We start from the raw sequence: 70957 nt of genomic DNA, 5'->3' as shown, positions 1-70957 counted from the left end.
GGGCAACAAGCCCATAAGACCTGGTACATGGGATGGAATATATTTGCCATCCCTGGCCTAGGACAATGGTACCAAAAGGAAATTTTAAAAACCATTTGAAGCCACATTCATAGGCAGAGAGAAAACCACTGGCACACTGGAATGAGGGACTCCACACCTGCAGACGATGCTAGAGGGCCTCCCAGACTTGGTCATCCTGCCAGGATATCTTCTTACTGCTGGTTGTAGCTCATCTCATCTTTGAGCAACTGAGTCTATTAGAAAGATTATATTGATTTCAAAGCTGACTCACCAGAGCTTCCCAGAGGGCTACTGGGGGGCGGGGAAGACATGTCATTCATATTTTAATATGAATTGTTTTTCCTCCATCAGTTGGCTGCCATCTGGGTGTTTTCCTTGGCGACTGTGTCAGACTGGGGTAGGCAGTGTGAATGCATGGAGTGCCTGGGGGCATCAAGCGCTAGGGGGAATTTAACTCATATAAAGCCTTAAATATCAACAACAAATGTGAAAGTACAAGAGCACACAAATAAGATCAGAAGAAACACAAATGGACAATAAGCAAAGGGGAACATTCTGTCTCATAAGCAAAGAAATGTTAAGCAAAGCCATGGGATTTTGTTTTTCACCCCCCTGATATTAACAATGAGTTTAAGACAGAATATTCGATGCTGCAAGGGAGTGGTAAGACAGACACAAATGCAGGCTCCTTGGTGGAGGAAACCCTGGAACTTCAGGGCAGTGCAGCTGGACAAATGCGCTCTTGTGTCCAGTCATTTCACCCCAGTCCTTAGATCAGCGATGCAGGCAGGTGTTTATGGAATAAAGAAGGTCAACAAAGTGCTTATGCACAAGCCACAAACGGAAGTAACTTCCAGGTCCTGCGAGAGGGGAATGGATGGCTCCATAGATTATAATGTATCCACGTGCTAGAATGGGTTTTGAAATAGATAAATGGCATGGGAAAGTGCTCACAATATAATGTTGCTCTTAAAAGTCTGGCTGAACATCAAGAGGTACTTAGTTTGTAATTACATAAAGTCTTCACCAACCCATAGAAATATTACTGGGAAGAAGTAGCCTGAGTGCTGACAGAGCAGCTGCCGGTCAGGGGAGTAGCCAGTGACGTTTAGTTCTTCTTCAGTCTTTCCTACATTTTTCAAATTTCCTCAAATAATCATGTGTTGTCTTTTTTCTTTCATTGGAGGGGGGAAAAAAGAAGCAGTGTTATTTTTTTTAAGAAAAGGAAAAAGAAATAAAGGAAGCAATTGAAGATCTAACATCACCCTGGCCCCTTCTATTACCACCTGTGTCCTCAGCAGCCTCGTTCGTAAAATCAGGACAATTGTACCTAAACTGTTTTCACAAAATTGCTGTGAAGATAAAATCAGAAAATGTATGTGACATGTTTTGTAAATTGTAAAGCACTATACAAATGTTAGCTGTTGTTAACATTATAATTCAAAATTAACTTCAACAATCAGAGAAAAGAGAAAATAGATCCGTAACAAGATATCTCGGGCTTTGACATGGGAATGGGAAAATACAAGCATGAGCTAAGAATAGAAAGAAGGGGGGCAGGCCACCAGAATCCTCAGGAAGCCCAGGGAGAACGTTTAACAAGAAGCCAGAAACACCAGCAAGCCACAGAAGATGTTCTTTGTTTTTAAAAAATCTGAAAACTGAAGAATATACAAATCAGCAGGATGGGGGAGGCCAAACTAAAATCAGAATGAGGCAAATATGTTGGAAAAGCATCTTGCAGGATCTGACTTGACTCCAAAGGTAGAGAAGAAGCACCCCAAGGGAGAAAGCTGGTGATGGGAGAGGACACTTAATTATCACAGGGCAGGAATGGACTCGGAAATGACAAGGGCCCGGCAGAACAACTCGAATTCTCTGCCTTGCAAAGGAAGATGCCCGTGGCCTGCCGTGGCTGGCCATCCCCTCCTGTTTAAACTCTCTCCTACTCTAGTTTCCCAGACCTCACTTAGTCAGCCTGCCTGACTGCCTGCAGCTCCTCCCCTGAGCTCCCCTCTCCTCCTGATATCCACGCAGCACCTGCTCCAAACGTCCTTTGTTTCTCCCAGCTCTTTGTTCTCCCTGTTCTCAGCCAACACCTACACATTCTCATCTCCATGGGTTTTTCCCTCAACCGAGTCTTAGAAGCCCTGCTGCCACTTCACACTCAGCTGGCCTAAAGCCAAATGCATCTTCTTAAAAACCAACCCAACCCACAAAAACTGGTTAAATGGATCCTCACCTTCCAGTCCTGATCACGGTTCTGCTGGAAACATTGGCTTCCTCTGGTGCTTCTTCTTCTCTTTCCAAACCAAACTCGCTCTGGTCCCCAGCAGCCCAGCTCCCCTCCCTCTGCCCCTGCCAGGAGGAGCACGTCTTCCTTCCCAACATCTCCAGTCACCTCTTCATCCTCATCAAGTCCTATTGACATAACCTTTCATGTTTTTCTTATTTCGGGCCCTTCCCCTGGCCCATCCAGCCCAGATCTTACAGGTGTCTACAGAGCCTTCTACATCTCCTCCCTGCATCTCCTCTCTTCATCCCTCCTAAATGCCGCAAGCAAAGGGAGCTTCCCACAAACGCACCTTTCCTTCTTGAATTCTCCTATGACTACCTGTGCCCATTGGATAAAAAACAAATGCTTTGCCTGGCATTCAAAGCTCTTGAGCCCTAGCTAAGGGCTAAACAAATGGCTTGGTCAAGTCCCTTGAGGGGTTGGGCCAAAATGGTGGCCAAGATTAGATTTCAAGCATGAAGGCTAGGGTACCAGTTGTCAAGAACTGAGTATGGTCAGGGTTGTTAATGGTCAAAAAGAGGTCAAGTCTGGGAGGGAATGTAATTACCAACATTGGTGCACGAAGGACAACATCCAAAAGAAGATCAGGGCAACAGAATCATTCTGGATGGGAAGGATTGCAGAGACGAGACGCAGGAGGGCAGGCTCCAGAAACAAGAACCTGGCAGGAAGTGGGATTTGGAGTCAAAGTGGCTCTTCAGGTCAGAAGTGTGCTTGCTCAGGGCCCATGAGGCTGATGTTGGGCAATATGATGCAATTAAAGCCAGTTTTTCTGGGCATTCGCTCCCCACACAGGGCTTACTCTCCCTGCATGTAAGACAAGCTGCAGCTCTGACCGAGGCAAGACTGCAGCTTCTGAAAAATTAACCAAAATTAGTTCTTTGGGCATACTTCTCCTCTGCAAGCCCACCACTGCGTGCTCACTGCCCTTCAAGACAGCGATGTATCCCCATGTCTAACCTTGCCGTCATTTCCCCAGCCCTGAAAGTCCTTGACCCAGCAATGTCTAATTCCCATCTACCTTCTTGGCACAACCTAAGTCCCATGTCTACCCCCCATTCATGAGAAATTGTCTTCCTTCTGAATTCCATCTAAGAAAGAAACCAGGGGAATAAAGGATTCATTGGATCTGAATCTGTGCTACTTGGCATTGAAACTGCCTTAGTTTGTCAGAGGCATTTGCATGCCTATGGCTTCCCCTCCGAGGCAGATGCTGTCAGCTGGCTAACCAAACACCCATTCCCAACCTTACCTACATCCACCAAAGAGGCTGGGAAGCCTAACCACTCATGTTCCCAGCCTCTTGCTAGGATGGCCATGTGATACTGTTGTAGCCAATGAGCTAAAATCTTGCACAGTGGACTTGGAGGAGTAGAGGGAAGGGAGAGCAGAGGAGAGTGTTCCTATAAACTTTATTCAATAAAAAAGGGAGAAATAGTTGGTGTTCTACCCTTTCTTATTGTTCCTGCCTCAAATATGAGCATGATATTTGGAGCTGTAGCAGCCATTTTGTGACCATGAGGCAATAAGTCCAAGGATGAGAAGCCAGTTGCTAAGAAATGGCTCTATGAGATCTGGTCTCCAAGGACATTGTTCAGAAGCTAAAATCAACATCAGTATTCACCTACCTTCAGACTACTTTAAAAAAAAACACAACCTCATTTGTTTAACACGCTTTCAGTTAATTTTTCTGTTACTTAAAGCTGAAAGCATTCCTAAATTCGTCATCTTTATTGCCAGACTGTGAACTATTTGACATCAAGGACCGTATCTTTCACTTTTTACTTTCTCCAGCATCTAGTATAGGGCCTAGCGATAACCAACCTTCATAACCATCCGCTAGCAAATGGGAAAGGATGGGAGGGAGTTCTCTAGCCCTCACAGTGTCTACTGAAGCAGACAAGACATGGGTATTAGATGAAATAGTAGTAAACAAATGAGATGTCCTAGACATAATTAAAAAATTAGTTATAAATAAATCCTGCTGACCAGATGCTATCCACCCAAGAGCTCAGAAGGGTGTAATTGCAGAAATGTTTAGCCAAGATGTGTAACCTGTTATTATAAAAGGCCTTAAGTTCCAGAGGCTAGATGATGGTCAAAATCCCTCCCACCTACAGAGTCGCCTGCAGAGGAGCCTGGGAACCAGAGAACATGGGTCTGACTTCTGTTCCAAACAGGTTGATAGAATCTATAAGAGAGATCACAGGACACCTGAAGAACATGAATTTGGTGCAAAGTTGGCCTCGCACTTCCTAAAGGAGACCCAGAAAGAGCAAATTCTCTTTAAAAGGGAGAAAAATAGCAAGGCATGATGGGAAGGAGAAGAAAGAAGCCGATGCACAGGACATATTTAGAATTTCAAAAAGTCTGTGGTGTGGTTTTAAAGGGCTGTCTCATAAACACTCACCTGTTCTGGGATTGGTGAGGCCATGGCCTCCAATCTGGAAATGGAGAGTAGGATTAAGTGAGCACATGGCTTGATAGAGACTTGCTAATGGTGGGCTTCCCCAGGAATCACACTGAGATCAGCAGGAAGTGAACAGTTAGGGACTATCTGGAAGAGGGAGAACTCACAGCAACAATTCTTCATCTGCACAACCCCAGAACAAACCTCAGAATGCGGAGATAGGGCTGCCAGGTAAAATACAGGACTGCCAGTTATAGTTGGATTCCAGAGAGACCACGAGTAATTGTGTTGTATAAGTATATCCCAAATATAAATATGTTCCATGCAATACTTATACTACAAAATTATTTATTGGTTCTCTGAAATGCAACTGTTATTGGGTGTTCTGGTTTTGGGATTGTTTGTTTGCTTTTTTGTTGGTTGGTTTTTGTGATTTTTTGTTTTGTTTTGTTTCGTGTTTTGCTAAATCTGGCAACTTTAGCAGGGAGAACTCAAGGGAGTTGTCCATAGAGTGGCAGCACAGATGGATGTTGGCCAAGACACTAGAGGACGAGTCATCTCAGCCAAATCTATGACACTATAGGCCCTGGGTCCTCAGAACCTTGGGATGGGCTGAGGGAGAAGAGTAAGAAAGATAGCCGAGGGCAGTGATGGTGAACCTTTTGAGCTCGGCGTGTCAGCATTTTGAAAAACCCTAACTTAACTCTGGTGCCGTGTCACATATAGAAATTTTTTGATATTTGCAACCATAGTAAAACAAAGACTTATATTTTTGATATTTATTTTATATATTTAAATGCCATTTAACAAAGAAAAATCAACCAAAAAAATGAGTTCTCATGTCACCTCTGACACGCGTGTCATAGGTTCGCCATCACTGGCCTAGGGGTTAAGAGAACAGACTCTGCGACCAGACTGTGTAGGTTCAAATCCTTGCTCTCGCATTGACCAGTCGGGTAACAGAGCATTTGCTTAACCACTCTGTTCCCATTTTCTCATCTGTAAACCAGCACTCTAAGGTGCCTAAGACAGTGACTGGCATCTGTGAATGTCAGCTTTGTGCAAAGGTGAGCCAGAACGGGCCTGCACATTGGTTCGAACCTCCATCTAGTGCAGCGGTTCTCAACCTGTGGGTCTCGACCCCTTTGGCGGTCGAACGACCCTTTCACAGGGGTCGCCTAAGACCATCCTGCATATCAGATATTTACATTACGATTCATCACAGTAGCAACATTATAGTTATGAAGTAGCAACGAAAATAATTTTATGGTTGGGTCACAACATGAGGAACTGTATTTAAAGGGCCAGAAGGTTGAGAACCACTGATCTAGTGGCTTCCCAAAGGCCAGGCTGGCCAGACCACTAGGTTTGCCATTTCTGTCAGTCAGTGCCTTGTTGGAGAGCACAGCTGAGGATTGACTGGATGGAGGATGCAGGAATGTGGGTCCTCCCGTGAGTCATACTTTCTGGTCCCCAACAGCCCAGCTCCCCTCCCTCTGCCTCTGCCAGGAGCAGCAGGTCTTCCTTCTCAACATCTCCAGTCACCTCTGCATCCCAAAGCCCAGCAGCCCACAGGGCAGTGTTAAATCCAGAGCTCCGGAGCCAGCAGCTTCTGTGATGTACTCTGCTGGGGCCACACAGTCAGCACTGGGTATGGACCACGGCCTGGCCTCCTCTTTCCTGGCTCCGTGGCTCCTGGCTTGCTGCTGACCACAGGGCAGACGTTTGTCCCTCCCAATACCACCTCCCCTCCAGGTCTGTCTTGGCTTGACCTTAGACAACAACTAAGTCCTTGACCTGCTCTCCTGTCCTTGTCCTTGGCTCCCCAGCTCATCCTCTCCTGCCAACTAGACTGACCTTGTCCTCCCCTGAGTGGGGGAGCAAGAGGAAGAAGCAACTATCCACTGTTCTGGGGCCAAAAGGGCATTTACCTGTTAGCACAGCTGCTGGATAGACCCCACCGTCCTTTCTCTGCTTCCCAGGATCTTCCCTTCTGCTCTCCAGAGCTAGTGTGGGTGTGGTGACCTGTCGGTAACACGGTTAACACTTTAAGATAGACACAATTTAGGAATGCTGTCCTGGTTGGCTACCAGGTCGGTAGGGGCTGAGGCCCGGGTGACTTTGGGAACACCACGAGTCCTCAGGCAGCAGAGTGAGGAGCTAAGTGGGGGATTGCGGAAGGAGCATCTTGGGGGAAAGTCCAATTTTAAAAGCTTGAACATGAGAAATGGAACCCTCCCACACGCTGGTGGGAATGTAAAATGGTAAAGCTGCCGGGGAAAACAATCTGGTGGTTCCTCATTAGCATATGACTCAGCAGTTCCACTCCCAGGTATACATCCAGAGGAATTAAAAACAAGTTTTCAAAACAAAAACTTGCCCATGAATGTTTATAGCAGGTCTCTCTCTCTCTCTCTCTCTATATATATATATATATATATATATGTGTGTGTGTGTGTGTATATATGTATTTATATATATACACATATATATACATATATATATATATATGGAAACCAATCAAGTGTCATCAACTGATGAATGGATAACAAAATGTAGTCTAGCCACACAGTGGAGCAGCACAGAGCCATGAAAGAGATGAAGCGCTGACATGCGACATCATGGATGAACCTTGAACACATGATGCTAAATGAAAGAAACCAGACACGTAGGCCACATATTGTATCACTCCATTTATATGAAATGTCCAGAACAGGCAAATCCATAGACACAGAAAGCAGACTAATGGTTGCCAGGGGCTGGGGGAGGGGAGACTGGTGAGTAAGAACTAAGAAGTATGAGGTTTCCTTTGGGGTAATGAAAATGTTCTCAAAATGATGGTGGTATTGATGCACAACTCCATGGATACACTAAAAGATATTGAATCGAACACTTTACACGGCAAATTGTCTGGTATGTGAGTTATATCTCAATAAAGCTGTTTTTAAAAAAGAGTTGGCAGATGGTCTGAAATGGACTTCAATTCTATGAGATCAGCCTAATAGAATCAAAAAGTAATTCACCAAGGAAGATGAGAATTCTCTAAGCCCCCCGCCCGGTGGCTGTGGAAGGCTTAAAGGCCGATTACAAACCCTTTCCTGCATCCACTGCTGGATTATTTTCCCCTCCCCACCCCTGTGCACCTCAGCACCTCACACATCTATTTCTCCTTTAATAGAATCAGATGGTAATTGTTGGCAGGCCTGGCTGCCCCCTACTGGACCCTGAGGTCTCGGAGGGCTGAGACCATTCTCTCTTGGCCTTTGGATCTCCAGCTCCTGGTACCTGGTTGGTGCTCAGAAAAGAAGTGTTGAATTGATATGCGTTGTATAAATCCCCATCTCCTCTATCTGAAGATCTCACTCTCACACAAGAAACTGGTAACGCAAATTGCCTTGAGGGAAAGAACCAGGGAATGGAGAGAGGGACATGAGACACTTTTTGCAAACCCTTTAGTGCCTTTTAAATTTTATGCATGCCAACACATCGCCTATTCCAAAAAGAAATTAACTTAATTTTTTAATTGTTTGAAAATGAGACACCCATTAGCACAGACACAGAATTCATGCATTTGATAAAACAGAGAAGAGAATATGGCAGAGGCCTCAGAAGAGCAGGCTCGGCAGCAAACCCCTTAGTGAAGATTCAGAAGAGGTTGAGCCCAAAGCCCTCGGGAGAGAAGGGTGTGAGTTTACTACTCCTTCCCGTACCTCCAAGGAGCCAATTGCATCTCTTCCCTCCCTCTGGGTAACGACACCAGGTGTCCTGGGCAGTGCCAGCATCGGGGATCAGTCCACCGTCAGTCCCCACATCAGCTTCATCAGGATCACACAGCATTCAACCCCCACTCTCCGCTCAGGAGGCCGCCAAGGCTGCCGTGGTCATAAACCAGGAGAGGAGATCTCATCGCTGAGCAGCTGATCAACAAACTGGTCCAGAGCATGAAGCCCAGTCCCTATCACCCAAGGAGGGGCTGGAAGGCTGGGACACAGCAAACTTCGTCTTCCGGGCCCTCCTCACTTCTCCTGGTAGGTTTTGTCCTCTCTCAGGCACTCTCCCACCCAGGGTGCCTGGACTGTCATGCTGCACTCCTTTGGTCCTGTGCAGGGACCCCTGTGTCAGTGAGAAAACAGAAAACAATGAAACCCAAACGTCCCAGAAGGACACCAGCCCTCACAGTGAGCCAGCATCTGGCCAGGATATGCTTTGAAATGGTCTGTTGATGTCCCAGCCTCACTCTCTTCCCATCAAGTGGCATAGAGGCAGGTCTGATCCCCCATCATCCATCACCAGCCCCCAGCTCAGAGCTGGCCCATGGCAGGCACCAGTACTCATTACTTAGCCAATGCCGAGTGGGTGAGTACTTACCAGTGCGGGCACTGCCCCGATGTACTTGCTCCTGACATCAGCCTTAGGAAGCACGTGCATTATTCCCAATTTACACCCGAGTCACACGGAGCTTAAAGTAACTTGCCTGGGAGCACACAGTTATGAAATGATGGACACAGGACTCAAACTCAGTTGGCTCCAGAATCCCTCAGCTTAACCAAAATACTCTCCCATGGTCCATTCAAGCGACACTGAGTGTGTGTGTGTGTGTGTGTGTGTGTGTGTGTGTGTGTGTGAAGGTGAAGATGGGTGGGGGTAGAAGGAAAAGAAAAAGAGGAAAAATACATTGGGGCCTTGACTTAGGAGTGTCCCAACTAACGAGTTTTTTGAGCTACCAGCTGTCTCTCCGGCGATTTTTTGCATTGAGTTGATAGAGTAATTTGAGTTAACGAGCTCCTTAACGAGCTCGGTCTCGGAACGAATTAAACTCGTAAGTCAAGGCCCCACTGTAGAAGGGAGAGAGGTAGGGTCAGAGGACACTAGGTCCCAGGCCCTTGCTCTCCACTTTGAGAGGCAGCAGCAATATTTGGTCAGTCCCTGAGAGGTCGGGGACTCGTCCAGGCTGTCCAAACTCTCAAGAGACTCATGAATAAGCTAGAACAGGGGTGGGCAAACTTTTTGACTCGAGGGCCACAATGGGTTCTTAAACTGGACCGGAGGGCCGGAACAAAAGCATGGATGGAGTGTTTGTGTGAACTAATATAAATTCAAAGTAAACATCATTACATAAAAGGGTGCGGTCTTTTTTTTTTTTTTTAGTTTTATTCATTTCAAACGGGCCGGATCCGGCCCACGGGCCGTAGTTTGCCCACAGCTGAGCTAGAATATCAGTGTGTTGGTTCCAGAGAAAACTATAACTTCCCAAAAGACCAGGACCCCATGTCCACTGGTGGGAAGACAGCGTAGGTAGGAAATGAGTTGTTCTCATCAGAAGTTACCCAGTGAGCAAGGACTCCGTGCCACAGAGGCGCAGGATGCTCTTAATGGCTCGTGTCAGAGAGTTATGATCGCTGATGCTCCGGGTCCTCTGGGCCGCCTGTCAAGCAGAGTGGATGTTTCTGCCAGCCAGACGGGCCCTCTTGCTCTTGACAGCACAGGAAAAACACTGACAAATCACTGCCCTTTGGGGTCCCCTTCCTCTAGACAATGCACGGACCACCCCCATAGCTAACACGTTTGTTTCCCAGACCAGGCACATTGTGATCTGTTAGATTTCACAGTTGATTAGGTCTCACAGTCACAGAAGCTTGACCCCATGATGCATGGATTCTTACTACTCTTTCTCTCAGAGGACAGCCAAGTTCTGAAAAAGAGGAGTCGGCGGAGGAGAAACACACCATCTGACCATGGGCTGATTTTACCTTATTCTCAGGCCTGTCGCTGCTTCCGGCCTCCAAGCTCGCTATGGGTCCCCATCCCAGGCAAGGGTCCAACTTGTGCCTTCCCAGTGTGAACATGTTGGGCTCTGGTTGTAAATGGGATGTGATGAGGTAGAAACCATGTCTGGGGTGAGTAGGCAAATGCACACTCCAGTGCAAGTAGTGAACTGTAATTTTTTAAAAATTATGTCTTCACTTAAGCGAGTCTGATTTAACCCTGGCTGCTCATGAAGGCTGTGTAACATAGATTTCCTCTGGTATAAGACAAGACTCCCTCACCAATAGCAGAATTTTCCAACACCACTGCTAGAGTTAATATTTAAACCTACTGAGTACCTTTCATGTTCTGGATGCTGTGTCAAACTGTCGCATGTATGTATTAGTTATCTGTTGCTGTGTAACAAATTACCCCAAGACTTAGCAACTTAAAACAACACACATTCATTGTCTCATAGTTTTTGTTGGTGCAGGTACAACTTAGCTGGGTCCTCTGGCTCTCACAAGACTACAGCCTCATCTCAAGACTCAATTGGAAGGGCCCACTTCCAAGCTCACTCACATGGTTGTTGTCAAGATTTACTTCCTCTTCAGCTGTGGGACTCAGTTTCTCCTGGAGCTCTCGTGAGCTTTGGGCCCGAGATCTCTACAGTTTATTACCATGTTCACTTTTCCACAGAGCATCTTATAACATGGTCTCTTGCTTCATGAGAGTGAGCAAGTGAGAGGGCAAGAGAGAGTTCTAGTGAGAGAGAGAGCTAGCAAGATGGAAGTCACAGCCTTTTGTAATCTAATCATGGGAGTGACACACCATCACTTTGCCATAGTATTCTATTTGTTAGAATCAAATCACTAGGTCCCACACACACTCAAAGCAGGGGATACCCAGGGACTGAATACCAGGAGGCAGGCATTACTGGGAGCCATATCGGAAGCACACAATCTCTTCAAGACATGGTCATGGTACCGGATCTACTCAAAGCAATCCTCTGAGATAAATGCTATTGTTATTCTCTGCATCTCACTGGTATGGAAACTGAAGCTCAGAGAGATTAAGGAAAGTGTCCAAGGTCACACAGGTCATTGATGGTGGAATCAGAACTCAAACACAAATCAGTTTTAACAATCATTCACTAGAGTCTCACATGGTTGGGGAAGAATCTGTAATCAGGTGATTTTCCCATAGTGGTCCCAGATTCTTCCAAAAAAAAAAAAGACCACTTATTCTGTCATTAGGGAAGGTTGGTTTTCTCTAATGAGCATGAGACTAATTTGAAGAACCCACAGATTGGTGGCCACAGCATCAAGACCAAGAACTAAACCTTTCCCGGTCTAGACTTTAACTTCAGACTAGCTACAGAGATGGCCCATCTCCTCTACCCTGGCTCTGCCAGGGGAAGTCGGTGCCTCACTTTTGGTCACTGCCTGGTTCCCCTAGACTGTCATTATATTTTGCAAATATATGTAAATTATTCCCCTTAGCAACCTGCCCAGTGATATGACTTATAACTTCCTGACTTATTAAACACTACTATGTGTCAAGCATTGAATGACACAGAGATCACTGTGTTATCCTCAAGAAATTCACAGAATTTCTTTTTTTTTCTTTTTTGAGAGAGAGGAAGGGAGAAGGATAGAGAGATAGAAACATCAATAAAAAACATCATTCATCAGCTGCCTCCTGCACACCCCCTGCTGGGGACTGAGCCCACGACTCGGGCATGTAACCTGACTGGGAATTGAACTGGTGATCTTTTGGTTCCTGGGTTGATACTCAACCCCTGAGCCACACCAGCTGGGCTCACAGAATTTCTAGAATCTAGCACTGCACTGCCCAATATAGTAGCTACGGGCCACTCATGGCTACTGAGTATATGAAATGTGGCTAATCTGAAAAGAGATGTGCTGTTACTATAAAATAAGAGTGGATTTCAAAGATTCATATGAAAAAGATAAATAGCTCATTAATAATGTTTATATTGGTTAAATGTTAAAAAAATAATATTTGGGGTATATTGAGTTAAATAAAATGTACTATTGAAAATCATCCTTTTTACCTTTTAATATGGCTGTAAGAAACTTTTAAATTGCATATGTAGCTCACTTTTGTGGCTTGAGTTATATATCTACTGGACATTGCTGGTCTAGAGGTAGAGCGTCATCGATTAAGGGCTCACCCTATGCCCTGTGCTCTGCGTACTGGACACAAGCCATTTTTTTAAAAACCTCATAATAAACTTGCATGGGGGGTATCACTTACCCTTGTACAGCTAAGGTGGTGACATGTGCCCGAAGTCGCACAGTAAGTGGGTGAGCAAAGTTCATCAGAGAGATGACTATGCATCTATGCCAGGGGTGGGGAGCGAAACCATTTGGTCTGGCCCTGCCAAGCCATTAGGGGTGAGTTAATTAAATGCTTGACCAAATATAGCAGGCTAATTTCTAAGTTGATAATTTTGTATGGCCCACGAATAGTGTTATAAATATTTAAATGACCCTTGGCAGAAAAAAAGCTTCCCCACCCCGATCTATGCCATAAAGTGATGGGTGCTATAGTGGAGGAATAGCCAGGAGCAGCCAGGAGAAAGCAGCCGCTCTGCCTGGAAGGCGAAGGAAGCCCTCCAGATGGAGACGAGGCTTAGGCTGAGTGAGCCGGGAATGAAGACATCCAAGTGGGGAGCAGCAGAAAGGGCTTTCCGGGCAGAGGACGAGCAGGTGTGAATTCGCAGAAGCATGCAACTGCCTTGTGCCTTCAGGGACTGGCAGGGGGTGAGACGGTTTGCATTCAGGGAGCAAGTGGAGGAGATAAGTCGGGCAAGGTAAGCAGGCAGAGGCGTGCACGCCATGCACCGGAGTTTGGACTTCATCCTGTGGGTCAGCAGTCTCAGCTCTGGCCACACATTGAGATATCTGATAGATCATTTAAAAAATACCAGTGCCCAGGCGCCAGCCCAGAGCAATTCAATCAGAAAGTTGGAGGAGGTAGTGGTGGGTGGCTGAGAACCTTGCCCTAGTATTGAGAATTTGTGGAAGAGCTTTAAGAATAAAGTCAAATAACCACAGTTCTATCTTAGGAAGATCATTCTGAAGGTTGTGTAGACATGGATTACTGGAGGTGAATGAGACTGGAGGCAGGGAATCCAGGGTTTCGGTAAAAGTTAGGAGTGCTAAGGCCTGAGGTCATGTAGCTGAACACAAGGACTGGAGAGGTGCTTGGGTGAGGGGCCCCCAGAGAGAGACCACTGCCATGATTCTGGCCACCTTCAACCATCACCGCTTAATTGTGCATCTCCAACCCCAGTCACATTCAACAGCTTGCTAGACCTCTCCCTGTAGGTGTCTTCCAGCCATCTCAGAGCCTACTCCTCCAAGTGTTCTATTCTCTTGGCTCCTAGAAACCCCACAACCCTGTGAGTCCATCATCAAATCCTCTCTCTCCCTCTCTTTCCACATCCAATCAGTCACCAAGGATGGTGGCTGCTCCCCTCAAAGGCCTCAGAGCTTCTTCTCCCTGTCACTCCCCAGCCCTTCTCCTCCTTGGGTTCTTTCATTTACTGCTGAAACCATGATGATATTCCCTGAGGCAACCACTATTGGCTGGCTACCTAAAGCCATTCGCCCTTATTCCTGATCAGACATTATTTATCTCTCTGGCCATATCTGTATGAATCACCTTAGGATTTATATATATAAACTCTCCCAAGTTGATTCTGCTCTGTGTTCAGATTTGAGAACCATCTCTCGAAACCACAGGTTCTGAAAGTGTGGCCCCTGAACCAGCTGCATCAGCATATCTGGGAACTTGATAAGAACAAAAATGCTTGTGCTTTATCCTAGATCTACTGAATCAGGACCTTGGGGGTGGGGCCCAGAGATCTGTGTTGTAATAAGCCATCCGAGGTTTAACAAGCACACTCCAATTTGAGAACCACTGGTCTAAATGAATCATGGTCCTCGAATTCCCCTTTGCTAGTGATTGCTTTTCAGTGGGCCGGTGAAACATGAAGAAAGTCTCCCAGGAGAACTTCGAGGGGAAAAATTCCTGCCTGATAGAAAGAGGGAGTCGCACAGGAGAACACAATTCCCCAGACATAGGCACTTTCGGTGGGGAAAGAGACTCTGTTGTCGGGTGAAGCTGTGATGCTTGGAGCTATAGCAGCCATCATGGGACCATGAGGAGAAAAAAAAAAATAAGAGAATCATAGAGAAGCTAATTCAGAACCTGATGTTGGTGAGCTGCCAAATTAGCCAATCCTCGAGTTTTCTAATCTCATATTTGCTATGAAGTCACTGAGTGACATTCTTGCTTAAGCCACTTTAAAGTTGCATATTATCTTACTTGCAGCCAAAAGCATCCTAACTTCTATAGCCTCCTAACCATTCTTCACAGCTCCAGGCTCTCTCCTTCAAATCCATCCAACTGGCAACAATGGTAAAAAGCCTTATGTTTTACCCCACTCTACAAGCTAACAGCTTAGCTTAAATGCTGATGAAAGGCATACAACCTCCTGGGTCAGAGGCAAAAACTGCATTATTCATGGCTCCGCAAGCTGCATGTTTGCATGGGTTCCTCTTGCTTTCAAGTCCCACGGGGACAACATTATGGGCCCATGTGGCACCTGCATGCACAGTGGACTGCATTACAGAAAAAGGACCCAAACCCAAGGAACCAAAACCCAGCAAGCAACGAACAGGCCAGTTACCTCCTCCTGGGGCGGGACTGTGGAAGTAGCCCCAGTAGCCACACTGCAGTCACCTTGACCTGCTTCATTACCTGTATGCCCAGCTATGGGACTGCTCGGTATCAGGAGACAAATAAGCCTTGAAATGTCTGGAGCCCATGGTGGCCTGCCTCCATAACACCCACACGCAGCTTCCAGCTAGAGCTCCCCAGTTGGCGGAGGCTAATTCCAGCATGTCGTAAATGCAAGAAGTTTCATCAAAAGGTTGATGGAACCTTGAGGCTTCAGCAAGGCATGAAGTATTATTGCCTACTGGAGTGGCCGAAAGCATTTCCCCAAAGCTGGATTTACATAAATGATTGATTGCTTCCAGACAGCTGAGGGCATTTTAATCTACATGTTATTGCCTCCTGCTGGCCAAACACCTGAACAGCTGAAGGTAGTTCCCCCCCAACCTGACAATGCCTAGTGTATACCAAACCTTACCTTTGATATGTATATCTGCTTTGCTTTAGGGCAATTTGTGTTAATAAAGAGCGAGGGGTCCAGAGATTCAGAGAACTTAAGTACTACAGCTAAGCTTCCTCTGGCTCCCCCATGGGTTACAAATTTATATTATATTTCTAGTCTCTTTATTAATTTACATGCAGCGTCTTCTCCAGATTCCTGAATCCTTCCAGATGCTGGGAAAATCCCCGGCATTACCCAGTGTCCATGGCTGTGGCCACCTAAGTCCTCTCCTCAGCTACCAGTAGTGTCTGAGCTGGTTCAGGGCCCTTAACCACTCCCTCCCCATTTATGGCTGAGGTCTCCCACGCCCTCCCAGAAGTTCCATGAGGCGCACCAGGTGCTTTCTCTCTCACCTCCGTGTGGAACCCTCTCATTCTGGTCTGGCATCACAGCTTTCCAGACTTTCCTCTCCTATCCGGACCCCGCCTCAATCATGCATCTTTTTGAATCGGTGCTTGTGGGGCGGTTGGGGGGGGGGCTTAATTCAGTCTTGATTCCCCTTTCAGTCTGCAGGCCTGGGCTCTGCATCCTTCAGGTCTGTCCTTGTCTACGTGGTTCTCTCACATCCAGCACCTTGGACTTCCACAGGTACAGAGGAGAGCTGGGATGATGGCTTCCTGTTGCCTCTTAATCCCATTCCACCCTCACTCTGGAGTTAAGGTCCTACACAACCTGCCCCCAAATCACTTCTCTATGCCAGCAATTTTCATCCCGTGTGCCACAACAGTTTTTAAAACATGCAATACCTGACTATTTAGTCGGGGGCACTGACCTCTTTTCCCTTAGATCAGTGGTCGGCAAACTCATTAGTCAACAGAGCCAAATATCAACAGTACAAAAATTGAAATTTCTTTTGAGAGCCAAATTTTTTAAACTTAAACTATATAGGTAGGTACATTGTTATTAACTTCATTAGGGTACTCCTAAGCTGGGCTTTGCTAAAAACGTCCTCAATCTGATTGAGGTACGTTCGCTGAGGTCGACCCCTTCCAACTCTCCCATCCACACTCGTCTTGTATACTTGTTTCGTCTATCTCCTTTCGTTCATCCTCTCTATATGTCCAAACCATCTCAACATACATTTCTCAATCCTCGACACTATCTTCTTTCACTTCACAACGTTCCCTAAAATTAACTTAATAAACTTTACTTAAAATTTTAAGTCTTAGTTAAACTATAGGTACGTTGAATGAAACTTGATATCATACTTAATAATGATATTATTTATTGATAAAAATACCTGTAGGATTTGCAGCTGGTTGGAAAAATACAGGTAACTTTATGCTTCGAGTAGGTACTTTTGTCACCGGCGCGCGATTTGTGGACACAACTAGCACTAACCACTGCACAATGAGACTGCTGACTGACTGGCTCACTCAGCTGGTGCACGAATCGCGCGCGACTCCTCACCCCTCCCCCACTTCGCGCTGTGTATCCCGACGCCCACCTGCGCTGCGTCTCCCGTCGCCCGACGGACCGACCGACACCCCCCACTTCTTCTAATGCCACTTCTTCAAAATAGACTCGCCCAGGCCAAAACCGACTTCTGCGCATGGGTCACGAAGTTTCAATCACACTGTATGTGTGCGCCCACATGTGGTATTTTGTGGAAGAGCCACACTCAAGGGGCCAAAGAGCCGCATGTGGCTCGAAAGCTGCGGTTTGCCGACCACTGCCTTAGATTGTCTTGAACAATAAATATATAGGTCATATAATAGAGTTGCATCTTATTGGTCAATTGCATAGTAAGTTTGCATCTGATTGGTTAATTCTTGGTCCCAGAAATTTTTATATACAAGTATATGCACCCGATTTATTTTAAAGTCACTTTGGAGCAAAAAGGGCACGTAATTACTATTTTTTTTTAATCAATCAAAATTATAGCTTTTTGGTTAGACTGGCAAAAAACATTTTTGGGGTATGTCACAGAATTTTAGTAATTAGTTTATGTGTGCCACGAGATGAAAAAGGTTGAAAATTGCTGCCCTGTGCTATCCCTACACAGTCTACACACTCCTCATCTTTCCTGAACGATGCGGTTTCTGCCCCTTTGACTTTTGCTCCTATTTCTCACTGGGCCTGGGATGGACTCCTCCAGCCCTCTCTTCCCCTCGAAGATCCTGCCCCTCCCTCAAGCCCATCTGAAATGGGGTGGGTTTGGCCGCTTCTGTAGGCCTCGCTCCCAGCTGAACAGACTCTCTGCCTCCTTTCAACCCTCAGGGGCTGTGAACTTCTCTGCGGTTCTCATCTGCCAGGCTTCTGTTACAGTCCTCCCAGGCTGGTCTCGTCCCCACTAGTAGAATAAACGCTCACAGAAGCAGGGACTACATGCTACTACTCCCTTTCGTCTCCCTTTTAGCCCCGAGCTCTGTTACTAGCTCTGGAACTAGCAGGGTGGTTCCCCCCTAAATGTGTTTGAACATCACGGCAGCTTTTCCCTGACTAAGGCAAACGAGCCCGTCCTGCTGTGAACTGCATCCGCGCCGAGCTGTTCCATTTGTCGCCACCTCAGATACCAGAAGAGGGAGGAGGCCTTCCTGTCACTGGAACTGATGTCATTTGTTGAGTCAGCCAAGGGGCAAACAGGCAACATACAACTCCATGGGGAACATGTTGTGATTGGGCGTGTGCAAACCTACAGGCCCTTGCAGAGCCTCCAAAACTGGGTGCTGAGAATGGATTTCAGCTTCGCCTCGATGGTTCAGCCCATGGGGTAGCCAGGTGGGGCCTGGGTTGGTCTGGAGCCTGCACCCCAGTGGTCTGTACAAATATCACTTTCTGTGTATTCATGAAAAGAAAAGGGCTGAAATGCCTTGCTTTTTTTTGCGGGGAGCGGTCATATTCCTAGACCTCTATGGTCTAGGGCAGTGGTCGGCAAACTGCGGCTCGGCAAACTGTGGCTCGCGAGCCACCTGCGGCTCTTTGGCCCCTTGAGTGTGGCTCTTCCACAAAATACCAACTTCTGCGCATGGGCCACGAAGTTTCAATCGCATTGTACGTGCGCACCCGCACGTGGTATTTTGTGGAAGAGCCACACTCAAAGGGCCAAAGAGCCACATGTGGCTCGAGAGCCGCAGTTTGCTGACCATGGGTCTAGTGTCTTGGGAGTTTAATCCTAAAAAGCTTACACTGTCATAGAGATAATGCCAAATAAAAGGATTTGTCAGTGAAATGAGGGGTTGAGATGGGAATGAGCTGGTTGAAATTTGTAATGAAAGATGGTGATAGGTTGTAGCTAGAATGGGATAGATTCATAGAAGGAGACTGGTGGCAGGCCTCGCATGAACATGGCCAGAACAGGAGGCAATGGGTTAGAGAGGGAATGGGTGGGACTACCGATGGGGCTGGGAAGTCAGGCACCTTCCGAAAAGCCCAGCTGGCTCCCTCCATGTGCCCTTTCCTCCATCCTCTCAGCATCCTGACTGATGGCCGAGCACAGATGGGACTTGTTCCCGTCCATGTCCAAACAGCAAGACCCGCCCTGTTGACTCTATTTAAGGCCACGTTTGTGACTGATCCAGTTTAGGAAATCCCGTTTTTCATGAATACCCAATACTTCATGATCTACCCTCTCTTTTGCTTTATTCCCTGGCACTAAATGTGACTTCAAAACCAACCCCCCACTTTTTAAACCTCCTATGACCCATGTCCATTTGCCCTCTCTGGCTCAGTCTTCCTGGGGCTGTAAAGAGCCATATGGCTCTCTTTGTCAGTTCTTTTTCTGTTCCTGCCACCACGGGAGGGGGCCTTCTACCCTTCCGTCTCCCTCTCTCAGCTGCTCGGTGTCTTTTCCAATTTAAGCTGAAATCACACTTCTCTCTTGCCTCTGCTTTCCCACCTCCCATGGCCTCCCTTGTCATTTATTATTTAATTCAACCACCCTATTTCATATGCACAGAACCATTTCTGAATATGGCACTTACCTCTTCTCAACCCGCCTCCCAGTGCATTGTCATTCCTCTCCAGTCCTGGGCCAGTGCCCTCAGAGGGCCAATCAGAGGGCATAGGTCTGGCCCACAAACCCTCAAGCCCAATTAGCTTCTCAGGTTAGACACAGTGGGAAATTTCCAGCCGACGACGACAGACATCCTCCGGTTTGTGTAAGAGATGTCCTCCCGAAGGCAGATGTTTGGATGAGATTCCATTCCTCATTCCAAATGTGATAGGTGAGTGGCCAGCACACAGGATGATTGGCTCAGTGACCCACGTTCTATTCTTCAGTTAGTGTCCATCATTAACTTAGTCCTGGGCCTTTAACCTCTCTAGACCTCAGTTTCTCGCCTACAAAATAAGGAAGCGAGGCCATGGTTTTTCAAATCCCTTTCAGTGTGAAAGTTCTAAAAATCATATTTCCCCAATGATCCACATAATTCAATTGTAGATCTATTTCCATAATTAAAATTCACCTCACTCCTAATCGGTGGGTAATGAGGAGTAATGGCTATGCCGCTGCTCCTCATTAAAAGGGACTTTAGATTAACCTGGCGAACCCCTCGAGGTGTAGTTGAAGAGGCCGTAGCCCAGAGAGGAGAGGCGGCTAACCCAAGGTCACACAGCAAGTGAGGGGCAGAGTCAGCCTAGAGCTCACGACTCCGGGCTCCTTGTGCGGTGCCTTAAGCATGACTGCAAACACAGGGTGTCCCCCCAAAAATGTATACACACATTAACAGCTGATAGCTCAATTTTGAAAATAAAATGTATTTTCATAAACACTGCCTTTATAATTATTCAAAGTCTGTGTATACATTTTGGGGGACACCCTAAATATTGACCCAATGAGAGCTGGGCCTGTGCCCCTATTCAGGGAGGGCCTCTGACTGCTTCTTCCAATGGAGCCCAGCCAATAAGGTGATTCCATTTAACATCGTTTTGTTATAATGTTGATGAGATGCCATAGGAGCTTAGCTGTTGTTTATATCAATGAGCCCAGGGTAAAAATTGGTTTCCTTATATGTTGTTTTGCTTAAAGTCGCAGAACCTATCGATGATGTTAAGTGAGGGCCAACTGAACGTGGAAGGTATGCTATGTGAGAACAGGCTGTGCAGCTGCTGCCCGCCCCAGAGGAAGGGCTTGCTCTGAGAGTCCTGAGCCTCCACCGGAGAGGAGACCATCCTGAGACCTCCCTGCTGGAGAGGCCACGGGTACACAAGTGGGTCGACAGTCTCAGCACAGCCTGCGCTTAGCCAGCCCAACCCAACTGCCAGACAGCAGTGAGGACCCACATTCAGAGTCCTGACTCGCCCCCTCCACCCCCGGCACAAGGAACAAAGAAGAGCCGTCTCCTGGGCCCTTTTCCAATTCCTGACCCACCGAAATCTGAGAGCACAAGACAAGGGTGGCTGGTTTATATGCTACATCTTGGGGTCGTTTTTAATGTAGCCATAGATGAACCCAATGAATCAGTAAACTCTCACACTGGCTGGTAACTGAGCTCAGGGCTCCCTGCCCCTGCATGACTGATGCCGGGAGTTTGTGACTCACAGCACAGGTGCCGAAGGTCAGGTCGGAGAGGTAGCCCCTGCCCCCACACCCAGGCCCCAACCCTGCCTTCAATGCAGTCATTTGCACACATCCACCCCCACTCCCCGGACCAGCTCTCCTCTCTCCTCCCACAGTCCTTTGTGTATATCGTGCATGTCTGACTCACGCTGGATAGTAGTGACTTATTCATGTCTGTCTTCAGTGCCCATTCTGTGCATTTCCCAGGCCTGTGCCTAGCACAGAATGGGCATGAAATCAATGTGTATGGGATGACACTGGCCTGCACCACAGGATCAGCGGCTCACCCCTACCCTGCTCAGGCCACCTAGTCCTCCTCTATGGTTACCTCCTCTCCAGGCAGGCTCCATCTGCCTCACATCAGCCCCAGAGCCCACAAGGGGCGATGTCTTGAGCTATAATCTGGGGACAAAGAAAGCCAGAGAGAATTCAGCCAGGTGGGACTCAACCCGGCAAGAATCGAGCCATTCCAGAGAGCGAGTGTTTTGTTAGTCGCTGCCTTTATGAATGTGCAGGTCCTGAAAGCCTGGTTAATTTTCTTGTTTGAACATTGTTTGAAATTGTTGGCTCTGGGAGAGACACTGTCCTTCAGTAGGTTCTCTTAGAAACTTTGCAACTCTAAGGTCTGATTCAGAGGCGAGCTGGAAAAGTCCCTGGTTGCTAAGAGACCAGAGAGCAAATTACCAGCTCACAAAAGACATACCTAAGACCAGTTAAAAAAAAAAAAAAAAAAAAAGGTAGGAAATGGGCTTTCTCAAAATCAAAATAGGGTAAATAAAACTGGCGAGGAAAATAATTGGAAAGACAATTCTAAGCACGCTTCACGCTGAAAGGCAACGAGGCACTCTAGCCAGCTCCACTCTCTCTTTGTGTTTTTGTCGCTTGACGGAAACAGCAGGAGAGCCCCTTTCCAGGCCTGAATTTCTGTGTCCATGAGTCAGAGGGAAAAAAAAACTGTCCCAGATGATAAGGAGACAAGAAAAACATGAAATAAAGCTGCCTCTTTCATGCACCAGGGAGAGAATGGGCTGCCTGCGGCTCTGGCCCAGAAACATCCCTGCGGGCGGAACAAGAGTCTTCCCCCCAGGACAGGTTTCTCATCACCGCTGGTGAGAGGCCCAGAGCCAGGACAGTGCGCTGGCCCCCACAGGAGGGGGACGGACACTTCAGGACCCAATCTGGGCATAAATCAGCTGGGGGTGCCGAAGGGAAGGAGCAATGGGAAAAGCGCTGAACAGGCCCCAGGTATTTCTTTAAAGTGCTTTTATAGCCATCATTTTTAGTCTTTTCTTTTCTGGCCAGATAATTTAATAAAATAATAAAATTCTTTTTAATGATGAAGAGAAAGTGCATGCTATTCTGTCTCTCCATGAATCACCGCCAGGATAGAAATTCAACTCCTCGCACTGAAAGATTTTCTTAAGACCCACTGCTCAGCGGGGCAAATGGGAGGAAAACCCTGAGTGGAAATTACCAGCCTCTTGAGAGAGGAGTCTGAAAACTTTAGGTGACCACAGAGTCACAGTCATCTGGGTTTTGGAGGTCAGAGAAGAAATGAAGTGGGAGAGAAAAGGGAGTAGAGGAGGAAGGGGCTCAGGGAGATAGGCATTGGGAGAAGATTAAGCCAGCAGTAGGTGTATGTCCAGGAGTTATGGAGGGATGTGACTGAACAATTCCCACTTATCAATACTGCTGGGACAGCAGAAGAACTTCAGAATATGATGGATCCAACTGAGGTAAGATAGAGAGGAACTAGGAAAATTCCTTGCCAAGTGGAATGGGGAAATTGAGACAGATCACTGAACAAACTGAGCCATTAAAGCAGATACAGGAGGTCACCTCCCTAGAGATAACATCTAGGCCTCAGTTTTAGTTCAGCTCTGGGTCCAGAAAAGCAGCAGGTAGATGATGCCAGGACCAGCTGCAATGACCAATGACCCCCGGTGCTGGCACTAACCAATCAGTAAAGACCATGATGCTGAAAGGACACCTGGAAAAACTGATAAATATTCTATTGAAATCCTCTCCTGATACCTCCCCTAGGGTTCAGCCCACAAAAGCATAATAAAACCCCTCAAGACAAAGAACCCAGCGTGCACTCTTTGTCCCAAGAGCATGCCCAAGTCTTTCGTTTTCCCCTCTTCTTCCCTCACAGGCACACATCTCCTGAACTCCAGGAGACTTGCCACCAGGGAAGCCATGGGCAGTGGCAGCTCGTCCTCGGCTAAACTTCTGAACCTGTTTCCAAGACCCCCTTTTCTCTGACTTCTCAGTGAGCCAAAGCAGCCCAGCCCAGGCTCATCTCCCTGCCTAGTCTCTCTCTTGTTGATTCTTCTATCCTAAACCCCTCCTTGTTTCACTGTCCCCAGTTGTAATAAACATACTCTCAAACACCTGGACTCGCATGTGAAATCTTCCCTGCACGAAGACGAGAATCCACACACTACCAGCAGCCCTATGTACACCCGCTCAGGCCAGGACCCCTGTGGGGTAACACTATGAATTGCTTTGGCCTATGAAATGAGCAGAAGTCACATATGTCACTTTGGGGTGGAGCAAGTTCTTAGAGCTAACACATGGCTTTCTGGCTTTTCTTTTCCCGCTATCATGATGATCATTAATGTTCTAGATCAGCAGTTCTCAACCTGTGGGTCGCCACCCCTTTGGTGGTCGAACGACCCTTTCACAGTGGTCGCCTAAGACCATTCTGCATATCAGATATTTACATTACGATTCATAACAGTAGCAACATTACAGTTACGAAGTAGCAACGCAAATAATTTTATGGTTGGGTCACAACATGAGGAACTGTATTTAAAGGGCCAGAAGGTTGAGAACCACTGTTCTAGATAATGCCTTCTCCAACAGCCATTGTCTCCAGAAGAGAGAATGTGGAACAGAGCTGCAGCTGGACGCAGTGGACATGTAGCACAGATAAGAAACGAAGCTCTGTTGTAAGCCATAGAGATGTGTGGTTGTTTGTGCTGTTGTTGCAGCAAAACCTAGCCTGTCTGACTAATGCACCTCCCAGGGGACTAAAATATGGCCAGCGTTGTCCTTACGCAAACCTTCTCACCACCTGGCCACAGTCTCACCATTAGGGGAAAGTCATGTTCTGGGTGCCACTTAGAATCAAACGTGATGCCTGCCCGGCTGACTCTTTTCTGGGAAGTCAAGGCTGGAGGCTCTGAGGCCCTGCTGATTAGGGGGGTTCAGTACCCTAGAACCAGCCCAGGCAGGGTCTGGGGCTGAGCCAGCAGAATGTGAACTTGATCTCTCAAAAATGCCAGATCAGAACTGGCTCACCATTTCTAATTTAGCCCAAACAAAACAACAAAATCAAATCTTCTTGTTCCTACCTTTAGAACTTTAGAAGGTTGCTAATTTAAAAGAAGGAGGAGGAGGAGAAGGAAAAGGGAAAGGAGAAGAGGAATGAGGAGGCCGAGGGGGTCAGGGAGGGGAGGTCTGACTCCCAGCGCCATGAGAAGTCACATAAGCCTTTACTGAAGAAACTTGGATTCTTCCACCAAAGCCTCTGCACCCTCCATAGCCCACAGCATTCCGCTCTTCAGCACTGCGCTTCCCGCCAAAGCCCTTTCCTTCCCCCAAACTCCAGCTTGTCTGGTATCCTCACTGCCTATTTTCCCAACTCCTTCCTCATCATTCTCTTTCATGTGTTATGAGATTCACCTTCTCTCTCTTCTCCTCACCCATCATCCCAGTTAGCAGGGGAGGTCGAGGGAGCTGGGCCAACATACAACCCCCTGGAGGGTGCAGGAGAAGAAAAGACTCTAAATTCTTCCAGCAGTTTGTTCCTAAAAAAAAAACTTGTATGCCCAGCAACATGGGGAAACTCAGGTAGGAAGTGATCAGACGGGGAAACTGGAAAGGCAGGGTCGGGAGCAGTCACTGAGCCTGGGAGCAGCTTGGATGCAGCTGTGGCTGCAGCTGTTTCTCCGGTTCCTGTGACCACTGCAGGGGCTGGACACGCCTTGGCAAGCAAGTTCTGGGACGAGGGCCCAGTCAAAGAGGAAGTTTGAACACTTAGTGAGATATTAAAAGGGACTTTGCCTGCAGTCTCGGAATTTCTGCTAATGCTCCAAAGTGGAGAACAATAGACAAAAGTGCCCCTCACATTCCAAAGAGGAAGTGATCAGAACATACCTGCCGGGTTTATTCCAAGGTGTCTGATCCACCCCTACTTGCAGCACCCCTAGAGAAGACAAGAATTTCAGAGAGTCCTGGAGATAGGGACATTCTAAGAGTAGGGAGTTGTCAGCCAAGTGAGAAAGGCTGGGATGTCCCCCTTCCCTCTTCTTCCCATGAAGGAAGAGAAGGCGATGCCTCCGCCAGCCCTCCATTGAGGCACACAGGTCCAGGGGAAAAGCTCGGAGTGTGGGAGGCCTTCAAGAGGGAGACTGAGTCTAATGACCAGGCGGATGCTGGCTGAGCCTCAGAAACCAGTAGGCAGCCTTGTGTTCCCACAGGACAGGAGCTTGGGGAGCACCCTGTCCTTGGCCCCCAGGTTCTGGAACAGGAAGGCTGCACCTGCTGCTTGCCCAGAGAACCATAAAGCAATGTGGGGAGCTGGCTGGAGTGGCCTGCAGTGGCAGAGGTGCAGAGAGCACATGGGGGTGACTTCCCTCTCATCATTTGGTGTGACAACCGGGCCACTGGCCTCTGCAGGGTGTGTCCTCCCTCCCGGGGTGTGAGAACACCTGCACCCAAGAGGGAAGTCCAGAAGCTACAGGCAAAGTGGGGGAGGGGTGAAGAAGAACCGACTGTCCCCTCACCAAGGGCCCAGGACAGGCAGGGGCTGAGGAATGGGTGGGGAGAAGCCTTGAGTTGGGTGTCAGATTGAAGTTTTGATTTCACCTGGGTCTTTCAGTGCCAGCAAGAGGGTTGACACAGCCCAAATAAGGCCAGTTGTGATAACTGAAGGGGCCCAAAGGGTATAGGCTCTGTTTGAGATGATATCAGCCGTGAAGGAGGGGAAGTGCAGCAGAGAGCTTGTAAGCAAGAGCTGGCGAAAAGTAAAGCCACTTCCTAATTGAGTCAAATTGGTTAAATAAATAAATAAATAAATAAATAAATAGAAAACCCACACCAGGAGGGGAAGTTTACTGAACAGAGAACTGCTCCCCAGAGCGTGTGCACCTTGAGCCACTACGGCTGAGGAGGATTGCTTCAGGACCCGGGCAGGTGACCCTCCCCGATTTCTCAGGGACAACAGGGCCCCCAGGGGAGAGAACACTAGTTCTTAGAAGGGGAGAGCAAAAAAAATCTTAGATATTTGAAAGCTTTGTGATCCTAAAAAGTTCAATCCTACGCAGTAAAATATTACTTAGTATTTAATTTATGGAGGAGAGAGAAAAATAAAATGAAGTGAAATCATTTCTTAGGGGAGCAACAATGAGGAAACGTTTAGAAACAGTGAGTTGGAGAAATGTCCCACCCCAGTCCAGAGCTGGTGCTTGGACAACATCTTTCTGGCTCCAGGTAGAGCTGCTTCCACTGCCTTTGCTTTGATACCCTGATGGGAGGGGGAGGGTGTCATCCCCTGCCTCGCAGGACCCCGAGGACCACTTTTTTCCAGGCCTCACTGCGAAGAAAGCAGTGCTGCCACTGGATGAACGGTGTGTCTGTCTTTCAGGTCCACCAGAAAACCTCAGATTAGGTCAAGTTTCCCTTCTTGCTTCAGCCACAGGGGAACTCTGGACCCCTCCTTTAACATCCACAGAACTGGGTGGTGTGCATATCTGGGGCTTCTTAACTTGCTTTTAGTATTTTCCCACTTTTAATTCTGCCACAATTGTCTCTGCTATGTGTTACCTCTTTCCCATTGCACATCTATAATAATAAAAACGTATTATGCTAATTAGACTGGACAGCCGAACGACCTTCCTAACATCCTTCCAGATGACCTTCTGGACGAAGCCGGGGCTGGCTGTGAGGGCCAAGCCCCTTGCACAAATTTTGTGCATCAGGCCTCTAGTATTTTTATAAGGCCCTAAAACCCTTTGTGAAATAAATGAGGTATAAATATACAAAGAGGAGTACTCTTCCCTCTCCCTCAGAAGACTTCTCCACCCAGTTATCAAGTCTACCTCATTCAGTTGTTTTTTCTTAACTCAGCCAATTCCATTGAGTCTTATTTTCATCCTGGTTTTCCAGGATAGCAAGATCATCTTGGAAACTGAGTCTGTGGCCTGCTGCATTTTCCAGGTCTCAGCTTGGTGCTAGCCATGTGTCAAGGGGCATACCTTCCATGTCCTCATCCAGGTCACTGTGACCATGTGGAATGGACACAGCTGACCTGGATCCCTGTGGCACGCCACTAGAGACTCCTTTCCGGCTGGTATCGACACATCAGCCACCTTTTCCCTTTGATGTGGTTGAACAGTGTTTAGCCCATCACAGTTCTACTGTCTGTCCACGGGACGCCAAGAGACCTGGTCAAAGGCCTCTCTGAACTCCAAGGAGCCTCTGCCCACAACATTCCTCAGACCTGTCACTCCTGATGCCTCCCCCAAAAGGAACTGGATTCGCTCTGGATGCCAGGCACTCCTCTACTGCAACCCTGCTGCCGCCACCTCTGTGCTAGGAATTTGACATTGTCCCCCAAAAGCAAGCAGCCTGCGCTACCAGGAGCACCAGTACAATGGCTACCACACACAGAACTTTGTACCTGCTTCTAAGCGGAGGCTCATGAAGGTCCTCCCGACTGGTACTGCCTGAGTCAACGTACCTGACCCCAGCTACAGAGGATGCTAAAAATCCCAGTCTCTCACTTCTGCCCTGGGACCGCAGTTTCCACAGGCCAGCAGGCATTAACACAGTGTTCAAAAGGCACCAGACGACATGGCACATGAAGCTGAAGGTGGAGCAGGCCTGTGGCATGGAGCCCAGGCCCCATCTTGCACATCGCAGGCCCTGCTCCAAGCACTCAAGACAGGGAACCTGATTGGCCGACCTTGGATCCGATCCTCCCTCAGGCTCACTAGCTTGGCCAGGGCTGTGGGGTCAGGCAGTGTGTGAACTCCGTCAGTGCCCCACCTGCATCTCCGTCTGCTCGGAGCCCTTGACCGGCGCCTGGTGTGCGTCCACCTGAGTCAGCCAGCACCTGAGTCTTTGTCAGAGGACTATGCTCAGGCTGCCTCCCCGCTGCGAATTCACATCCTCCTTGGACACTAAGGACAGAATGAGAAGTGTGCACACTGCAGTCCCCTCCCCGATCAGGACAACTCTCGAAAGTGAGAGCTACACTATTTATAGAGGCCCCTGTGGGACTCAGCCAGTTTCCATGGACTTTGCGTTATACTTCCTTCTCTCCCCCATCCCACGTGCCCACACCCCCATGGAGAAAGTATGGAAAACCTTCCCTGACACTTTACACAAAAACTTGTCTCGAGGTCTGCTTCTGGGGAACAAACGTGGCTGCCGAGGTCCACGGTGCTGAATCAGGTATCGCTAAGAGGGGCAATGGGAAAACCCCAGCATGCCCGTCTTTCCAGACCGCCCTGGGCCTGAGGGTGCGGGGACCAAGCCTCCAGATCTCTGCCCTGGCCCTGTCCAGTCCAGGACCTGCGCTGGGACTCAAAACCGACTTTCCCGAAGGCTCACCTTCCCATACTTCCGCTGGTGAGGACATCCCAGCCCTGCTTTGCAACCTCCAGGGTTCACTCTTCCCCTTTTGAATGTCAAGAGCACATCTGCCCACCTTTTGTCTCTGAGCACAAACCCCCTCCTCTATAATTTATCAAAGATTAATGACGGTGGCCCTGAAGCCACGTGTTGAGTTCCACAGGGCCGTGGGACCTAATTCATCAGGCTCAGAGCCCCGGGTTCACTACAGCTGCTGCAGCTGGCTTTCCTGCCTCCACACCTGTCCTTGACCTCCATCCCCTCTTCCCAGTGTTCTCCCCGCCCTTTCCACACAGGAGACCACATCTTCCTCACTGCAGGAGGAGGAGGAAAACCAAACATTAGACAGCCCTGCCCGCCCGTTGTCTTCAGGCTCAAACATCAGATCATTTTCTCAAAGCAATGCCTGCCCTTCATCTTGGCATGCTTGACAGGGATAAGTAGGGTTCCTCAGAGAATTCACAAGTCTTCACTCATTCAGGGCATTAGTCTTCCAGCCTTGGTTCTTACAAACAGGAACACACAGCTGGATTCAGCCCTCGTCCTGTGTTACGTAGGGGACCGTGAGGGCCCTCTTACACAAATCTAACCTCCATAGCCACTTCTGAATCCCAGCCTAACTGTTTTTGGGACCCAGCCTGCTGCTTCTCTCCCCAATAGTTGTCCGTCCTTCTTTATCCCTTGTCGCCTCCCTTCTGAAGAGCCTGGCTAACAATTTTTAGTCGTAACCCTCAGCCCATGCCCCAATCCTCCTTGCCTTTACTCCTGAGGGTGGGGCTCATGAAATGGCCCCTTCCATCACTTTGAGGGGAGGTCACCTGATGCCCTTCAGGAAGCACTCACTCCCTGCGAGCTTAGCCCCCAGGTGATTGTCTTTAGGGTCATCTGACTTTTTGAGACTCCAGCCTGAACGGCCTCCTGGGTCCCTATCTTCTGCCTCAGATGTGCCTACCTTTCCTGCTACTATTTTTCCTTTCAGTTTTGCACTGTTCTCTTTTAATCTAGACCATTAGAGAGATTCACATAGTTTCTTTAGCTAAAGTCCCCTTTTCCTCTTCAGCTGGACCAATGCCAGGAGGAGTGATGAGAACCTAATGAAAATAGTTATCTGCAGGAAGTGCATAGAAATGTAATGAAAGTGCTAAACATGAGGCTCCTTCACATATATCCCTTGTTATATTTTTTAATTTATCAACCATGTAAATGTTTTACATGTTTCAGAAATAAAATTAAAACAACAAACTATATAAAATCATATAGAAAAAAACATAATTAAAATAATTTTAGACGTCGTGCCCTCTGACTATATACCCTGAATGGGATACATTCTAAAGAGAAAAGGAACTACAACAAGCCTCAACTCTGACTTACGGGTTTGGTGCTTGTAGTATCTGTGATGTAGTAATTCTAAAAGCACTTTGTGTAGATTGTCGGATAGAGAAAATTAGTAAATATATTGACATCGTTGAGAACCAACTTCTCACTGGGGGAGAAAAAAACATCAATACGGAGAGGAAGAACCCGTGGTGTTGGATTTAATTTGGAAGTCTCAAAGCGATTTCAAGATTTGTTGTGTTTTTTAAAAGAACATTTCCTGGTGCTGTCCACTGAAAAGGCCCAGAAACAACAATACCCCAACAATAACGAGCACACTGAGTCCCCAGGTCCTGGTTTTTTAAAACCATTCTCCATTCAAAGAAACCAGGCAGGGCTCCTTGGAGAAATGGCAGATTCAATTCCACAGCAAAAGTACAAAGTGAGCCTAGAACATCAATTTATACTAAAAATCAAAAAAAAAATGCTTAGATTCTAATGAAGACGTGTCAAAGGAACATGGGAGCCAACTTGAAGGGGCTCCCACTGGAAAAATTTGGGACAATCTGAGCTTTAATATGTGTGATGAATTATGACATATTGAATTTTTTAAAGTTCATGGTGATATTCAGAAGGATGGAGACTCTTTTTTTACAGAAAAAAAGTGTTACTGAAGTAGAAGAAATGGTAGAGCCCTAACAGGTTTGGCTCAGTGGATAGAGCATCGGCCTGCGGACTGAAGGGTCCCAGGTTTGATTCTGGTCAAGGGCATGTACCTTGGTTGCTGGCACATCCCCAGGAGGGGGGTGTGCAGGAGGCAGCTAGTTGATGTTTCTCTCTCATTGATGTTTCAAACTCTCTATCTCTCTCCCTTCCTCTCTGTAAAAAAATCAATAAAATATATTTTTAAAAAAAGAAGAAATGGTAGAATTTGGAAAATTACCATTGACCATATTACAATCTAATGATCTACTCAGCTAAGGATCATCAGTGTACTTACTCTCTTAACACTGAGTTAGAAGTTGGTAAGATATTCATACAGTCAACATGTAATCCCCTGAGTTTACTCATTCATTAAAAGGGTACAGTGAAGAAATATAGTGGACACCACTTAACCGAGTGATGGGCTTGGCATGACTAATAGCAGGACCAATGAGATGGAATGGCTCCCAATGGGCTGCCTGGGAAGTGCACCCACCCGTGCAGTGTTCTGACCAGAGTTTAACCTGAGCTCAGTCGAGGAAGCAACCAGAGTGGTCCAGACTGTGGGACACCCCACAACAGAAATGGCATGGATTCTCCCAAATGTCAATGTCAAGAAAAGCCAAAAAATTGGAGGGGACTATTCTAGATTCAAGGATGAAAAAGAGGCATTCAATATAGGGTCCTTGATTGGAGGAGGGTTGGGAGGGGGGTTATAATTATAGGGGCAATTTGAATATGGATGGTATATTAAATAATATAATGACAATATTCCATTTGTTGGGTATAATACTGTGTTGTGGTTATGTGGAGGGGTATCTTTAGGAGAGGCATGCTGAAGTATTTCCGGGGAAGTATTATGATATCTATAAATGAACTCAAATAATTTGATTAAAATATATATGGAAAGAGAAAGAGATTGACATGTGTGACAAATATACACAAAAGGTACTAGGTGCTCATCACACTCTTCTTTCAAGTTATCTATAGATTTGAATTTTTTCTAAATTAGAAGTTGAAGTAGAGGTGTCTGGCCCATATCTCAACCATTAAATTAAAATCTCTAGTTCTCTAATAGTGTTGACTCTGCAGCTAGCATTGAGAACCTCAACCTACATTATTCACGATGGCATCCTTTACCCACACCATCTGCTCTCAGCCTCCCAGGGCTCCAGAAATAGGTCCTTAAAGGTCATGGGGGCCTCTCGTCTCCAGTGGCCTCTGCAGCTCTAACTCAGAAGTTTGACGAGAGGAGGAGAAAGAGCCCTTCTAGAAGCTTCTATTTTGTACAGGAAGCCTGACCACGTTTAGACCCTTCAGGCTCCCACTAGTGGAAGGCCTCTCTCGTCGAGGAGCCCCCTCCTCACTCCCTCCTGCTGCCCCTAGGGCTGCCTTGCAGAACCCGAAGCCAGAGGCTGTGTCTTCCTCCCGCTGTGCTCACGCAGCCTCTGCCAGGGTCTTGCCTGGCACACCTTCAGGAACATGTGCCAGGCGGGCTCACTCACACTGCATCCCCCCATCCCCATGCAGGGGAGAGGTGAAAGAGTACATGATCTAAAAGGAAGGGCTTTACTTTGTCCAGAAAAGTCAGAGGCAGAAGGTCAAAGAAGAAAAGAGAGAAAAGTGGGAGGGGAGAGAGACTTGTCCAGGGAGCAGTCCCCTCGCTCCCACTGGGTCCTTTCTAGGTGCAGGCCCCGCAGTAGAGCTCTACTCGTGGTATCACATGAAATCCACCCAAGGACCCAGCCTCATGAGGTAGATGCTACTGTCACCCTCACAAAAGGCCACAAAAGATGAGGCCCAGAAAGATTAATTAACTTGCCCAGCATCACACAGCTTGGACCCTAGCAATCTGGGACCAGAGCCCACTGTTTTAACCACTGTGCTGTACCTCACTGCCTGTGCAGGGGGCTTTAAGGAAAGGGAAGAGAAGCAAGAGCTAATCTTTATCAAGCACCTACTAAGACATTATCTTGTTGAATTCCTTCTGCAGCCCCATGAAGTAGCTCTTATCTTCTTTTGAGGAAGCTCAGCAAATGGGCTGTGAGATAAAGTGATTCAATTCTTTGTTGTGAGGCTAAAAGGCCTCACTGTTTGCATTGTCCTCAGTGTGAACGGACCCAGAGTCTGTTATAGGATCAGACAACCCCTGAAATTCTGCAATGCAGGACCCGAGCGACTTATTGCCCAGGATTACACTGCCAGTAAGTGACAGTCCCCGGATTTGAAACCAGGACCTCTGGGACCTCATCCCCTTTCCACTGCACTTGTCCTGGAAAAGCCCCATGGCCCCCCACCAAGTGTTGTTTGCGTTCAGACATCTCTCTGCAAGGATCAGAGCCCACTGTGTGCAGGAAATGTGTGTGCCCCAGAGAGGGTCTTCTACACAGACCTCAGCTAATAGAAGGGTAAGAACATGGCCTTCCTGGGAGTGAGGAGGTGTGGGAGGGATTGAGAAAGGAGAGGCAGAAAAGTCTGAGACACACCTCCCCCACCTCAGCACTCGGTGGCTAGTGGTACGAATAGCTGGGGTAACCCCAGGTCCCGTTGACCTAGGGTTTTCAGTGGCAGTCCTACATCCTGGGAAACCCTCATGCCCGGCAAATGGAGGTGATCAATGTCTTAGCTTGGGCTTCCATAACAACATTCAGGAACTTACTTCTCACAGTTGGAGGCTGGGAAGTCCAAGATTAAGATGCTGACGAACGTGGTTTCTGGTGAGAACTCTTCCTGGCTTACAGGTGGCTGCCTTCTTTCTGTGTGCTCACACTGCTTTTCCTTGCTGCATTCACACAGGGTGCGTGGTGGGCAGGGAAGGTGGGGACATAAGGGGGGAGGGGTGCACTCTGGTGTCTCTTCTTATAAGGACAATAATCCTTTCATGAGCTCACCTAACCCTAATTACCTCTTAAAGACCCCAGCTTCAGACAGTCACATTGAGGGTAAGACTTCATAACCTGAGTTTCAAAGGGGTGGGAGGGACACAATTTAGTCCATAGCAGTTGCACACCCTGCTTGCAGCCAGGCCCCTCTGCTCACTCCCCAGCCTTCAAAATGCCCAGGGGAAAGGCTATCTATTCTACTAGACACTCCCTTTCCCCAGCTATAGCACATACGGAAGAAGAACCTCTCACTGGAGTTTCCAGTCTTTGCTGGCTTCCAGGCCTGAACAAAGGAGCTCCAAGTGGCCAGTGCCTGGCTGTATTTTCCAAGGCAGGATCTACAAAGACTGGGCTGGGCAGAGAGGGTGGCCCTCAGAACTCCCATAGCTATGGATGGTGCTCATCAGTACACAAGTGTATACAGCAAGAGCAGAGCGGATTTTTCAACACCTTTGACAATCCAATATGGAGTTCCTGTCATCCATGGCAGCTATGTCAAGTGCTATGTCAAGACTGAAGCAATAGTGGGTACCAGTAGATGGTAGCAATCTTTACTGCTCTCCTGACTTCCCATAGCTTCATCTCCTTTCTCTTGCTCTCCCCCTTTCATTCTTTCATCCATTCAGTAAGTATTTATTGAATCACTACTATGTTCTAGGCATATGAGATGATGGATGTTAGCTGAACCTATTGTGGTTCTGCCTCCATGAAGCTTATACTGTAGTCTGAGAAAAAAAACAACAGGCAAATAAATATATAATAGCCACAAAATAGTGTCAGAAGGTGACCGAGATGGGAAGCAGCTGCATGGATGAGTCTGAAGTTCAGCCCAGAGAGAGAGGCGGGCAGGGATCAGAAAGAAACATGAACTTGAGAGTCCTCAGAGTCAAGGGAGCCTTTAGAGCCATGGGACTAGATGAGATCATTGAGGGAGGAAACAAGGAGAAACCAGGCAAAGGGACTAAGAAGGGGCTGCCTCTGGTGGGAAGGAGGGCCAGGGAGAGGGTGTCCCAGGCTGGACAAGGCCCAAGAAGAAAGGGGAAGAAAGGATTGGTTATGAGTGCAGACAGCTCCCAGTGTTATGGTTGTTTACCTCCGAGAAGTATCCCAAATGCAATGAGAAGCCCCAAATGGCATGTTCATGGTTCTTTTGTCTCTGGGTCTCCCCAAAACATAATTGGTTCTCAGTCAAAAATCTATTGAATTGAAATCAGTTAAAATATCCTTCTGGATCTAGGAAGGCCATCAGGTACATGAAAAGGTGCTCAACATCAGTCATCATTAGGGAAATACTCATTAAAGCCACAAAGCCACTCCTGTTAGAATGGCCATCATCAAAAAGACAAGAGGTAGCAAATGCTGGAGAGGATGTGGAGGGAAGGGAACCCTTGTGCACTGTTGGCGGGAGCGTAAATTGGAACAGACGCTGTGGAAAACAGTATGGAGGCTCCTCAAAAAATTGAAAATATAACTCCCATATGATCCAGCAATTCCACTTCTGGGACTATATCCAAAGGAAACAAAAACACCAACTCTAAAAGAGATCTGCACCCTCATATTCACTGCAGCACTGTTTATAACAGCCAAGCCATGGAAACAACCTGAGTGACCATAGATGGATACACATACACAGATCTTGAAGGCATGCTAAGTGAAGTAAGGCAGACACAGACTGAGACAATTTGCTGTATATCTCTTAGATGTGGAATCTGAAAAATAAAAAAGCAAAACTTATAGAAAAAGAGATTAAAACTTGTGGTTACCAGAGGAAGTGGATAGGGCAGGAGAATTGGAGGAAGGTGGTCTAAAGGTACAGACTTCCAATTATGATTTAAGTAAGTACAAGGGGTGTGATGTACAACATGATGATTAGAGCTAACACTGCGGTATGATATATAGGAAAGTGTTAAGAGAGTAAATCCTGAGAGTTCTCATGACAAGGAGAATTTTTTCTTTTCTTCTTTTCTTTTTCTTTTATCTGTATGAGATGATGGATGTTAGCTGAACCTATTGTGGTGATCATTTCACAATAGATATAACTCAAATGATCATGCTGTGTGCCTTAAACTTATACAGTGATGCATGTCAATTATTTCTCAGTAAAACTGGGGGAATGTCCTTTTTTATGGCGAGGGCCAGGGCTGGATATTTCTCTGCTCCTCAAGCCCTGGCTGCAGCTCCAGAGGCTCCAGGGGTGGTAACCACCATCCTCTGAGAGCCCTTCTCTCTCGGGAATGTCAGCGCATGTGTCCAGTGAGGCTATGGGGGCCTCGCACAACGAGAGGGTCATGTGGGCATTCCAGGGCCCCTAGTTAACCAAAGGGAAGGAAAGAAGAACTGAATGTTCATGAGTAGGGGAAGGATTTGGCTGAAATGGAAGAAAAAAAATCAAAGTCATTGAACAAAATAATAGCAACAATAACAACCATTTATTGAGCTTTGGTCTGTGCCAGGCACTGGGCCAAATGCAGTGCATGTGCTGACATTGTCTTAGCTCAGCTCAGCTCAGCTCCATTCGTTCAAGTCATCCTATGAGGTTACCCACTTTACAATGAGTAATCCCTCTGCCAAAGGTCACATAGTAAGTTCCAAGGCTCGCCTTTCGCAACCACCATGCAGTGCTTTTATATTTTCATTGAAAGGAGGAGAGAATGCGTGTAGGAATATTGGAGGGTAAAGACAAAGCTACCCCTGGCATCACCATTTCCTTCCATGTCTGCAGCTCCATTGCCACCAAGCTGACCTGGGCTTTCTCCTCTGCCCGATCTTTAGGCTAATGGGTTGAGGGTTGGGGCCAGCAACTAGAGAGCTCTCTTTCAGAGACTAGGGGCCCGTGCACAAAATATGTGCACTTGGGGGAAAGGGGAGTCCCTCAGCCTGGCCTGTGCCCTCTCACAGTCCGGGAGCCCTGTGATCAATTGCCCCCACAGAGGGAGGCCCCGTCCACCCACCACAGCCCACTGATCGGTGGCCTGGGCCTCTCTCTTTGAGGCGATGGTGGAGCCCCCAGATTAATCGTCCTGCCAGCCAGTAGCCTCGGCCTCCCCCTGCGGGGCAATCATGAAGTGATGGCCAGGCCCCCGACCAATTGAATCGCACCCACCTTGGCTGGCCTGGCACCAGCGGGTGTCATAGCGTGGTTGTCCAGTCATTCCACTGTTCAGCCGTTCTGTCAATTTGCATATTACCCTTTTATTATTAGAGATTGCTGCTTCAGAGGCTTCCAAACTAACTCCTGACCCTGTCACTATCCCCTCAGCCAGCCTCCTAACGATAGCAGCTGCTTACACAGTGTGATTTAAGTCTACAAGACCTGAGGCCCTGAACCTAACTGTCCCCTATACCTGGGCTCCTGAGCATTAAAGAGAAAAACCAACATGATATAGAAAAATGTTAGTTACATGCAAACAAGAGGTTAGAATAAGATGGAACTTGGAGACACTGTAGAAAATAGGTCTACCTTTCATCTACCTTTCCTCTAGCACCAATATTCCGCCTTTGTGTGGAAATTACCTAAAAATCGGTACAGTAGTCTGGTCAGAACAGACACACACACACACACACATGCACGCACGCACACACATGCACACGCACACACAAGCATGCACATACACACCATGCACATACATCATCTCAAAAACATCTGCCCCACTAGCTAACCTTGGCAACTGAAATCCCACCAGGTTAAGATCCAGTGAAGACCTACGTAGTTGTTATTGTTATTGCTTATCAATATAAACACTGAGAAGCTGGGATTTAAAGGCTGGGAACTAATACAAAGGGGAGATCACTTGTGCTGGTGGAGGGATACTCTGCATCTTACCAGAGAAAAGGCAGCCGGATAGCTAAGGAGCCAGGAAGGTGGAGGGTTTTGTAAAAAGTGGAAGCCAAGCATGGAAGAGAAAGGAGTCAGAGAGGTCACTCTGCTGTCCTAGGAGCTGGGCTTGGGGTGTGGTTGAGCATAGATAGAATCAGACAACCAGCTCAGACCCCAGCGGGGCCGTTCTCACATTGTGTGATCTGGAGAAACTTAACTCCATCCCCTCATCTCCATGTCAGTGCCCTTGGAACGGGGATAATGACAGTACTCGCCTTGCAGGGCTCTGTGGAGGCTTCAGCCAGGTGATCCACGTGAGGTGCTGCGCACGGTTCCCAGCACTGAAGAACGCGTACTATACGTTTAATATAATTAACATTTTGCTAAAGCCTGTGGCCTGCCTCCAGCCTTTAGAGCTTTTCAAGCATCTTAGGGTTCACTGATGCTCTGGATGGGAATCACTTATAAACAGATACATTTGTGTCTTCTCTTTGAGGAAAACACCTCCCCTTTTCCAGCAGAAAAATAGCCAGGGAGCTGAGCAAAAGGGTCATGTCTCCGCAGCACATCCCACTGTCCTTGAGCTTGGCACCTGTCCTGAGACGGCATGATGCAGAGGAGGGGCCCTGGGGAAATGTATGTTGATCTAACCGCTACATACAGCAAAGTGCCTCAAACGCTCAGATTTTCAAATGCACATTCCCCTTTGACCCAAAACTTTATCTTCTGTGATTTTTAAAATAAATATGCTACAAATGTGCAGAATGATGTAAGCTCAGGGTTATTCGCTGCAGTATTATTTGTTATGGAGTAGATTGGGAACAATCTAAATATCCATTATTTTGTTCAAGAAATTATGGTCCATCTGGACAATGGAACATTATGCACTGGCCTTGGTTTTCGGTGTATAAAGGATGAGAATGATACCTGTGTCTCAGGGTCATTGTGAGCATTCTCGGAGATGTGTCAGAAAAAAGGAAATACCCATGTGGAAGTGACTACAACAAAGACAGCTTTTCATAAATGTGATGAATCTGAATTTATTTATTTTTTTGCTCTTTTGTTTAGTTATAATTTTATTAAATGTTTTTGGGTAACATTGGTTAATATCACATAAATTTCAGCTGTACAACTTTATATACAAGCTCTGCATGTTGTATTGTGTTTTCCTCACCTGAAGTCACCTTGTATTTGACTCTCTTTACCTTCATTGCCCTCCATGTCCCCCTTCCCCTCTGGTAACCCTCATTCTGTTGCCTGTAAGGTGCATTTGAATTTATTTTTTCCTACATGCCTAGGAGAACATTGCAGGGTGAGGTTAGGAACTGATAGTAGATGGACTAAAAGAGAAGAAAAGGCACCATTGTATAGATGACACTGTCCCTGGGAGCTGCCCTGGGCCTTCATATTGTTAATCAAGCAGACATCAACGGAGGGGTGGCATGTCGAAGTGCAGAGTGCAGCGGTTCTGGGGAGAAAAGAGAACAGGTCCTGGCTGGCCATGCAACCATGCGGAGCCTCCGTTCCTGCATCCACAAATAGAATCATTATGATGCCCACCTTGCAAGGTATTATATAAATTAGAGCTTTAAGAAATCAGACAAGGACATGGGAGGGGCTCGGCCAATGGAAGCTGTCATTATTTGTCTGGGATTATTTGAGGGGGTTAGCATGCATGGGTACCCAAAAGTGACTTAACTCAAATAGAGACTCTTTGCCTGCGAAGAGCTCTGAGTCTAATGAGAGATGTTGATATGAATACAGTAATCTCTCTCCAACCAAGTTCTCCTTAAATAAAATCCTGATTTGCACATGTGTATTTCTGTGTATTATGGTTTCATAGGTGCACCTTGAGTTGCTCCCGTTGGGGTAAGGAGTGGGGAAAGGTGATGAGGCAGATGCAAAACAGAGGTGCGGTTTTGCAAAGATCCTTGGAAAAATAAGGAAATGTGGGGAAGAGCCCATGGAGCCTCTGAGGCGCTTCCTTTTCATGGCATCTGTGAGGAGCAGCAGGATGGGACATGTGTCATCCAGGCTGATGGCAGGACCACTGACCGGGGTCACCAGGGAGGGGAGGCAAGTGTCTCAGGGAGGGGAGCTGAGAGGCATAGCCCCGGGTGCTGAATACATCATATGCAGGTTCCCCCACTTTTTCTGTCTTTCTTATGAACCTTAATTATCTCCAATGCTGAGTCAACAACCCTGAGTCAGAAAGTCAAAAGGCACTGACCCCAGGCTCCTGATAAAGCAGAGCACAGGGCATGTACTCTGCCGGGAACCATCTCACCTAATCTCCCGCCAGTCCAGGGAACAGGTGCTGCTTTTATCCTCCCCATTCTCCAGATGGGGAAACAGGCTCAGAAAGAGGCGGTTACCATTCTGTCCAAGGTCACACAGCCATCCGGAGGGGAACCAGGATTCAAACCCAGATCTGGCTGAGGATGAAGCCCATGCTCTTCCTCGCTGCATGGTCGGTGTTTCACGCACTTGCTGCTATGAAGCGAAAGGCATGGAGATGTGGGGGTGGCATAGGAATCCGGGCATGTGATAAAATGTCAGAATTATGCACAAAGACATAGCAAACATGAGAACTTACAAAAACGAGTGAAACCCCAGTGAGGTCTGCGGGCTAGTAGAGTGTACTTTTTGAAGGTTCATTCTCTGGTTTGGTGATGCACGGTAGTTAGTCAGGTGCCTCCACTAGGGGGTGGGCAAAATCAGGGTGCTCTGGACTTGTTTTGTTTGTTTGTTTTTTCTTTTCTTTTTTTAATATATTTTATTGATTTTTTTACAGAGAGGAAGGGAGAAGGATAGAGAGTTAGAAACATCAATGAGAGAGAAACATCCATCAGCTGCCTCCTGTACACTCCCTACTGGGGATGTGCCTACAACCAAGGTACATGCCCTTGACCAGAATCGAACCCCAGACCCTTCAGTCCACAGGCCAACACTCTATCCACTGAGCCAAACTGGTTAGGGCTTTTTTTTTCTTGATTCCAGAAAGGAAGGAAGAGGGGGAGGGAAATAGAAACATCAATGATGAGAGAGAATCATTGATCATTTGCTTCCTGCACACCCCCTACTAGGGATGGAGCCTGCAACCCAGGCATGTGCCCTGATCGGGAATCGAAGAGTGACCTTCTGGTTCTTAGGTCGATGCTCAACCACTGAGCCACACCAGCCATGCTGCTCTGGACTCTTTGTGAAACTTCTTATGAGTCTACAATTCCTTCAAAGTGAAAAACTAAAAAAATAAAACAAACATAGAAACGCCCTGTTGAAAATACAGGCCAGGGTGGGCGTGGGGAGGTTCTAAATAGTTCCTAGCAAGTAAATAACAGCACAGAACATTGATCATACAGTAGGAGCCCTCATTCCAAACATCTATAATAATAAAAGCATAATATGCTAATTAGACCGGGCAGCCGAACAACCTTCCGGACAAAGCTGGGCCTGCGAGGGCCGAGGCAAGCCACCACAGCTGCAAGGGCTGAGGCAAGCCACCTCCACTGCGAGGGTCAAGTCCCTTGCACAAATGTCATGCATCGGGCCTCTAGTAAGAAGTATACGAGTTCATAGCTGCCCCCTGGCTTTGTAAACTCTTACTTTAGGGTAATTTTATTTTAGGGTAACCCAAGTCTTCCAGCTGTACTTGTCTACAGAGGGGCTCATAATAACAGGCATCTGCCATGTTTGCCCCTATTCACTATTGGAGAGCTCCTACCTCACCCCAAATCTCACCCCTTTATTGCTGGGGACGTCTGGAGGCTTCTAGCACAAGCCCACCTGTTGTCCACTATGCTCTGCTGCTCGCTGCTGTCCCATCTGTGCATGCCCTCTGTTCTCAGGCACTACAGGGTGTTGCCTCTACCAGGCATGGAGGTCACTAGGGCGTGGATTCAAAAAGCTCCTTCCTGGTCTCAGCAAGCCCAGCCAAGTCCACTGGGCTCCCCTGGCCTGGAGCCTCTCAATGTTCCATGCAGTAGGAGGGCAGATGCCCACTCTGGGCCATGCTTGGTCACCTGGGCACAGGAGCATCAGGGCAGGGCAGGGCAGCCCATGTCCAACTCTTGCGAAAACTGCTCCTGAATTCTCCACTCAGAGACTCTGAGATGAATGCAAAGTTCTCATACACAAAGAGAGTCATAGTGAGAGCTAACATTTACTGAGCATTTGCTATGGGCCAGGCCCCGTGCCAAGCAGTTCATGTGGGTAAATTCATCTAATTCTGACAGATAGGCTGCTTTCACAAAGAGACCCAATAATAACCCAGTGGCTTAAAGGAGTTAGAAGTTCATTTGTCCCTCACATAACATCTGAGGGAGTCTGCCTGGTCGGCAGACAGCTCTGCTTCAGGCAGAGTCAGCGACCAGGCTCTCTCCAGCTGGTTTCTCTGCCATCTCCGGAGATGTGGTCCTCGTCCTCATGGCGGATGCTCAGTCACTGCCCTGTCTGTTTTCAGCCAGTGGAAAGCAGAAAGGGAACACGGAGGAGGCGTGCTGATTGCCCTGAGGCACTGGGCCTGGCAGTCTCCTACATCACCCCACTCTCTTGGTAAGAACTTCATCACATGGCCTCACCTAACTGCAGAGACTCTGGGAAATGTGTGCCCAATACAATGCTTTTACAACTAAGAAGAGGGAAAGGTATTCTGGTGGACACTGTCAGCCTCCCTGCCCCCCTCCCGCCCCCCGTCTCACCTGAAGATGATCGTCCTAGGTAATAGCTACCTCATCTAACAATGTTAGCCATTGATGTAGAGCTGGATCCCCATCAGATAAGATGTATGTGTTTTGCATGGCTTATTAACAGGCATCTAATGGAGATGCAGGACTTAGCTCTAAGAGGGGTGAGGATTTGGGCAGCCTTTTCAAGGGGCATCATTGTCCAGGGTTCAGAACAGAGAGGCTTGGATTTCGGACGAGGGCCTTTATTTGAGGGGGAAAAAAAATCACTAAACCTCCCTGTCAGCCCCCAATTCTCTGTAGAGGAGAATCCAGGAAAATAATGGCTGTGGCATGGCCTATTAAACTGAGAAGTGTTGTCACATGTGAAGGGATTATTTTTGGTCTGAGGGGACCGGCACAGCCTATGACGAATCTGTTCCTTGGAAAGGCCGCGGGTGGCCCTGTCCAAGGCCTGGGCTTCAGATGAGCAGGTTTTCACAGGTAACCTGCCTGGAGGAGCTTGGCAGGAGCCTGCGTGTGGGCTGCTCAGCCAGCTGGGCAGCTAATCATTTATCCACACGGATGACTTGATTTTTGATTGAGTTAACAAGTACTTATTGAACACAGTTTCCTGAAGGCCTGCAGTAAATTGGATGCTACACAGGAACCCTATAAATTTTTACAACCCCACATTCTTCAAATATTAGGAGAGTATAAAAGACAACTGAGGAGGAAGGAGAGGAAGGAGGAGCGATGAGGAGGTGGGTGAGACGAGAAGGAGGGGAGTTGGTTGTCTTTCTTATTTCTAAGCATCAAAAGGTATGTTCACCGATGAGAACAAACCAACCCATTGTTGAAAATTACCAAAATATATAATCTGGCCCAGTCTGAGCTAATATTCATGACACGCCCTCACATTTGCTGAATGCATATTAAGTGCCAGACACTACATTAAGTGTCTTATATATGCTGTCTCATTTAACCCTGACAACCCTGAAGACTGACACCATTATTATGGCACTATTGTTAGCCCCATTCTACAGACACAGAAATGGAGGCAGACAGATATATTAAGCAATTCACTCAAGGTCATAGGCAGACTCAGGTTTGAAACTCCGGCCTATCTCTTTTCTGACACTATGCCCTTAACCTCTACGACTAACCAACACCCGTGAGTCATAGGCTTGTCTCATTTGTGAAGTGGGGTCCCTACATCCAGCCCTGCTTGCCCCATATGGTTGTCCTGAGGATTCACTGAGAAATGATTGCCCGGGAGTACTGCAAACTTTCAAAGCCTTTGAAAAAGGCTAACCAGCATTGCTCCAAGATTTGCTAAGAGGATCCTGCTGTAAGCAGCTGGAGAATAAAACAGTTCAATTGGCCAAGATTAAAATAAGCCTCCTCTGCTTAGAAACACCTTCAGAGGAAGAATGTTGTTGACTTGCCTGGCACAGGACAGTTCCAAGCCCCAGAGGTCACGGTCGTCTTCACCCATGACCACCTCATCAGACCAACTGGAGTCAACAACATAGCCATCATGCTGTAAAGGTTCTCAAGAAGTTTTACAAGAGCCACATGTGCCGAGGAACGGAGACCCCAACAACCAGCCCCAATCTCCCAGCCATGGGAATGGGTCCCTGTGGATGTGGATCCTCCAGCCCCAGCCAAACCTTCCAGTGAGGCAACCTCAAGAGAGACCCTGAACCAAAACTACCTTGGCTCATAAAAATTGTGAGAGCTAATAAGTGATGATTATCGTTTTAAGCCACTAAATTTGTGGGTAATTTGTTATACAGTGACAGAGAACTAATACAGAGTCTAGGCTATTTCATAGCTTAAGTATAAGGTTAAGGGGTGTTATGCTGGGATCTTGGTTCCAAGAGAAACCAATTCCAGCAATATAAGCCAAAGGGGAAGTTTCTGGGGGGGCCCTGGCAACCTGGGCAACAGAGAGAGGAATACCCAGGTAGGCACACCTCCATGGCTCTGAAGGGCCACAACCATTCCACACATCCTGTGTCAGTCAGCTCAGGCTGCAATAATAGGATACCATAGACTGGGAGGCTTAAACAGAAGCATTGAATTCTTGCAGTTCTCTGGGAAGCCCAAGATCAAGGTGCAAGCAATCTGGTGTCAGGTGAGAGCTCTCTTCCAGGTTTCATATGAGCATCTTCTTACATCCTCACATGCATAAAGCAGAGCAGAGAGCGGGGAAGTGCCAGGTCATTCTCAGCATCTAGAAGGGTTCAAGAATCTGGAGAAGCGGCTGCGTGTAAATTAATAAATAGACTAGAAATATAAATTTGGAGTACATGGGGGAGCCAGAGGAGGCTTAGTTATAGTAACCAAGTTCTTGAATCTCTGGAGCCCTAGCTCTTTATTAGCACAAATTGCCCTAAAGCAAAGCAGATATACATATCAAAGGTAAGATTTGGTATACAGTAGGCATTGTCAGTTTGGGGGAACTGCCTTCAGATGTTCCAGTAGCAGGCAATAATATATGCTAATCTTTAGGTTTGGGGAAATGCTTTCAGCTATTCCAGCAGGCAACAATATGATTCAGCCATGCTGAATATAGAAGCCCATCAACCTTTTGATGAACTTTTTGCATTTTATTATGCCCTGCTGGAATTAGCTTCCATCAGGGAAGCTAAGACCCATGATGTCTCTTCTCAGAATGGCCCTTCTCCCATATATGAGAGTTCCACCCTCATCGCCTAATTCCTCAACGGTCCCATTTCCTAATCCCATCATATTGCAGGGTCATATTTTAAATTATGAATTATAAATATCATAGCAAGTCCTCAATCTACTGTCCCAGGATTCAATGTCTGGAGTGACAATGACATGGATCATGTCCCAGCCACCTGATGATTCCTGAAAGGAAATTGGGGTGATATTGAAGAGAGGGATGGAATGTTCTACAGCCAAAATCAATACATGTCCAAGCCAGGGATCACTGTATGATGTTAGAAAGAGAAAGACTTCAAATACTATTGAACCAGACTAACTGCAGGCAGCAGGCTGAGTGTCTTACATTCATGGTTTCATTTGCCCTCACAACAGTCTGTCAAGGAGGGTGTTATTGTCCCCATCACCCAGACAGGGAGATGGAACCTCACACACATGAAGTCACTTGCCGAGGTCTTCATGAAAAGTGAAGTTCAAGTCTGTGGAACTTCAGAGTCCTTATTTTGTCCCATATTACCAGGCTTCCAAGACTGGACCTCAAGGGAATGGAGTAACATTCTGCTTTGATGAAATCAAATAAACTAAAAAGAGTTAATTGAGAGAAAGAGACAAAGGCTGAAGTAAGAGAGTCACCTGCTCTGCTCCCATGAGGAAATGCACCAGAGTCGTATCTGACCAGCTTGGCCCAGAAAGAAGGGGGTCATGGACAAACAGAACAGCACAGACATGCAAAGAAGGAGAGTTTCCAGAAATGGGGGCTTCCCAAGGGCTCAGACCATGTGCACTGAAAGTTGCCCACTTCTGCCACCTGGCCATGGGTGGACTCTGCAGCCCCAACTCAAGAAGCCCAACTTTGGGGAAGCCATGGGTAGGTATACAATGGGATAAACAAGATGTGAAGGTTTTCCTGATAGATCTCCAAGATGACTGATACCACTGGGTCCCCTTCTCTGCCACACATGCTTCTCATGTTTTTCTGGGATTCCCAGGGACTGGGCAGCCAGCTCCTCCTCAGATCAGATGTTAGGTCCTTCCCCATCCCATCCCTACTCTACCCCTCTAAAGAAGTTTTCTAAAATCCCATCTTCACCCACTTCAGCATTTCCTAGATATTATTCTTAATTTTCTCACTGCATCTTTTCTAGTTGGTTTGAAAAACAAATCTATTCCCACCTGAAGGCTGCTAGCTAATATAAAGCATATTCCTGTCCTTGGGCTAATGTCTTTCTGACACTAACCAGCTAGTATTGATGCTAGCTTTTTGTTGGCCAGGAGCCATAACATCCCCACCAACAAGAAACTAGCATAGGCAAGAAGACAGCATGAGAAAGATGATTTAAAGATAAGAAAATAAATGAGGGGACACCATGATTCTTAGCACATAATAGGTATCCAAATAGATGCTGCATAGATGAATAAACACACTTATGTAAGGCTTTATAAAGGATGAGTAAGGAAAGCAGGTCTCATAAAAGAGTATTCCCAGGTTTTATATTTCAAAGACCAATCATTGGTTTTGGTTTCTAATTTGGGAAGAAGAAAGTCAACACGGGATTACTAACTTTTTATTTCATCCCATAAAAACATTTGAATAAAACTGTCATCTCTAGCATTATATGTTCATAAGATAATAGACCCTTCGACACCAACAAAGAAGGAAGAGTATAATCACAAAATAAAGGACAGTCTTTCCAAAGAAAGAATCCATTGGATAGGGATCTTCATTGTATATTATAGAACATGCCTCTAGCTAGTTTAAGCACAAAACACTGTATTACAGAATCTTGATAGCTCATGAATAATTTGAGGGGCTGAAGGAACAGACTCTAAGCAAAACTTTCCCAAACCACACCACAGAACCAGGGCACCAAGGAAGCTGCCAGCTATGGAAGGTGCTGCCACAGCTGCTGGCTCCTGGACTTCAGCTCCTCAAAGCAAGCACCAGTCTCACGCCCTGTTCAACTCCCCACACTATGTAATGACAAATCAAGGTCTTCCATGAGTCCAGATCAGCAGAACCTAAATAAATCTAGATCCCCAGGAGCCTGGGAGATGTGGGTTTTCAGCCTCTGCAGTAAAGGAAGGCATGCGGGGCTGGAGAAGGCAGAGAGCAAATCAGTTCACCGCTGTTGGTGATCTTTTGCTGCACTGATCCTGCTGGATTGTACAGGGATCAGAGGGATGTCCTGAGGGATGTGTGCTGTCATGCTTTATTGAGATGATTCTGAAGGTCATGGAATAACACTAACACCTGCTGATGTCATGGCTCTTTTTGTGAAGAGACTGCTGCCTGGGGCCGCAGCATTAACTACACCCTGGCTGTAGTGGAAATCTGTCATAGTCATGGCTATCCATCAACTTTTGAATATTTTTCCATATTTGGGAATATTTGCATGTAATGAATCCTACCTCCCCAATATTAAAATCAGAATTCAAATTTCCAGACTCCTTTGCAGCTAGGATTTGGCATGCAATCAGGGCACTGATAATCTCATGCCCATACTTGAGATCGACTCAGAAATGCATAGAGTGAAGAAGCAGGCAGTACAGTGCTTGGAGTTCCCATGTTTGCTGACATGGATGGCAGCAGAGACCTTAGCTTTCAGAGGTGGCGGTGAGGTCTGGTTCCCAACCTGGAAGTGGCAGCCATAGTAACACCAGTTTCTTCCCCTTGGGCTAGTTGTCCAGCACAGTTGAGGGCATCATTGCTGGAAACTTTACCTCAACTTTATTTCTCAGCCTTCCAAATTAACATTCATCCTTCAGAGTAAAGTCTCCCGACTGCCTCAGCCAGTAAGAGTGAATTGTGTTGTCAGCAACCAAGAACCCACCTGATGTGCTGGGTGAACCAGGAACACCTGACCCAATCCTTAGACTCTCCATCCCACTGCAGTGAGCCATTCCTGCAGCAGAGGGTAGCCTGGACCTCATCCATGTCCTCCTTGAGTCAGGTGTGGAAAGGGATGGAGGAAAAGTGCCCTTCTCTCTGATTGTCACCATCCCAGGAGCTCCTACAGTACAGGGGTGCTTTTCTTCATTGAACTCTTATCACCAACACTTTGTGCAGGGTGGGTAGTCAGCAAATATTGGATGGATGGATGAATGAATGGTCAAGCACACTATAAATTATGCCCAGCAGGATCCATAATCTACACCTGCGCTGTCCATTACAGTACCCACTAGCCATAGAGCTACTGAGCACTTGAAATGTTGCTAGTACAATTGAAGAACAGCACGTTTATTTTATTTTATTTCAACTGGTTGAAATTTTAAAATGTATACCTAATTTTATTTTTGAAACACTTTTAGCTTAACTTTTGTATGTAAATGTACTTTTTCTGCTGTAAGTTTTATGAAAGCTAAGTACAGATCAAATATTTCCAATATAAGTTTAGCACATTTTCAATTCAAATTGAGATGTGCTGCAATTGTAAAATACTCACAAATTCCAAATACTTTATGAAAAAAAATAATGTAAAATATGCCACTAATTTTATATTGATTACATGTAGGAATTATAATAGTCTGGATATATTAGATTAAATAAAATATATTATTAAAACTGACTTCACAAAAAATAAACATGAATGATTTGTAAAAAACAAAACTGACTTTACCTGTTTCTCTTTACACTTTTTGATGTGACACTAGAAAATATAGAATTAAATATGTGGCTTTTATTCTATTTCTGTTTGACAACACGGATCTGGACACTGGATGCATGTCACTCAGCAGGCAGACAGGGTGCTGAGGACACGTTTCCACTGAGCACAGGAGCCTCCTGGGGTGGGGAACCTTTTTTCTGCCCAGGGCCATTTGGATATTTATAACATCACTCACAGGCCATATAATATTATCAACTTACAAGTTAGCCTGCTATATTGGGTCAAACATTTAATTAACTCACTCCTAATGCCTTGGCAGGGTCAGACCAAATGAATTCATGGGCCTTACGTGGGCCGGATATTCTCTACCCCTGAGTCTATCCCTACAGATTGAGGCCTGAGCTCTCCTGCTCATTCCCCTCCCTGCTCTAAACCTAACTGGAAGACGTTTAGGCATGAGCTTCCACATCATGCATAAAAGCAGAAGTCACAAATTTAGTGTTTTTAGGGAGTAGGCAGATGACTTACCAGGAAAGGGCTGGCTGGCGGTAAGGTCACAGGCAGTGACCAATGTTCTATTTAAAGCCAATATACAGCCCTCACCCGTTTGGCTCAGTGGATAGAGCACTGACCTGCAGACCTAAGGGACCCGGGGTTCAATTCCTGTCAGGGGCATGTACCTCAGTTGCAGACTCCTCCCTGGCCTGGGCTCTGGTCAGTGCGTGTGCAGGAGGCAACTAATCGTTGTGTTTCTCTCACATCTATATTTCTCTCTGTCTTTCCCTCTCTCTTCCACTGTCTCTAAAAATTAATGGGAAATATCTTCAGGTGAAGATTATAAATAAATAAATAAATAAATAAATAAATAAATACAATACAATACAATACAATACAATACAATACACAAAGAAAATCCCCCAGGGTATGTCCCCTGGGTCATCATCAATGGAATCAAAAGAAGACACTTGGAGAGCCTGGGACATAGTTTCTCCATTCTAAGGGTAAATAGATTGAGGCCAGAGAGATGAGAGCTTTTCTAACTAGGGCTCCAGCCAGGGCTGAGCGCTGTCTCCATACACTCCCAGAACATCTCAGCTTTAGGTGTCAGCAAATACATGCCAATTGGGTTTGAATTGGGAAAGGCAGGACCCACGCTACAGAGATCAGGCAGCCTGCCGCCTACCCCAAGATGTCCAAGCCTCCCCTGAGTCCATTCTGACCATGAGGCAGGGAGGAGCCAGAAGGCACTAACCCCATCAGAAACCCTCCTGGCCTCTGTTCACATTTCCAGAAGGCTTGAAACTCTTAAAATGACTTGTTCCAGGGTAGGGAGGAACACAAAATAAAGATGCTTTTGGCTGGCGTGGAAAGCAAGGAAGAGATGATCAGGGAAAGTGGGGGAAACTGCAGGGATTCCAGAGGAGAAAGATGTTCTTATCAGGCGGTTCCTGAGCCAGGTACTAGGGAAGGAAGCCGAGGCATCGACCTGGAGTAGTGGCTCCGGAGGGGTGGGAGGCCTAATGAGGAGGGTGGGAGAGGATGGGTGGGGCTAAGGGAAGAGGGAGATGGTGGAAGGGCCCCACTTGCTTCTAATAAAAAAGAAAAGGGCCTGACCTACCATGCTGGACCCAGACAACTTTCATACTAGAAGCACCATCTACACAATGTTTCCTCCAACCTGCCCCCGTTAGTATAATTTTACCAAATAAAACCATGCATTCCCACAACCAAATGGATCAATCTGAGCAAAATACAGTTAGTAACAAAGAAAGGCAATTTTCATATTTTATTACACAACATTGTTCATCATAGAAAAATCCTTAATGTTTTTTAATTAAATACAGAAGCAAATTGTTTAGTGTTGCCAGAGAGATTGTTCGCCTGCCCTTAAAAAAATTAACACCTGTTTGCAAACAAAAGAATTGCCAGAGTCAAACCCTTTGTTCTCTTTTTGGAACCCAGCTATTAATCTCTTCTTATATAGTGCTTAACACATAGTAGGTACTGAATAAACATTTGTTTGACTGGTGGGGTATTCTTTAATCCTTGTCCTTTATCTCCTGATCCTAAACTGGATCTTGATTCATGAGGTAAAATCCCCACCCGTTCATTCCTAGCATAGCCCAGTGTCTTTCAATAGCCTTTGATATATAACACTGGTTTAGAGACACTTGCCTGAGGGGAATGACTGAGGGTTTCAGAGAAAGAAACGTACAAAGGCAGGCACAGCAATGAAGTAGAGACAAAAAGATGTTAATACACAGAGTAACAGAGAGCCAGATTCAGGGATGGATAGTGACCGCAAAATGAAGTCATTTAATGCTCACACAGTTTGAAATAAAGAGATAAAAAGGTTGGATAACGATGATAATCTTGAAGTTTCTTTTCAGTTTTGATGTTTTATAACAGATGTAATGGCAGAGGGAGAGAGATAAGGTGTGTATAAGGAGACAAAGGAAGGTGAAGGAGACAGGTAGACAGCCAGGTAGCACTGCCCACCTGTAGATCTGGCCTTGAACCTCTATGGACCCTCACCTCCCACACGTGAGGCCAGGCTGCTTAATGCCTCAGCATGCCATGCTCACTCCTGGCTCCTCCTCTTCAGTCACCCCCCAACCCCTACCTAAGCATCTCCCAACCACTCTGCATATTCAAGTCTCTCTCCAACATCCTCTCTGCGCCAGCCTATACTCAGCTCCCTCTCTCCTCAACTCCTGAAGCATACAGTTCACACCACACTCACATCCCCAACCGCAGGAGATGCAGGATGGGTAAAAGTCGGTTTACAGTTGTTCGTATGGACAATAATACAATAATTAATAAATAATGATAAAGAATAAACTCTGTTTCCTGTACTCACAACTATAGACCTACATTTGCCCACCCTTACCTGTTGTTTTAGAGTTTGCCCTCAGCTCATATGGGTACATCTTGACTCCCACACGAGAACCGTGTGCTTGTCAAAACTCCAGATTCCCCCAAATATTCCAGGATTCCGCATAATGCCCAGTCCAATGCTGGGTACCACCAAGTGCTCAGTGAATACTGTGGACTGACCAGTCCCCAAGGGGTATCAGACTGCAACCTAACAATCTGTTGGTCTATGAAATAGCTTCTCAGAGGCCTACCATGCGGGTCCATCTCCTGGGCTCCTGTGCCCCCTGCCGCCCAGGAGGGGATCTGCAGGCAGAACAAAGCCAGTCTCAAGGTGGTCCAGACCCTGGGAGGCTGGCAAGGGCAGTCCAGCCTCACAGTGGCCTGAGACATGGTCTGAGGGTTCTGATGAGGTCGGTGGCACAGCCAGGAACCTATGTTCTTCCAGGGTGTCCAGGCAAACCGCACTGCGGACCGTGTCCACCCTGCCCCGCCTCAGGGGGCACTCACAGCTTCACGTCCAGCTCCAGCTCCTGCTCCAGGTCCTGGTTCTCCCAGGTGCCCACGCGGACCTGGGCTGGGCTGCCCAGGTAGTTCTGGATGGCGGAGGCGCAGTCCAGCCGCTCCATGAGGGTCATGAGGTAGTGCAGCTCCTGCAGGCTGCCGTTCTGCTCCTCAAACAGCTCCAGGATGGCCGCAGCAGGGCTGCGCTGGCAGGACAGGAACCTGGCCACAGACGTAGGGAGGAGGGCAGAGGAGGGAGGGGCGCTCAGTGAGAGCCACACCCTCCCCCAGCTCTGCTGCTCATCGGGCTCCTACCTGCCTTCCAGGAGACTCAAGGTGGGGGGAGGGAGGGCCCAGGATTTTGAAATCTGAGCTTGCCCTGGCTCAAAGGTCACTCCTCTTGAAGCCTGTTTCCTCTTCTGACACCCAGGGCTTGGATGAGAGGACCTCTAAGGGAACTATTGTCCTCTCTGCACCCCCCTCCCCGTCCCCACTTCTCCCCTCTTCCTTCCTCTCTCCAGGCCACAGCATCCTGCCCATCACTGGGGAAACAGTGGTTCCTGCTCAGAAACCTTCCAGTGACTCTTCTGCCTATTAACTGAGCCCATATCCATGACTTTCTGGCTCATCCACCACTTGGCCTCACCCTGTTTCGTTTTGTGGTTTGTTTGGGGTTGTTGTTTTTTCTGGAACTTTCCTTCCTGCTCCCATCCTGAGCCTTCCTTCTTCAGGCTATCCATTTACCACTGTGCACACAGCCCACCCACACTCCTTGCTGCTCCCCCCAAAACAGAATGGCAGGTCCCCCTTCCCACCTCCCTGAAGCTGTGGGCAAGGAGACCATTCTGCACCCCACAGTTCAGACTTCTGATCATAACTTTCACAAGTCGTTATGATTCTTGCTTTAGCTATTCGGTGCCTCTATCTGTTTTCAACTTGCTCTGCGATGTAGGATCCATGCAGTAAGGCACAAGGAACACTTGCCTTTATTTTGTTAAGCTCTTTGTATCCCTTATTAGACTGCGAGCTCCTGGGGACTGGGACCATTCATCTTGTGTCCCAAAGCGGAGTGTAGTTTTCCAGGACATAGTAGGCCCTGGATAAATGTTTAATAACTGAGTGATTTAAAAATCCACCCTGTCTTCAGCTGGGCCCAGCTCCAGTCCCATCTCCTGGGTGAATGAAGTCTTGCCTGAGCACTGCTCTCAGAGTCTGGGTCCAGGGGCTTAGCTCAGGCTTGTTCTCCCACTGGTCTCTGGACAGGGACCGTGCCAGCATTGCCTCCATCATTGCCAACATCCATTAACACGTGCCAGGCGCTCAGTACACGCTTTACACGCATTCTCTTGCAGTCTGCCCTTCTATCCCTCGGGGCACAGTATGTCAAGCACTCAATATGTAACTTACATGTTAGTTGATTCATTTTTTAGTATTTATTGGGGACCTACTTGGAGCCAGGCATCATTCTGGGTACCGACAATACCGTGACAAATAGAAAGAGCTGCCCCTTTTATGGGCGATAGGGTGGGAGTAGCCATCCTCTCCCTTATCTGTGGTCTGAAACCCCCCTCTCCCATGGGCAGATCTTGCCCCTCTTACCGGATCTTCATGCCACAGAGCCCCAGGTGGGAGGCCAGTCTCCGCCAGTCGTTGCCTGTGATGCTGTTCGGCTCCAACAACATCTTCAGCTGCTCAAAGAGCTCAGGGGGCAGCCTGAGGCCGGGCGGGGGGAAAGGGTTTTCTCAGAGGGGAGGACCAGAGACCCGGTCTGGTTCTACTCACCCCCAGTGCCGTACTCCCCTAGAGGCACTGGGGTGAATCCCGAACATCCCCCAGGCAACAACCCAAGCAGCCCACCTCACCTATTGCATGAGGGCGGCTGGGAGACAGGGGGTGGCGCTGCCCAGGACTCCTCCTCTGATGCCTGAAACCTGAGGATTTCCATATACTTGGTCTCCAAGCCCTGCGCCAGCAAAGGGGCCAGAAACACACTTAGGGACCAAGAAGCTGGGGAACCCACCTCCATTTCTCATGTCGTCCTCCAGCCTGACACTCAGAGCCATGTTACCAGGAGATGCCGCCCTCCCCCACCCAGGGCCCCCATTCACTGCTTCCCTGACCCCAGAACCTTCAGCCTTAAGTTTTCCTGCTGAGCTCTTTGGGACCTGGGACTCGAAGACCAAGCAGGGTGCATCCTTAGACACCAGAAGTCCTGGGCAGGTTCATCCAGAAATAGAGACGCTGAACTCAGCCATACATGTCCCCTTCCCTCCACCCCTCCTTTCCTGGGTTCCTTCCCCACTCATACCCCTGAGGGGTATCTGCCTGCTCTCCACCAAGAAGCCACCATGGTTCCCCAAAGACTCTCAACCCTGATTTCTTCCCATCTTCCCTTGAGAGAGTGGGATATGTCGCTCTCTCCCACTTTGCCCAGCACTCCTCCCAGGCCCTGCCCTCCCGCTGCCCTCAGCTCCCACTCACATCCTGGAAGGTGTGCATGGTGACGATGATCTCATTGGTTAGTGCCGAGCAGTCCTCTTTCTCATTGGCTACAAAAGGGAGAGGACAGGGCAGGTGAGAGAGGAAAAGGCCCAGCATGAGAGAGCAGAAGACCTGAAGGGACTCCACAGTGAGGCTTTGGAAATCTGAAGAAGCTGGGCAAGATCCTCCATCTTTCTCTCTGCAAAGATCGGTGTGGCTCCTCACCTTGAGCAGGCCTGGAGCATGGCCGGATGCCAAGCGGCTGAGCTCCAGGGTGACCAGTGGGGAGGGGAGGGGAGGACAAGAAGTGAACCCGGCGCCTGACTACCTGCTTTCCTCCGGAAGCAGAAGGAGCGGAAGGGGCACTTCCCGTGCCAGATGTGGAGATGGGGAACCACCTGGCAACTGCTGTCATCCACGTTCTCCCAACCTGGGGAGGGAACCGAGAGCAGAGGCCTCAGAGAGCAGGGCCTTCCACAGTGTGGCGGGCGCTGTGCGGGGTGCAGTGGTGAGGGACCAGGAGCAGCAAATTCAAGTGAGTGGTTGTCCCAGAGCCTGGGCAGGGGACCTGTGAGTGGTCTTCCTTCTACCACCACACACAGCTCACAGATCCCTCTACTCTTGTAACCTCCACCCTCTCATCCCCTACCCCCCGAAGCAGGCATACATGTGTGCCCGTGCAAATGCCCTAGGTTCCAGGGGCAATTCCCAGAGCCCAGGCCACACAGGAAAGAGGCCCAAGCAGAGAAGACTGGGACCCCCCTCCACACCAGCTCCATCCAGGTGGAACAATAATAAAAGCCTCTCCCCCTCTCCCCGCCTGCGGGTGCCAGGCCTCTCCTCCCCTCCTCCCACCCTGCATCACCCTGTCCTCCCACAGAGGGACCAGGGCTGAGTGAGCCACAGACAAAGGAAGTGGGCAGAGCCTGGGGACTCCTTGAGACAGCAGCAGAAGCCCGAGGGCCCCCCTGGAGCCTGCCCACGAGTCTCTGAAAGGAATCTGAGGCTCCCACATTTCCACCCCAGGGGAGGCACAGAACCCTCGCTCGAGTGGGGCTCCCTCCTGCCCTGTCCAGGCCTCGCTCACCCTCAGAGATGTACTTGAGCTTTAGGCACTGGTCCCCTCGGGCCCCGGTGAAGTCGAAGAGTTGGCAGGGCCCACGCAGGCGCCCGCCGTGGGGTTGCTCGTTGGTCAGCGCCCACTGCAGGGCGCAGGGCGTGTTGTTGAGGAAGTAGACGCGCAGCTGCAGGTGGGTCTGCCCCGGTGCCAGCGGCGAGCAGAACACCGCCAGCTGCAGCCACTTGCGAGCTTCCTGGCCCGAGGGTGCCTCCAGCACACACGTGTAGAGGCTGCGGAATAGAGGGAGACGGTGGCAGGGACTGGTGTGGAGGCCCTCCGCGGGGGCCTCCACACGAGAGAGCAGGCCAGGGTGTGCATAGGGAGGACGTGGGCAGGCGGAGTTGGTAGGGGGACAAAAAGTGAGTCATGTGCAGTGACCATCAGAGTGTGGAGAAGAGTCCGCAAACATCTCGGTATAGGACAGTGGGACAGCAGGCTCAGGGCCACCAGGCTTTGGAAGGGCCCACAGATGGCTGGTCCCACTCTGATTAATGGGTCGCAAGGAGAAAGAGAGGAAGAAGGGCCTAAGATCCTAGAAAGACAGAGCTGCCCTAGCTGGTTGCTCAGTGGTTAGAGCATTAGCCTGCTGACTGAAGGATCCTGGGTTCGATTCCCATCAAAAGCATGTGCCTCAGTTGCAGCCTAGATCCCTGGCCCTGGTCAGAGCACATTCAGGAGGCAACCAATAGATGTATCTCTCTCACATAGATATTTCTCTCTCTCTCTGTCTCTCCCCTTCCCTTCCATTCTCTCAAAAAAATCAATAGAAAACCTTGGGTGAGGATTAACCAAAAGAAGGAAAGAAAGACAGAACTAAGGACAGACAAGAGATGGGCTGGTGTCTTAGGGCATCAGAGGGGACAAACGTGCCCTAGGCAGTTGGGGGACAGCCCTGAACAGGGGCACAGGGTATAGACAATCTTAGACAAAGGTGGGGATGGGACAGGGCCCTCCAGAAACAGGGCTGGGGTGAAGTCAGGCCTCCTAAACAGGCAGAGAGACCATGGAGGGTGTGCAGTCCTGGACAGGGTTAGAGTGACACGAGCTGTCCTACACATTAGGACAGAGGGACCGAGAAGGGACATGGGGAAATAAGGGATTTGCAGGCCACCTGGGACAGATAAAGGGGCAGATCCATGCAGAGATGAGGATGGGATGGGCAGAGAAGGGGGGCAGAAAGGAGAGGCCAAAGGCTGGTGCCCACCTGAAGTGGGAGAGCTGGATGCGACACTCGTCCAGGGAGGTGTGGGCCCCCGTCTTCCCCAGGGACTTCCAGTCTTTAGCGTCGAGCAGGTTGGTGTTGCTGCTGTAGGCGCAGGCATGGCTGGGCATCTGTGCGCAGTGCTTGAAGGTGAGGGTGCAGGGCTTCAGGAAGGAGGCCCCATGGGGTCCACACGCCACCACAGGGCTCACCAGCCCCTGGTCTTGGGACAATGGCGGGCCATCCGACAGGTCCCACACCAGGATCAGTGACACCCGCTCCTGGCGGCCCACAGCCACAGCACCTGGGGAGACGGAGAGCTGGGATGGGCTGGACAAATGGACAAGCAGGCACACCCTGCCCCAGGGGAGGCCAGGCCAGCCTGGGAGGGGAGGTGGGATGGGAGTCCAGGTGCCCACATGGAAGGCAGTACAGACGGAGGCAAGACAACTGTGAGCTGACGTGTGGTGTAATCCTGGCCCAGTCACCTGCCTTCCATGCAGGGCCGCCGCTGGCCCATACAGGGCCTGAGCGAATGTGCGAGAAGAGGTCTTTCTCCACTTTCCGTTCCCTTTACTGGAGGCCTGTTCATTAGAGCAAGCACCTTAATCCCACCTGCCGGGAAGTTGTCTTTGAGGTCAACAAAGTCATACTCAAAATGTGAACAATTTTCAGCGTGGCTCAGTGGTTGAGCATCGACCTATGCACAGTTCAATTCCTGGTCAGGACACATGTCCGGGTTGTGGGCTCGATCCCCATTGCGGGTTGTGCTGGAGGCAGCCAATCAATGATTCTCTCTCATCGTTGATGTTTCTCTCTCTCTCTCCTTCTCTCTTCCTCTCTGATAAGAATAAAAATGTATTTTTTTAAATGTAAAGAATTTTCTAAAGTAGGACGGTGTCTGACTGTTCCCTTTGATGCGGTACCCTGTGCTGCACGCAGTCTGAACAGCTCTACGCTGAGAAGTGAGCTCGCGCTGTTACCTGGCGGGATGAGCAGCGAGATACCCGTGTCCCGCAGTATCAGGCAGCCGCCGCGGTGATCCACCTCTCGAGCTGAAAACACCAGCAGCTTGTGCATCAGCTGACGGGTGACGGTCTGGCCCTTGGTGGGTGTGTGCAGTTCCTGGTAGAAGGCGGCCATCTCCGACAGGACGGCCGGTGGGTACTGGTGTGGGGACTCATCTTCGGGTAGGGGAGTGGGATCGGGCACTGGCTCCTCTTGCCTGTCCAGCTTCCGGCCGGCCCGCAGCCAGCGAGGACAGTGCCATCGCAGGCACTGGACCAGAAGGAGGGCACTTGCCACCGGGACGCCCACCAGCAGCAGGAACTGGGCAGGTTGGAAGGAATTCTCATGGGAGCTCATCTGCCTGGTCACTGGATGCTGCCAGCTCCCCTGCACCCCTGTAACAAGCAAGGCCAAGGGCAGGGGGTTAAAGAAGTCAGTGCCAGGCTAACCCTTTTCAATGTCACAGAGGCCAAGACTTGGCGTCCAAACGCCTGCGATGATAGAGCAAACTGTCTATATTCCAGCGTAGCCCGCACACCTCAGTCACGGCAGTTCCTGTAACACAGTGGTTCTCAACCTGTGGGTCGCGACCCCTTTGAGGGTCAAACGACCCTTTCACAGGGGTCGCCTAAGACCATCAGAAAACACATATAATTACATATTGTTTTTGTGATTAAGCACTATGCTTTAATTATGTTCAATTTGTAACAATGAAAATACATCCTGCATATCAGATATTTACATTATGATTCATAACAGTAGCAAAATTACAGTTATGAAGTTGCAACGAAAATAATTTTATGGTTGGGGGGTCACCACAACATGAGGAACTGTATTAAAGGGTCGCGGCATTAGGAAGGTTGAGAACCACTGCTGTAACAGAACGTCACCATCTCTCTTACTCAAGAGCCCACGGCAGCTCCTTGTGACCTAAACCTCAAACTAAACTCCCCTGAGGCAGAGAGAGCTGGTCTTCAGAGCATGTGAGTTCAAATGCACCCTGGTCACTGACTGAGTGCGCTTGTCATATTGCTTAGCGTGCCTCAGTTTCCTCACCTGTCAGAGTACCTACCTTGATCTACACGTGCTGATATAGAAAAAAAAAATCTGTATGTAGAAAAGCAATTCACCAGGAGTAGACATCCTCTGATTTCATTCATGTAAATAACAAAACTATATAGAAGTATAGATACATATTTATGGGTGTGTATACAGGAGTGGGCAAAAGTAGGTTTGCATAATGCAAGTAACGAATAAATAAATAATGCAAGAACGAACTCTTTTGCGTACTCACAGCTGTACACCGCCTTTTGCCAAGCCCGGGTATGAATTGTAGCGAAAGGTCTGGAGCAGAGCTGTGCAATAAAAACGTAATGTGAGCCAGGTATATCATTTCAAACTTTCTAGTGGCCACAGTAAGAGAGTGCAAAGAAACAGGAGAAATTAATTTTAATAATAGATTTCATCTTACCCACTATATTCAAAATAGTATCATGCTGGCAGGTAATCGATGTAAAATTATTAGGGCGACAGTTCACATCCTTCCTTCCCAGTCGGTCTGTGTTCCTTACACCCGCTGCACATCACCTCGGGACTTGCTCTGGGTCCAGTGCTCAGTCGCCAGCCGCATGTGCTGGTGACTCTTGTCTTGGGCGTGCAGGTCTGGGAGGGTTCACCCCAGCCTTTCCCTGTCCGTCACTGAAAGAGGCGAAATTGAGGGGTGGAAGGTGTGAACCAGGGCTTTCCATTTTTTTAAACTCTTTTTCCAGTCTCCTCTGAGTTTTTCACACCAGGCATGGATTTCCTATTAACTTTGCAGTTCTTTTTAAAAGCCGTTACAAGTGGGGGGAAATCACCTCTCAGAGTGATCGCCAGGCTGGCCTGAGCTCACGTGGAAAGCATTCCTAGGTGATAAAGCGCTATCCAAACATGCTTGTTTATTTATGCCCCTCCTTCTGCCTGAAAGGTCGGAAGGGAGCTCGCAGGAGTAACAAAAATTAAAAGTGAAAACAAAAAGAGAAAGAAAAACACAGGTGGGGCCTCCAGGGAGACTGCAATGAGGCGGGGCTGAAGCCTGTACTGACCCCCAGCTCACCCGGCTGCCCGGCTACACCAGCAGCAGGGCCTTGGACTGGGACCGCCTTCCAGCACCTCCTGCACAGACGCCCGCCGTTCCGGGGCCCCCCAGAAACGGTGCCTCCCCATCCTCCCTTCCCTCTTCCTCCTCGATTTCCAGCACTCTCCATTCCAGCCAGACTGAGCTCCTCACACCTCGTTCATTCTCGCCTCTGGCTTTTGCTCATGCTGTTGTCTTTCACCCCTCACCTGTGCTCCCCACCTGCCTCTTCTTCCCACCTGGACCCCTCCCCTCCAGCTCAATTACCCTCCCCACCCCATGCTCTTCGGCCCTACATTGTCTTGTGCCTCCAAAATCTCCCTCTACTGTTTTCCCCACTCAGATGAACATTTCTGAGGACCAGCTGTGTACCAGGCACTGAGAGAAGTTGTCTTGCCAAAGATGGCTTCGTATTTGGCTCTCAAGTACCTTCTAGGGGAATAGGACTCATTCACTCCACAGTTGATTCCCTAGGGTCTGGCCTCCGTTTCTCCCCACTCCCTTCACTCAAACCAGCCACGGGGAGCTGAGGCCTCACCCCAGCCTCTGCTCCGTCACTGCCCACCTTCTTCCTTCCTTCCACGGCGCCCATAGAGCCTAATCCCCCTTCCTAGCTCCTCCCAGACTGGGGCGGAAGCTCCTCTATCCTGAGGATTGAGGACTGCATGGGTCTGTCTCCCTGTGTCCTCCTTGAGACTGTAGACAGGGAGGGAGGGTGGGGCGCTGTTCCCTCTGAGGCCCCAGCTGTGCAGACAGTGCTGCAGGCCTCTCGCAGGGCACACAAGTGGAGCGGGTGAGCTGGCAATACCCAAGCCTGTGGGAATGGGCCCGGGCAGCAAGCTTCCCGTGATGTCCCACCCATGCCTTTGGGATCCTCCACATTAGAGGTACAGTGGGGCCTTGACTTACAAGTTTAATTCGTTCCAAGACCGAGCTCGTTAACTCAAATTACTCTGTCAACTCAATGCAAAAAATCGGCGGAGAGACAGCTGGTATCTCAAAAAACTCGTTACTCGGGACACGTGTAAGTCAAGGCCCCACTGTAATTGAAATTATCACTGCAATTATAAGGGCTTTGCTCTGCACACGGCGTTAAAGCACTCTACGTGGCCTCTCTCGTCTGCAGCCTTTTGAGCTACTGTTATTTTTATTTCCATTTCACAGATAAGGAAGCCAACTTCTCTCCCCACAGCGAGGACGAGGGGAGATTATTGAGCCACAGCTGGAGGCAGAGGGAGGATGAGCAAGGAGGACAGGACTTCTAGAAACACTCCCTTTCTCTTCCTGCCCCTTGTGGTTCCCAGGCCTCTTTTCCATTTCTAGCAGAGATGACGTTGGAAGAGAAAGAAATGAAAATAAAGTGCAACTAACAGAAGGAGCTAAAGGCACATCCTCGGTTCCGCACCCCCACCCCTGCCCATCGAGGTACCAGTGGCCGGGGCTGGGCCAGCCAGAGTGGAAGAAGGGCGAGGCTCTGCTGTTTTATAGCAACCACCTTCCTGGGGCCTCCAAAGACCAGAGTCCAAGTCCTTTCCACCCCACTGTGGCTCAGCAGAGCCCCTTGCCCGGCCTCCCCACCTGGAGCAGTCGGTATGTACTGACCCCCGAAGCCCCCTGGGCTGCCCACCTGGATCCCATTCACTGCCTGGCCTGGAGCGGTGAACTCCTCCCCAGCTCAGCCCCCGTCTCCCAGGCTGACAGCTGTCTCCAGGCCTCGGCCTCTCCATCCTCCTTGCCCCAGGGGGGCCCTGAACCGACAGCACAGCAACCAGCTCTATGGAGACCGGAGCTACCCAGCCCCGCGCCTGACTCCTTACTACCCTCACCTCCAGTGTCTTGCCCCAGACCCAGCTCCCCAGGACGAAGGTCCTGGAATGCTACCAGGGCCTGTCCCTAGGGAGTCACTCCTCCCGCACAAAGATCCAGGCCCCTGCTGCAAAGCTGAGGAAACTCTCAGCCTCTCTCACAGGCACTGGTTCTTACCGCACCCGCTCAGCCTTGATAGATCTCGGTGACTGAAGGACATAAAAAGTTCCAACATGGATGGGTCCAAACCTCAGTCATGGGCAGCATTCATCAGCAGAGCACACCTATCCACAGTGCGTAACATCAGCCCCGTGGTCCTCACACCCACTGGGCAGTGGCCATCTCCCACGCCCCTCCATCCTCGCCTCCTCCAGCAGAAGGTCTCAACTCTGCAGGCTTGGCTGAGTTGGCCTGAGTCTTCCCATGAGCCCTCAGGGGCCCCACCAAATGCCCACCCAACCCCAGCTGCCCCAGGGGGGTGCTCACCTTAGCAGGCAGGTGCTCCCAGAGGCTGCCAGCGTATCTGGGAACAGTAGTTCCTTCTCTGAGAAAAGAGCGGTCAGCCAGACCCTGTCACGACGCCAGCAGACAGTGTGGTGGGCGGGGAATCAGGCAGGAGTGGCCCCGTGTTTCCCGGCAGAGACCTGCCTCCCAGCCACCCCCCTTTGGAGTGGGGCGGGGGGGCCCGTCCCTGTCTGTTGGCAAAGTCCATCTGAGGTCAGAGAGTAGCCAAGGATCCCAGAAGTCAGGGGACTTGCCAGTTAGATCTGGATGGGAGGGGACAGAGAGGAGATAGCCTGGGTACAGGCGCAACCCCTGGTGCAGGAGAACGCCCTCCCTACCCTCCCTACAGTGCCCTCTGCCGGTGAGTGTCCTGCCCCAGCCAGAGGCTACTAACATGGCAGAAGGTTAGAGAAGGGACCTTAACCAGAGCCCCTCAAACTATAATGTGCACATGAACCACCTAGGGACCTTTTTTAAAAAATATGTTTATTGATTTTTTTTTGAGAGAGAGAAAGGGAGAGGGATAGAGAGATAGAAACATTGATGAGAGAGAAACATCAGCGGGCTGCCTCCTGCACGCCCCTTAGTGGGGTGGGGATCAAGCCTGCAACCTGGCCATGTGTCCTGACCAGGAATTGAACCGACAACATCTTGGTTCATGGGTCGATGCTCAACCACTGAGTCACACCAGCCAGGCCCACCTAGGGATCTTGTTAAAGTTCAGGTTCTGGTCCCATAGGTTGGGGATGGGGGTGTGAGATTCTGCATCTCTAAGGAGCTCCCAGGTGCTGCCAGTGGGATGACAGAGAGAGAGAGAGGCACAGAGTGACAGAGAGGGTTAATGAATTGCAATTTGCTGGTGGCATTGGGGTGGACCCATACCCCGCCCACACTCCGGGCTGGCAGGGACACAGGGAGAGCGGAACTTCAGGCTGTTTGCCACCCGAGTCCTTCCAGAGAAAGTCCGTCTAGGAAAGGTGGTGCTGCTGGAATGAAAGCTCCCTGTGAAGAGGGATTTTTAAAGCTGTTTGCTGCGGTGTCCTCAGCTCCTGGCACAGCCTGACCCATAGCAATTGTTCCACAGAGACTTGCTGACTGAACGAGTGGACCAGCTAAGAGAAAAGATGCGTTTTGGATCCAGACCGCCAACACTGAAGCCGGTGACCCACCTGCCAGCTAGGTCATTGTAGGCCAGGATCTCAACCTCTCTGAGCCCCTTGTCTGTCAAATGCAGACAATGTCTCTCTTGTGAGGGATGACCATTGTCATTGTTGAGCTAACAAGTCTAAAGAGCTTGACACAAAGTGGGTGCTCAGTGCGTGGTAACTGTTATCGCCATGGCCTGGCCTCCTGCAGTTGAGGGACCACTGCGAACCCCCAGCCCCCCAGTATTGTCTCCCCTAAAAAATACGTAACTGCCACTTTCATCTCAGTTAATGATTCTCTAGCTTCTGACTGCAACCCCACCCCTCTGCTGCCTTCCGGGGCAGGCAGGGCGCGGAGAGGGGGGGCGGGGGCGGCGGTCGGAGGTGAGAGTGTGGGATAAACATCTCCCGGGTTCCCCAAAGTCGAGAGGTGGGCAAAGGAGGGTGGAGAGCAGCCAACCTGGAAGGGGACCTCACGCCTAAAGCACAAGCAAGGGACAGTGAGTGATCAGAACGCTGATGGGGATGAAAGGGGAGATGTCAGTCTTTCCCGGGAAAAGCTCGGTCTGAGTCGCATGGAAGGCTGTCTCCTCGGAGTCATAAAGCTCTAGGGCAGCGGTTCTCAACCTGTGGGTCGTGACCCCTTTGGGTGTCGAACGACCCTTTCATAGGGTCGCCTAAGACCATCAGAAAACACATATATAATTACATATTGTTTTTGTGATTAATCACTATGCTTTAATTATGTTCAATTTGTAACAATGAAATTGGGGGTCACCACAACATGAGGAACTTTATTAAAGGGTCGCGGCATTAGGAAGGTTGGGAACCGCTGCTCTAGGAGCTTGTGAAAGACCTGCCAAGCTTGACGCCTAAGCCAGGAAAGGCCCTGCCGACCAGCAGGCTACAACCAGGGGCTGTGTCCATGTATCATGAATTCATTTCCAAAATGGCACTTGGGTTCCATCTCAGTTACAGGAAGGTTCTAGAGACATCTGAGGGTCCCTTCCACCCCTGTGGACACAGAGCTGCTTCACGGGATGCAGCTGGGACTGATCTGTCTCAGGAGATGGGGCTCTCACAGAGCCAAAGCTTCAGTCACCCATCAAGGGGCCCTCCAGAGGCCACAACCAGCAGACCAGGGGACCCCGGTCAGAGAGAGCCCTTCAGGGCCATGCAGACAACAACCTGGGCTCCCCAGCCAAAACCACCACCCTTATCATTAGAGAAAGGCGGGCCACTGGGAGCCCTACTCTGCCCTTTTCCCTCCCCCACCCGCCTCCGCCTTTCACACATCATCGAGTACCCAGCCTGGGAGGTGTTGCCTGAGGTAAGGGGAACACAGGCCTGAGAATGGGGCTGCACTGGGAATGGTGGAGAGAAAGCAGGAGAAAAGAGGGTGGGGGTGGGAGGGGGGGGCCTCCAACGCTGGATAGAACAATAGAAAACACAGAGATAGAGAGACAGGAAGGCAGAAAATGAACAAATAGACAGTGGGGAGCAAAGACAGATAAATCAAAGGATGCACAGGCAGGCAGGCTGGTCAGTCCTGTCCCCGGAACCTCCAGGACGTGGTCAGGGCCCTTGACAGGAGAGTATGGAGTGGGCAGTCAGTCACCCCAGAACGCTGGGAATAACCACCGGTTTTTCCCTTTCAATCCTGTCGATCATGGCGGGGGAGGGGGGGGCTGACATATCAGGTGCAAATGAGAAGAATGATAGGGTGGGGCCTTGGTTGGGGGAGGGTCTGTTCATCGTCCCATGTGGGAATGGCCTCACAGCAACAGGCAAATGAGCATGCAGCTTAATAAACGATCAGAGGGCTGTTTCCTTGCGAAGTCAGGCCACAGAAATCGGGGCGTGTGTGTTTGTGGCACTGAACCTCTGGAAGAGGATAGATGTAGGGAGACCCTCCCCCAGCCCCTGAGGGGGAGGGGAGACCTGATGCTTCAGAGAAAAGATCCCCCAGCGACACTCAGTCCCCTGAGTTGCATTCAGGCGGGAGCTCAGGCTGGGCGGGCCCTGCATGTGCCCATCTGGCCCAGGAAGATAAGTCCGGCAGATGGGCTGGCCCATTGTTGACTAGGAAAGACCCTCAGGGATCTCAGGCTCCCGCCTCCCAACCGTGGTCCTTTCGGGTCGGTTATGTCAGCTTGTTGAGTTCAGTCTAAGACACTGTCCCCGTCGAGGGCTTGGCCAAGTGCCGCCTGCTGTGGGCCAAGCTCCAGGATTCAGATCCGCATTGCAGGAGAGGAGCCTTTAACTCAGAAGCCATTATCAATACCGGACAGTATCCTCCGAGTGCCAGAGGAGAGGGGTGGGAAAAGCAAGTCCATGGAAACCAGAAGAGGGGCTGGGCAGTAAGAGCTCACAGGAGAAGGATGGGAGGTGTCCAAGCAGGGGCCATAGCCTCCATGCCTAGACCTCCTATGGGGGGCGGGGGGTGGTGCTCAGGCCAGGGAATGGTGTCAGATGGAGGAGGAAGCAGACGAGGGACACAAGGAAAGGACTAAGGGGAAGGCTCACCGTTAGCATGTTCTCTGCACCCCCTCCTGCCCCCTAGATTTTGCCTCCTGGAGGAGAATGTGGCCTCAAGGGGCCATCTTTGTGGCCCTGCCCCTCCTGGGGCCCATCCTGGTCTGGCTCCTCGCCCCTCATAGGATGTCTGGTTGGTGTGACAACCTGAGGAAGCTGCCCTGGTGCCCACCCCACAAAATCTTGTTGCTTGTGTGGACCGCCATCTACTCTGTCATGGGGTGAGCACCTGTTTCTCCTGCCCCGGACTTGGTTCCCACTGGGGTGGGAACAAGCCCCTGCACCTGAACTACTGCTGCACACTGACCTCCAAAGGGATGGAGCCCCAGCCTGCCTCTTATGTGGGTCCCTCTATGCCTGACTAGGATTCCAGCCTGTCCTCTCCAAGTCTCCCCAGCCTCACCCACCTCACCATGCCCACTGCCCCCACCGTCTCCTCCCAGCCATCAAAGGATGCCTATACATACCCACCCTCATTTCAGCCCACAAGGGGTCTCTCTTTGTAACCAGGAGCCCTTATGGCAGAGGGCTTCCTCCATTTGCCATGGAACATCCTCCCTGTGAGCGTTCCTGCCGCCATCTCTTCACAGCTATGCCTCCTACCTGGTGTGGAAGGACCTGGGAGGGGGCTTCGGACGGCACCTGGCCCTGCCTCTCGGCCTCTATGCTGTGCAGCTCGCCATCAGCTGGACCGTCCTGACTCTCTTTTTCGCAGCCCACACCCCTGGTCTGGTAAGGTGCACAGAGCTCAGCAGTGGGAGTAAGGCAGGAGCAGGTCGGTCAGGGGAAGGCAGGTCAGGTGGGCAGACTGTGAGCTCCAGTGGAGTGCACAAAGCCCAGGAACTTGGCTCAGGGGGTCCAGGGTGCTGCAGAAAGGTCGGGGCCCCGGGTCTCAGGCCAGCCTGCCTGACCACCCTGCCCCCTGCCAGGCACTGCTGCACCTGCTGCTGCTCTACGGGCTGGTGGTGACCATGGCGCTGATCTGGCACCCCATCAACAAGCTGGCCGCCCTGCTCCTGCTGCCCTACCTGGCCTGGCTCACCGTCTCCGCTTCCATCACCTACCGCCTGTGGAGGGACAGTCTTTGTCCAGAGCACCAGCCTCAGTCCGAGGGGGAGAAGAGCGAATGAGGCCCCGGGCACAGGGAAGGAGGGGAAGGCCAGGGAGGGGTGGAAGAGACTGCAGGCAGGCTGGGGGGCATGGGGGGAGTGGGAGGTGGCCAGGCATTAACGAGTCCCTGAAGGTGATTCACCCCAATGCGGCCACTGTCCTCACTCCCCTGGTGCCAGTTTTCATTAGAATTCAGAGAAATGGGAAAGAGGAAAGAAACTTATTTTACACTTAATATAAGATAATAAATCCTATATTAATAAATATTAATTTAGTAATATCAATTAATAAAACCCTGAGACTAACTTTGGGGATGTGATATGAAGGGCATGTTGAGTGAATGATGTCTAGGGCCACAGAGTGGAATAGAAGTGTGTGCCTGTATGTAAGTGTGCACAAGTGAAGGAATGTATGAACGTATGTATGAGGGTGACATGCCATCTCTACTCCACTCTCGTGCCCTCCCAAATCTGACCCCAAAATGTAGACTTTGGTTTTTAATTACCTGAAAAACAAAATCTTTTTGAAAAGTCGAATAAAAGCAAAACAGAAAAGTAAAAAAGAATAATAATTTTACATGTCAAGTTTATATATTTTATTAAATATTATATTAATTATATATTATATTACATATCTTATAATGATAATTTTACTTAATAACTTATTTTAATTAGGATATTATATTATGTTAATTATATTAATGACCATATCCTATATAACAAAAGTCTAATATGCTTAGTGTCCAACCATTCATTGGACCGTTCGACCAGTCACTATGACATGCACTGACCACCAGGGGGTAGACGCTCCAATCAGTAGGTTAGCTTGCTGCTGGGGTCTGGCCAATCGGGACTGGGCAAGATGGGCCAGACACGCCCTGGAGCCCTCCTGGGGTTTCTCCCTAGCCCCAATCATGCACCAGTGGGATCCCTCGGCCTGGCCTCCACCCTCTCACAATCCGGGACCCCTTGGGGGATGTTGGAGAGCCAGTTTCGTTTCTGGTCCAATCCCTGCAGGCCAGGCTGAGGGACTCCACCAGTGCACGAATTCGTGCACCAGGCCTCTTGTTTAATATATAATAGAGTTATAAGATATATTACATTATACACTAGAGGCCCAGTGCAAGAAATTTGTGCAAGAGGGGGGTGGTCCCTCAGCCCAGCCTGAACCCTCTCCAATCCGGGACATCCTTCTCGCAATCTGGGACTGCTGGCTCCTAACCGCTCACCTGCCTGCCTGCCTGATCACCCCTAACTGCTCTCCCATGCCAGCCTGATTGCCCTTAACTGCCTCTGCCTCAGCCTCCACCACCACCACCATGGCTTTGTCTGGAAGATGTCTGGTCTAATTAGCATATTAACCTTTTATTAGTATAGATTATATATGCCATACTAAGGCCTTTTGTGATTAATATAAGTAATATTATAGATCATTTTTTGTTTTCATATACTCATATTGTTAGTTTTTTATATCAGTTAATCCTATCTAATAAAAGAGAAACATGGTAATTAGCCATACGACCGCTACCCTTCCCATTGGCTAATCAGCGAGATATGCAAATTAATCACCAGCCAAGATGGTGGCTAATTTGCATATGTAGGCTCCAAGCCACGGACTGAGGCTTTAGGCCTGGGTAAGGGAGGAGCCAGCCAGCGATCGTTGAGCCAGTGATGGTTGATGGCGGCAATGGCGGGGGAACCGGGGTGGAGCCAGCCAGCGATCCTTGATGTCAGCGGCTGCAGGGAGCTGGGGGTGCCCCGGCCCAGGCCTAACACCTCGGCCAGAGGCTTTAGGCTTGGGCCAGGGAGGAGCCAGCCAGCAATTGTTGATGGCAGCAGAGGCAGGGAGCTGGGGGTGCCCCAACCCAGGCCTAAAACCTTGGCCTGAGGCTTTAGGCATGGGTCAGGGAGGAGCCAGCCAGTGATCCTTGATGGTGGTGGAGGCCGGAACCGGCGCAGCCAGCCAGCGATCCTTGATGGCCATGGTGGCTGGGAGCTGGGGGTGCCCTGGCCCAGGGCTAATGACTCGCCAGAGGCGTTAGGCCTGGGCAGGGGCCAAACCAGCAATTGGTGTGAACTACAGAGGAAACACCTTTTCTGACTGCTGATTGGTTAAGCTCCCTGTATGCCACTGGTAATATTCTTAGTAACTTGGGTAATATGAGTCCAAAAAGTGATCTAGGGTTTTTTTTACCACACTCCTGGAGAAAAAAAGGAAGGTCTGCTGCTGGAGGGTTAAGAAATGTCATATCCTGTCCTAGCCAGTTTGGCTCAGTGGATAATGCCTTGGCCTGCCCAACGCAGATTCTGGGTTCAATTCTGACCAAGGGCATGTACCTAGGTTGCAGGTTCCTCCCTGGCTCCAGCCCAGATCAGGGCTCATGCAGGAGGCAACCAATCAAAGTGTTCCTCTCACTTTGATGTTTCTCTCTGTCTTTCCCTTTCTCTTCCACATTCTCTAAAAATCAATGGAAACATATCCCCAGGTAAGGATAAAGAAAGAAAGAAATGTCATATCCTATGAAAGACACTTCTTGAAAATGCCTAAAGAAAGTTGTCATTTTTTCATGGTAAAGAGACTGGAGTCCGTGTTGATGAAAACACCTTGGTGGCTGCGGTGACTGGCAGTGGCTGCAATAGTGGGGTGATGGGGCTGGTGCTTTCCCCTGATCAGCCCGGTCGACTCTCACAAAGGGAGGCCAGACTGCGGCTTAGGCCCGCTCCCCAAGGGGAGCAGGGAGCAGGTAGTAGGACATCCCCTAGGGCTCCGAGTATATGATAGGAGGCAAGCTGGGCTGAGGGAACCCCCTCCCCAGTGCACAAATTTTTGTGCACCAGGCCCCTAGTAACTATTATAATAAGAAATAAATGATGTTAAAAAAAACAAAAAGAGAGAGATGTAAGGCTCCGGGGTGACGAGTGAATTCAATAGGAGCTTCTTGTCCAGCCTTCTCTCTTGCTTCTCTCTTGCTACACCTTCTCATTGGCATTTTTATTTTCATCTTTCCCGCCTCTTGTTTTCATCTCCTCTTGTTTCAAAGCCCTAATGGTAGCAGGATACGACTGCCGCTGTGGCTACCTGCCCAAATCCTAAACAAGGCCTTGGGGGGGCGGGGGCAGACACCTTGCCCAGGAGCTTTTAGGAACATTGCCCGGGCTCTCTAGAGATGGGCCTGGGCACTAGTGTTGTTGAACCTTCCTGGGGAGTGCAGGACCCTGAGAGCGTGCATCAGAGCCATCTGGGAGCTTATTGAAAACACGTATTTCTTAGACCCACCCAAGACCTAGGAATCAGAACTTTTGGGCTGGGCTTCAGGTATCTTCACATTGAACAAGCGCCCAGCACTTTGGTCAGCCGCTTGCTACAATTTGAGAGCTCCAGACATGGAGGGTCTCTCAGGGCCCTGTTCTCTTTGACAACCTGTGCTTCTGTCACCTGGGTAACTGCGTCTTCTCAGGTGCGGGCCAAGGCTCCCCAGCGGGAGAAGCCAGAGGACATCATCATCCGGGGGGTCTGGCTCTTTCTGGAGCTCACCAAGGGAGAACAGGAGAGAAAGAGTCTGCACCCTCCCACCTCCACACTTTGGACATGCTCTGCCCAGCAGGCAGGCTGGGCGCCTGCACTCCTGGAGGGCACAACACAGTGTTCCCACCCCCACCCCATCTTTGTCTCTTCAGCCCCAGGACAACACAGGGCACAACAGAGCAGGTGATCATACATCTTTGTTGATTGGCTATTTGATTGATTGATTGATTGATTAAATGAAGACATTGTCCTATTAAAAGAAAATGCTGACCCGCACCCCATCAACCTGCACCCCCCTCTGGACCAAATAGCCTCTCTTTGGGGAAGGGCTGGCACTAACAGTTTTTGAAACTTCTCAGGTGGTCCTAATGCACAGCCAGATTGAGAACAGCTGCCACAGGGCCTTGCTTCTCAAAGTGGCCAGGGACCTCCTGGGGCACTTGTTCAAGGCCTGGACTCCAGAGCCACAGACTCAGATCATCTGGGGGGATGAGGGCCATAGGATGGTTTGTAGTTCTGACC

The 70957-nt window shown here is 49.0% G+C and overlaps 2 protein-coding genes across 2 annotated transcripts; one reads left to right on the top strand and one right to left on the bottom strand.

Moving 5' to 3' along the window:
• Positions 1-50278: 50278 nt before the first annotated feature.
• On the bottom strand, positions 50279-62166 carry UNC5CL (unc-5 family C-terminal like). Its single transcript, XM_070419404.1, has 11 exons — positions 62103-62166; positions 59166-59392; positions 58989-59049; positions 57670-58089; positions 56690-56990; positions 55453-55715; positions 54694-54795; positions 54366-54433; positions 53747-53847; positions 53484-53597; positions 50279-52106 (listed from the first exon to the last, which is right to left on the bottom strand). The coding sequence occupies exons 4-11, from the start codon at positions 58049-58051 to the stop codon at positions 51887-51889; spliced, it is 1551 nt and encodes a 516-aa protein (XP_070275505.1). The 5' UTR covers positions 58052-58089; positions 58989-59049; positions 59166-59392; positions 62103-62166; the 3' UTR covers positions 50279-51886.
• A 2388-nt stretch (positions 62167-64554) lies between these two features.
• TSPO2 (translocator protein 2) lies at positions 64555-67457 on the top strand. Its single transcript, XM_070419403.1, has 4 exons — positions 64555-64595; positions 65829-66021; positions 66391-66532; positions 66730-67457. Exons 2-4 carry the CDS (start codon positions 65849-65851, stop codon positions 66928-66930), a joined length of 516 nt encoding a protein of 171 aa, XP_070275504.1. The 5' UTR covers positions 64555-64595; positions 65829-65848; the 3' UTR covers positions 66931-67457.
• Positions 67458-70957: the final 3500 nt, after the last annotated feature.

This window comes from Myotis yumanensis, unplaced genomic scaffold (genome assembly GCF_028538775.1).
Source record: "Myotis yumanensis isolate MYYU_CA2020_CCGP unplaced genomic scaffold, mMyoYum1.0.hap1 SCAF_6, whole genome shotgun sequence".
Lineage (NCBI taxonomy): Eukaryota > Metazoa > Chordata > Mammalia > Chiroptera > Vespertilionidae > Myotis > Myotis yumanensis.
This window is presented reverse-complemented; position numbering and strand designations above follow the sequence as displayed.

Excerpts from the sequence above, each read along its gene's own strand:
- UNC5CL (XM_070419404.1), bottom strand. The coding sequence starts at position 58,051 with ATGAGCTCCCATGAGAATTCCTTCCAACCTGCCCAGTTCCTGCTGCTG. Across the intron at positions 56,991-57,669 it reads CTCGCTGCTCATCCCGCCAG|GTGCTGTGGCTGTGGGCCGC; the intron begins GTAACAGCGCGA and ends CCGTCTCCCCAG. Across the intron at positions 53,598-53,746 it reads CAGCCGCCCTCATGCAATAG|GCTGCCCCCTGAGCTCTTTG; the intron begins GTGAGGTGGGCT and ends GCCCGGCCTCAG.
- TSPO2 (XM_070419403.1), top strand. The coding sequence starts at position 65,849 with ATGTGGCCTCAAGGGGCCATCTTTGTGGCCCTGCCCCTCCTGGGGCCC. Across the intron at positions 66,022-66,390 it reads GCCATCTACTCTGTCATGGG|CTATGCCTCCTACCTGGTGT; the intron begins GTGAGCACCTGT and ends ATCTCTTCACAG. Across the intron at positions 66,533-66,729 it reads CAGCCCACACCCCTGGTCTG|GCACTGCTGCACCTGCTGCT; the intron begins GTAAGGTGCACA and ends GCCCCCTGCCAG.